Genomic DNA, 59,319 nt, shown 5'->3' with positions numbered 1-59,319 from the left:
CGATGTTTGCGATAACTGTTGGAGATGAACCACTAAATCTAATAGTGTGCACAATGGGACCCTAGCTGAGAGCAATTTCACAGATATGATCTCATCAAGCTATAATGGAAATGTCTTAAACCCAATCATTTGAACAATGGGACCATAGCTGTGAGAGGGGATTCCCAGACATGAACTGGTCAAGTTGTAAGGAGGAATACACTAATAATGAACGTGTTTGAATCACTGGGTGATGGTCATGTGACTGGCCAACCCTTCATGTGTTAAGCTTATGCTTTCTATGCAGTAAAGACAAGCAGCTGAGTCTCTGACGAGAATAGACCTGAGTGGGGTCCCTCATTCCTCCCTCTCTGCAACCCACCTTGCAAGCTTTGAACCCTGTTTGCTGACCATGACAACCCAGGGATGCCCCTGCTGCAGACAGAGACTCCTTGAAGGAAATCACCCCTGTCTCCAGGAGAACAATCAAAACAGCCATCTATATCTTTAAATCACAAGCATCAGGACCATCAAGAGAAAGTTGCATGACCACCGAATTCAGCCTGAAGCCAGCTGAGTCACTGACCTCCACAGACTGTATATCTCTTTTATTTCTCTGGTCTCTAATTTGACTAATCTATCTGCCCCTTACTCTATTTTGTGAGTGTGTGACCTTTGAGTGTGCGTGTTTGTGTGTGTGTGTGTGTGTGTGTGAAAGTTGGAGCATATTTTATTATTTTACTTAGCTCAGTTTAAGTATAATAAAGCTAACATCTTTCTGTGTTAAACTCAAGAAAACCTGTCCGATTCGTTCTTTTATGATTACAGTGCATAAATAGTTAAATACTCACTGAATTGGCAAATATATCCTTTTCAAAAGAGAAGTAAACCTGTTGCACTTAAATAAGGAGTGCGAAAAGAGGAGACCTTCGATCCCTCCTTTCCTGATCGTAACAGTTCCCCAGTGCAATATAACCAGGTACAAACATCACAAACCTCAATGGAATTTCAAGGTCAATGGGTCATGGTTTTGCCAAGCATTTAACATCACAGCTTTGCAGGTCTCTGAGGCATGTCCAAGTCACCTGAGACATTGGTCTCAGAACTGAACCAACCTGGCCTGTGTACTCCCATTCCATTGAGTGTGTACGCCTATTACATCAAGTGTGTACTTGGGGGACTAGTTGCAGCTGCAGCTTTGCTCTGCTCTGTAATCAAGCATGTGGCCAGGGGTCTGTCAGCTGATGTGGATTGTTCACTAAAGAATAAATAGTGAGAGTCCTGGTATCAAGGTTTAGATTGAGCCAGTGACATCAAGGTTCCATATGAATAAAGTAATAATTTTGCTGACACTAGACTCTCAGACCTATTAGTTAGTAAGACAAGGCATCGGCTGGAATGTTACATTGCATTTTACAGTGATGAGTGAAGCCAGGAATCTAAAGTGAATTTTTTAAGCGTTCCCTACCTGGATCAGGAAGGATCATCCCTGGCAGACAGATAAATCATAATTAACTAGCGCTGGTAAAGTTTATCTAGGTTGGGGGTCTATATCTGGTGCTGCAGGGGCTAGGCTGTGAAAAAAAATCACCTGACCAAGGACAATAGCAAATGTCTGACTCAGTCTGGACGCTGTAAAGAGAAGGATTAGGTCCTGTTTTCTCTCTGTGAGATTCGAGATCTAAATCGATTGCTTTTTTTTTCAATCCAGCAACGTTTCTTTAAATTTACTCAAACTCTGGCTGAGTCTGGAGTTGCTGTGCTGGAGCTGGCCCCGCCCCTTCCTAGTCAGAGCTGTAATGACATTATTGTCAATGACTGCGTCGACACAATGGCCCTGATAGAAACCTGGCTGAGGGGTGATCACACTTTCCCGCTATTTGAAGCCTCCCTGCCTGGCTATACCTTTATCCACTTGCCTCGCCCAGACTGTTCCAATGGCGGTGTGGTGCTTATCACCAAATTTCACCTTGCCTGAAGCCCTAGTCAGCTGCCACCTTCTCCTCCTTTGAGTATCTCCCCTGTTCCACCCCTCTCACCTCTCATTTCAAATCCTGGTTCTCTACTGCCTGCCCAAGTACAATGCCAATTTTCTCACTGGCATGCCTTCTCTGATTTCCTCCCTCAGCCTCTTCACCAAGCATCTTCTCATCCTCAGTGATTTCAACCTCCATCTCAACTCATCGTGTTCTCTCTCCTTTGAATTAACTGCCCTTCTACCCTACATCGAACTCTCCCTCCATGTAAAATCCCCAACAGTTTCACCCCCTTTACCTTTGCCATTTCATGTACGGCCATTTCTGATTATTTCCTTGCTGTTGCTGTCCACCCACATCCTACTTTCCCCTCCAGATCCTTCTTCCCTCTGTGTCTGCTCCTGGAGATAACTCTCTCCCAATTCACTTTCAAATCCCAACTGTCTAACCTTTGGCCATCCTTTCACCATAACACTTCTGCAGCTGCCGATCTGCTCAACCACATCCTCACCTCCACCTTTGATGCTCTTGTCCCCCATTAAACCCATTTACTCTCTCTCTCACCCTGGTGTAGCTTTCCTGCTACTTTCAGGAGTCAACTTAATCCAACAAGGGTGACTTGGCCGTGCCTACAACAAACCACTATGGCTACTGGTATATGTTGATTATAAGTGTAGCAGATTTATTAAGTAGTTTATATTTATTGCAGAGAAGTAATACTTAACAAAGACAATAGACACAGTCTGTTCCTCAGACCCTCTGCAGTAGCCCTCGGAGTGACTGTGGCACCGTCTCCCTTTCTCTTTCTGTGTTATGTTGACTGAAGATTCCCTTCTTTCTTCCTCTGGATTTTTCGTGCTGCTTCTCATGTCCAATAGCTGTTCTTTGATACCATTTTTTGCCAACAGACCACCTTGTAGTTTACCTGACCGTTGGTCCAGGTCCTCTGATGTCACTTACTACCCTACTCTAATTGGGGCTTAATTGATAAAACATTTTACCAATAATTGAGATAAAAAACAATGAAGAGTTCTCTTTATTATGGTTGTTCACTCCTTGGACAGTATGAATTTGTACAGAAATTGATTTTCTTTTAGCCAATTTAATGAATATTATCAGGGCCACAATACTGTTTCTGCTGCCTTTGTGTTAAAGTGACTTACAAAATCCTACTGACACTGAACTTTCTTACAAGCTTAAGACTTAATTTTTAAACTTAATACTTTTAAGTTAAAGCCCATTCTTTCTAGTATGATCCTTAATTCAGTAATTACAACTCAGTCAATATCCATTCCTTCGTAATCATTGTTTCTTGATGGGTAACTACTTTACATTAATTTGATTCATACAGTTGCTGATACAAGAAACATAAATGGCTTCTTTGGTCATGTGTTAGTATTGAGCTGGCTGACTTGACCTTGTTAGTTATGCCAGAGGATACAGTGTGAAAATGGTCAAGCTAAGCTAAACTCCAGCTGCCCAAACCTACTTGCACTGGCCATTCCCCTTGATATGGCCCTCAAGTCAGAATGATGCAGACTTGAACATTTATGGCAAACAACTAGTTTAGTTTTTGATTGCCAGATCTGGCTGGACCACAGAAAGCACTATCGGGTCCTGCTCTCATCTGCTAACCATTCCAGGATCATCCTAGAATGCAAAGGTAACCGTCCGCTTCTTTTCTCTACTGAAAGCCATCTTCTTTTTTTTCATTCATGGGATGTGGGCGTCACCAGCCAGGCCAGCATTTATTGCCCATCCTTAATTGCCCTTGAACTGAGTGGCTTGCTAGGCCATTTCAGAGGGCATGTATGAGTCAACCACATTGCTGTGGGTCTGGAGTCACATGTAGGCCAGACCAGGTAAGGACAGCAGATTTCCTTCCCTAAAGGACATTAGTGAACCAGATGGGTTTTTACAACAATCGACAATGGTTTCATGGCCATCATTAGACTAGCTTTTTTTTAAATTCCAGATTTATTAATTGAATTCAAATTCCACCTTCTGCTGTGGTGGGATTTGAACCCATGTCCCCAGAGCAATACCCTGGGTCTCTGGGTTACTAGTCCAGTGATAATACCACTACGCCACCGCCTCCCCCCCTTAAACCCTCTCCCCTGTTTCCTCCACCCTCACCTCCAACATAAGGGCGAGGAGCTCATGGAATTCTTTGTTACTAAGAATGAGACCATCCTTTCTACTGCCTCTGCTGCTTCCCTCTCTTCTAGCCCACCTGGCCAAACTCCCCATAAGGCTCCCCCTGCCCTAGTCTGGAACGTGTATCTTTCTCTAGTTTCTCTCCTATCTACCCTCTCGGAGCTCATTTTGTCAATGAGATCCACTTCCTGCCCCTTCAGCTCTATTTCCACTAAACTACTGACCACCCAACTTTCCTTCCTGGCTCCCAAGTTAGCTGACATTGCTATCGGGTCTCTCCTCAAGTTCCATCCTTCTATCCTTCAAATCTGCCATCATCACCCCTCTCCTTAAAAAAACACTCCTTGACCCCTCTGTCCTTGTAGATCTGCCATCCCATCTCCAACCTCCCTTTCCTCACCAACGTCCTTGAACATGTCGCCTCCCAAATCCATTCCTATCTTTCCCAGAACTCCATGTTTGAATCTCTCCAATCAGGTTTCAGCCCCTGCCACAGTACTGAAACAGATCTTATCCAAGTCACAAATGACATCCTATGTGACTGTGACAAAGATAAACTTTCCCTCCTCATCCTTCTCCACCGGACTGCAGCCTTTGACACGTGACCACACTATCCTCCTCTCCACTGTCATCCCCTTGATCGGACTGCACTCGCTTCGTTCCATTTTTATGGATCTAACCATAACCAAAGAATTGCTATCAATGGCTTCTCTTCCCACTCCTGTCTCATTATCTTAAGTGTGTCCCAAGGATCTATCCTTGACCCCCTTTAATTTCCCATCTACATGCTGCCCTCAGCCATATCAACTGAAAACACATCAGTTTCCACATGTACACTGACGACACCGAGCTCTACATCACCACCACCTCTCTTGACACTTCCACTGTCTCTAAATTGTCAGGCTGCATATCTGGCATCCAGTATTGGATGAGCAGAAATTTCCTCCAAATAAATATTGGGAAGACCGGAGCCATTGCTTTTGGTCCCCGCCACAAACTCCATTCCCAGGCTACTGACTCCATCCCTCTCTCTGGCAACTGTCTGAGGCTGAACCTGATTGTTTGCAACCTCGTTGTCATATTTGACCTTGAGATGAGCTTTCAACCACCTATCCAATCTGTCATTAATTCTGCGTATCTCCGCCACCATAAAATGTCTTGACCTCCAGACTTGCCTATTCAGACGTACTCCTGGCTAGCCTCCCACGTTCTACCATCCATCAACTTGAGGTCATCCAAAACTCTGCTGTCTGGGGTATAACTCGCATCAAGTGCCATTCACACATCACCCCTGTGCTCACTGTCTTACACTGACTCCCAGTTAAGCAACACTTCAATTTTTCACAACCCTCTTGACCTGCCCTCTTCTGATCTCTGTAATCTCCTCCAGCCCTACAACTCTCCATGACATCTGCACTCCACTAACTCTGACCTCTTGTGCATCCCCAATTTTAATTGCTCGCCACTGGTGGCTGTGTCTTCAGCTGCCTCGGCACTAAGTTTTGGAACGCCCTCCCTAAATCTCTCCACCTCACTTTCCTCCTTTAAGACAATCCTTAAGATCTTACCTCTTTCACCAAGGTTTTTGCCCTTTGCCCTAATACCTCCTTTTGTGGCTCGGTATCATATTGTGATGGAATCTACGGCTGTGGAACCAGTGGGAGAACGTGTGTGAACTGTTGTCTGAACAGATGACTTATTGAATGTTCTGTTAGGTACAATTTCAAAGCCTGTTTTCTTTTTAGACAGACCCTAACTGAAAGGGAAACTAGAATTTCAGGTTTCTGGGGAAACAGAAGCTGGTTGGAACCAGATTAAAAGACAGAGCCATCAGGCTCTCATCATGCCGGTGTGGAGTCCAGGCAGGCTGAAGAAAGTAAAGCACAGATCCAGGAGCTGGCCACAGGCAAATACAAGTTGCTGCAGCTGTTTCTGTTACATAAGGTAATACTGGTAGATCCACACCATCAAGACTGTCTTGAGCTGAGGTGTTTCTCGAGAACAGTACAATTTTGGCAAATTCTGTACCCATGGAGCTCAGGGGGAAAAGGAAACTAGTGTCAGATGAGAATCAGTGGCTGCATCTTGGAAGAAAGTTGCTGGAGATCTATTGAAGAAGGTCAGAGCTTTGTAGAACTTTGTGACTCGAATTGGTGCCATTTATGCTGAATGGACTGTCCAGTAAATCAGTGAGATCTATCTTTGTTGTATCTGATAATTAATGTGTAACTGGTGTCACGGAACCATATTTATTTTCTCCTCTGATTAAAACAATTTGCCTTGAAGACTCTGTTACAAACAGTGTACCTTTGGGTCAGGGAGAAAAGTTTTGGATTTCTGAGGCACAGAGTGCCAGCTCCACCTGCACCTTTGCCACAGCAGGAGCAGGAGAGAGAGGTCACATGGTGTGTTGTAACAATTTAACTGTGTATAAAAATCAGCTGACACCAGTTTTGATAGACTCAACAGCAATGCATGCTGCTAAAGAAGAGCTGTCTATTTCTCTCAGCAAACATTTTACAAGGAGCTACAGACCGAGTTAATTGCCTAAGAATGAAAAAATATCTGAAGTAAAGTTTTGACTGAGAGACTGTCGGTTTTAAAATTCATGTTGACCTATTGCTGTGCTCATCGTTGAAAGAACTGTTTGATGCCTGCTGCAGCCATAGTGTTTTGAATGCCTATCTACTAAGAGACTATTTCATCAAATCCGCATAGAGACTTCGAGTGGCATTTGATTATTTTCGCATTAGAATACCTCACCCATCAGGAACATAACCCACAAAGACTTATATGCCAGTTATTTATTTATTCTTAAGAAACAACTAATTTTTAAAACATAATTTTTTTTAAAAAGGAAGCCAGTTAACCATAATTTTTGAGTGTATGCGTGTGAATGGGGGAGGTTGGTTAAAATAAGCAGTTATAAGGTCTTTAGACAGGTTTATCTTAATAGTGTTTAAGATTTAATTTTAATAAATAGTTAATTTGTTGTTGTCTAAAGATACCTGGTTTGGTCTGTTTTATTCTGTGGGCTGCTGGACTGTTTAATTTGGCTGCTTTCCGGTTGGGTGGGAAAGCTTAAATATTGTGCTACGACCTGTGGAGTGATGGGACTGAATTGACAGTGCATTGCTCCCGCCTCAGTCGTAATATTGGTAATACTTGGTAATAATTGTCCATGATTTGTCTGTTCATTCATGTTTAAACTATGTTGATTTTGGTTTGATTGTTAAAGTAAAGATTATAAAAGTGAATATTTTTCCTTTTTTGACTGGGGAAATGAGACAATTCAAAATAGAGAACATGAAATTGGAAAGGGAAAGAGAAGAAAAGGAAAAAGAAAGAGAAATGCAAAACCTTGAATCAAAATGAGAAAGAGAAAGGAAAAAGGAAAATGTAGAAAGAGAAACAAAAAAATGAGAAATATGAAAACTTGACTTAGAATAAGGAAAAGGGAAAGGGAGAACTTAGAATTGGCAAAGGAAAAGCTCAAAGTCCGTGAAGGTGCATTGGAGATGAAAAGTAAGGATCACCCAGAACAACCTCATCATAGTTACGATTTGGCAAAGAATATACACTTGGTGCCCATTTTTCGGAGGGTGTAGAAATGTACTTTGGGCCATTTGAGAAGGTGCCACCTAGAACATACAGTTTGTAAGATAAAGGTAGACACAGATGATTACGAATTGATTCACAGGCGCTAGTCACAGGCCCCAATTTGGAAACATTCAGAGAATTTGAAGAGATAGGAAGTTTGATAATGAATAGAGATCTGGTTCTATTGAGAAATATGGCAAAGGTAAAGACACAAACACTCCTCAGGTTGGTAAAAGAGAAAGTCCGGAGGACAAGCTTGGTTCGAGGGGACCGACCTGCTATTTTTATCATAAAAAAAGACATGTGAAAGCTGAGTGTTGGAAATGGAAAAAGGAGCCCGTGGCATGTTTGCAGTCAAATGGTGTCCCCCAGGATATACTATCCTAATAGGGTGACATTCATGACAAACAGATAGTTTCTCTCCCATTCCTTGACAGAATGAATCAGTTTGCTGGAAATTATAGATGTTTTCCGTTTGAGGGTGAAGTATCCCCGTGTTTGTCTGGTGAGACAGGGAAGTCAATTGTTATTCTTAGCGATACAGGGGCGGTACAGTCACTGATTTGTCAGGTGCGATAAATTTCCGTACCCCGCCCCCCCCCCCCCACCCCACCCCGATAGTTTTCTGAATGCGAAGGTGTTAATTCAGGGTATTGTTGGAAATTTACTGATATAGGGTTGATTTGAAATGTGACTTAGTCTTGTGTCTTGTGTCCATTGGTGTTGATCCTAGTTTGCCGACTTAAGGTTGGATTTTTTTTGACAGGAAATAACCTGGCTAGGGATAAGGTATTGGTGTCTCCAATGGTTTTGGGGAAGACAGCTGAGGCTGCGGAAACTGAGGTTTTGCAGGAAGAATTTCCTGGACTATTCCCGAATTGTGTTGTGACTGGGTCCCAGGCTCATAGGGTTAAACAAAATGAATTGGATACAGTTGTTGTGAAGGACAATTTGGATGTCTGGTTGGCTGAAGACTTTTTCAAGTACTTGGATGAGGATGTTGGTTTTAAAGGTTCCAAGGTTACCAATAATGAATTGTTTAGAAGATCTGATCTGTGAGGTGTGGAAAACATCTGGAAAACTCGACATCTCGATCTTCTTTGAAACTTGGCTTCAAATTTCTGGACTTATCTCAACATTGAGAAGAAGTTTTTGCTCTGGACTACACTGGTTATAATGCAAGGCCCAACTTTGTCTCTGAATTGCTGCTGTGTTGCGATATTTAAAGTAACTTTGATCAGTTTACTGTCCTTCCCCCACCACTGCTGCAATTGAGAGACTTCAATCTCTGGCTGAGCCTGTGACTGGCCACTGATTATACTGGTTTTTCTGCTTCAGCTTGGCCAGAAAATCGCCGGCGCTAAGTTCACTCCTAAGTGACCCACAGTCATCTCAGATTGACCACCTGAAGACGTAGTAGTTGTAGAGTTCGGGGGATGGAGGTGGCCACCTGGAGGTGGGAAGCAGGGACCTGCAGCTGCTCCTTTTGCACACCAGGAGGACAAGATCACACCTACTTGTGTGCTGATCTTGGGCCCTGCTGGTCAGTGACTTCAACATTAACAACATCAAGGGCTAAGGGAGTAATCCCGACAAATTCTGGAGTGGAGTCCCATTCGGTGGTTAGTGGCTCCCTCAAGGTAGCACCTTCCAGCAACTCCTGCACCCAAATAGGCCCCAGATGTTTAGGCTTTCGTATTTCCTCTGGGCACCGGCCACGAGGTTCGAGAGGGGGTTGAAGATGCTAGGCACGTCTGCGCTTCCTGAAACCATGCATAGACTACACAGCAAACAAAGAAAGATAACCTTTCAGCTTGGAAGCTGGAACGTGAGGACTATGTGCCCTGGAATGAACAACAAACTGCGCTCCACAGCTAGTGTACACAAGACAGCCTGATTGACCTTGAGCTACACAGGTTTGGTGTCAACATTGCCGCTCTCAAAGAAACCAGATTAGCTGACACAGGCTCTATTCGGGAGGCTAATTACTCCTGTTTAGGGGCTTTGATCATTGCAGATTCTCCAGATATTGCTGCTCCTTCAGTCAATGGAATTCTCCCTTGTGTTGCAGGTCTTGCTCACTCCCTCGGACCTAATCGATCTGCTGTGCTTCTGGGCATGTAACCTGTGTCAACCCTTGAACTGCAACAGCTCAACCTAATTCTTCGCCCGCCCAGTGACAGAGCCGCAGTCAGCAGCATAATATCCACACTAAATCAGCACTGTCATTGCAAATGTGGTCAAGTGCCAGTGGGATTAGGTGGATAGGTGAAGGGGGAAAAAAATTGAATGGGAATAGACACTCAATGGAATGGAAATACATGCTCAATGGAATGGAAGTACATTCTCAATGGAATGCGAATACATGCTCACTGGAATGCGAATACATGCTCAATGGAATGGAAATACACGCTCAATGGAATGGAAATACACGCTAAATGGAATGCGAATACATGCTCAATGGAATGGAAATACATGCTCAATGGAATGGAAATACATGCTCAATGGAATGGAAATACACGCTCAATGGAATGGAAATACATGCTCAATGGAATGCGAATACATGCTCAATGGAATGGAAATACATGCTCAATGGAATGTGAATACATGCTCAATGGAATGGAAAATCATGCTCAATGGAATGGAAATACACGCTCAATGGAATGGAAATACACGCTAAATGGAATGCGAATACATGCTCAATGGAATGCGAATACATGCTCAATGGAATGGAAATACACGCTCAATGGAATGGAAATAATTGCTCAATGGAATGCGAATACATGCTCAATGGAATGGAAATACATGCTCAATGGAATGTGAATACATGCTCAATGGAATGGAAAATCATGCTCAATGGAATGGAAATACACGCTCAATGGAATGGAAATACATGCTCAATGGCATGGAAATACACGCTAAATGGAATGCGAATACATGCTCAATGGAATGGAAATACATGCTCAATGGAATGCGAATATATGCACAATGGAATGGAAATACACGCTCAATGGAATGGAAATACACGCTAAATGGAATGGAAATACATGCTCAATGGAATGGAAATACATGCTCAATTGAATGTGAATACATGCTCAATGGAATGGAAATACACGCTCAATGGAATGGAAATACACGCTAAATGGAATGGAAATACATGCTCAATGGAATGGAAATACATGCTCAATGGAATGGAAGTACATTCTCAATGGAATGCGAATACATGCTCACTTGAATGCGAATACATGCTCAATGGAATGGAAATACATGCTCAATGGAATGGAAATACACGCTAAATGGAATGCGAATACATGCTCAATGGAATGGAAATACATGCTCAATGGAATGGAAATACATGCTCAATGGAATGGAAATACACGCTCAATGGAATGGAAATACATGCTCAATGGAATGCGAATACATGCTCAATGGAATGGAAATACATGCTCAATGGAATGTGAATACATGCTCAATGGAATGGAAATACATGCTCAATGGAATGGAAATACACGCTAAATGGAATGGAAATACATGCTCAATGGAATGGAAATACATGCTCAATGGAATGGAAGTACATTCTCAATGGAATGCGAATACATGCTCACTTGAATGCGAATACATGCTCAATGGAATGGAAATACATGCTCAATGGAATGGAAATACACGCTAAATGAAATGCGAATACATGCTCAATGGAATGGAAATACATGCTCAATGGAATGGAAATACATGCTCAATGGAATGGAAATACACGCTCAATGGAATGGAAATACATGCTCAATGGAATGCGAATACATGCTCAATGGAATGGAAATACACGCTCAATGGAATGGAAATACATGCTCAATGGAATGGAAATACACGCTCAGTGGAATGGAAATACACGCTCAATGGAATGGAAATACACGCTAAATGGAATGGAAATACATGCTCAATTGAATGGAAATACATGCTCAATGGAATGTAAATACATGCTCAATTGAATGTGAATACATGCTAAATGGAATGGAAATACACGCTAAATGGAATGGAAATACATGCTCAATGGAATGGAAATACATGCTCAATGGAATGTGAATACATGCTCAATGGAATGGAAATACACGCTCAATGGAATGGAAATACATGCTCAATGGAATGTGAATACATGCTCAATGGAATGGAAATTCATGCTCAATGGAATGGAGATACACGCTCAATGAAATGTGAATACATGCTCAATGGAATAGAAATACATGCTCAATGGAATGGAAATACACGCTTAATGGAATGGAAATACATGCTCAATGGAATGATGGAATGGAAATACACGCTCAATGGAATGGAAATACACACTCAATGGAATGCGAATACATTCTCAATGGAATGGAAATACACGCTCAATGGAATGGAAATACACGCTAAATGGAATGGAAATACATGCTCAATGGAATGTGAATACATGCTCAATGGAATGGAAATACATGCGCAATGGAATGTGAATACATGCTCAATGGAATGGAAATACATGTTCAATGGAATGGAAATACACGCTCAATGGAATGGAAATACATGCTCAATGGAATGCGAATACATGCTCAATGGAATGGAAATACATGCTCAATGGAATGGAAGTACACGCTCAATGGAATGCGAATACATGCTCAATGGAATGGAAATACATGCTCAATTGGATGCGAATACATGCTCAATGGAATGGAAATACATGCTCAATTGGATGCGAATACATGCTCAATGGAATGCGAATACATGCTCAATGGAATGGAAATACATGCTCAATGGAATGGAAATACACGCTCAATGGAATGCGAATACATGCTCAATGGATTTGAAATACATGCTCAATGGAATGTGAATACATGCTCAATGGAATGGAAATTCATGCTCAATGGAATGGAGATACACGCTCAATGGAATGCGAATACACGCTCAATGGAATTGAAATACACGCTCAATGGAATGCGAATACACGCTCAATGGAATGCGAATACATGCTCAATGGAATGGAAATTCATGCTCAATGGAATGGAAATACATGCTCAATGGAATGGAGATACACGCTCAATGGAATGCGAATACACGCTCAATGGAATTGAAATACATGCTCAATGGAATGCGAATACACGCTCAATGGAATGCGAATACACGCTCAATGGAATGCGAATACATGCTCAATGGAATGGAAATTCATGCTCAATGGAATGGAGATACACGCTCAATGGAATGCGAATACACGCTCAATGGATTTGAAATACATGCTCAATGGAATACGAATACATGCTCAATGGAATGGAAATACACGCTCAATGAAATGGAAATACATGCTCAATGGAATGGGAGTACACATTCCAGGTTGTGATGTACCTGCCATGAGCTTCTTCATTATCAGAGGAATTATGAATGAGCTGAAAACTTTGAAATCATCAATGAACAGTTTCACTCCTGACCTATAAATGGAGGGAGAATCATTGTTGAAGCAACTGAAAATGGATAGGCTGAGGATGCTGCTGTGAGGACCACCAGCAGTGATGCCTTGGGTTTGCAATGATTGGCCCCTGATAACCATGACCATTTTGATGTTGTTCAGATATCAACCAAGCCATAGGAACAATGGAACAGGAAGAGGCCATTCGGCCCCTTGGACCTGCTTCGTCATTCAATTAGATCATGTCTGATCTACACCTCAACTCTACTTCTCCGCCTTTGCTTCATATCCCTTGATGCTATTCCCTAACAAAAAAATCCTATCAGTCTTGGAAGCTGCAATTGCCCAGCATCCAGAGCTTTTGGGGAGAGCGAGTTCCAAATTTTTACCCTTTGTGCCAAAAAGTGCTTCCTGACTTCGTTCCTGAATGGCCAAGTTCCAGCATCCACCCGATCAAATCCTTTTTATATTTGAAACGCTTTGATTATTTCACCCCTCAATCTGCTATAATCAAGGGAATTCAATGCTTGCATAATGTCCTCTCCTTCATATTCCAGCCCTCTTTGAAATAATGATCTTTGTGTGCATTTAAGATAGTATTCTGGTGCAATATGTTCTCGAACCAACATGACAGCAGGTCATACTAGGTTTTGTAATGAGCAATCAGCCAGATTTAGTTAATAATTGTACAGTTAAGGGAGCATTTATCAAACAATCATAATATGATCAAATTCAATGTTAGGTTTAAAATGGAGAAATATAACACAGTTACTAAGATTCTAAAATTTACGAAGGTATCTTTAATGGGATGAGGCAGAGATCAATGACAGAAGATTGGTCAAAACTGTTATCGGGTAAAACTACAGATGAGAAGTGTTCGAAACAGAAGTTAGCTTAATACAGGATCTGTACATACCTCGAAGGGGCAAGAACTCTAATTACAGAATATAACAGCCGTGGTCAAGAAAAGAGGTGAGAGATAATATAAAACTAAAGGGAAGAGGATATAAAAGTGCAAGAAGAGTGTTAATCCAGGGGTTCTGCAGAAGGGTCACTGACCTGAAACGTTAACTCTGCTTCTCTCTCCACAGATGCTGCCAGACCTGCTGAGTATTTCCAGCATTTCTTGTTTTTATTTCAGATTTCCAGCATCTGCAGTATTTTGCTTTTATTTTATGTTAATCCAGGGGACTGGGGGAAACATAATGAACAGCAAAGGAAGACAAAAATGGTTGTAAGAGCTGTTAGAAGGGAATACAAATCGAAATTTGGGAAATTCACCAAGGTTAACATTGGAGGCCAGTGACCAGTGGTGTGCCGTAGGGACTGGTGCTGGGCCGTCTGTTGTTTGTCATATATATTAATGACTTGGATGAGAATGTAGGGGGAATGATTAGTAAATTTGCAGATGACACCAGAATTGGTGGTATAGTGGACAGTGAAGAAGGTTATCTAAGGTTACAAAAGGATATAGATCAACTGGGAAAGTGGGCAAGGGAGTGGCAAATGAAATTTAACACAGACAAGTGTGAAGTGATGCATTTTTGGAAGTTAAACCAGGGCAGGACATATACAGTGAATGGCAGAGCCCTGGGGAGTGTTGTTGAGCAGAGAGACCTTGAGGTGCAAGTACATAGTTCCTTGAAAGTGGCAACACAGGTAGACAGGGTGGTGAAGGCATGCTTGCCTTCATCGGTCGAGGCATTGAGTACAAGAGTTGGGACGTCATGTTGCAGTTGTACATAATGTTGGTTAGGCCGCACTTGGAGTACTGTGTGCAGTTCTGGTCGCTGCACTCCAGGAAAGATATGATTAAGCTTGACAGGGTGCAGAAAAGATTCACAAGGATGTTGCCTGGTTTGGAGGGCTTGAGTTCTAAAGAGAGATTGGATAGGCTGGGTCTGTTTTCCCTGGAGTGAAGGAGGCTGAAAGGGGACATGATAGAGGTATATAAAATTATGAGAGGCATAGATAGGGGTAGATAGCCAGAGTTTGTTTCCCATGGTAGGGGTGACTAAAACTAGAGGGCATAGATTTAAGGTGAGAGGCAGGAGGTTTAAAGGGGATCAAAGGGGTAAATTTTTCACACAAAGAATAGTGGGTATCTGGAATGAGCTGCCTGAGGAGGTGGTGGAGGCAGGAACAGTAGCGACATTTAAGAGGCATCTGGACAGGTACTTGAATGAACAAGGCATAGAGGGATATGGAATTAATGCAGGCAGGTGGGATTAGTATAGATAGGCATTATGATCGGTATGGACGCGGTGGGCCGAAGGGCCTGTTTCTATGCTGAACGACTCTGTGACTCTTTAACATAAAAAAAGTTAATCACAATTATATAGGAAGTAAAGAGACAGTCAAGGGTAACGTGGTCTCTTTAAAAAACGCTGTGAGTAATATTGCAAATGAAAATAAGGAAATGGCAGAATTACTGAATCATTGCTTTGTGTCAGACTTCACAGTAGAGGACATTCCGGGGAAACTAATTACGTGGTGAAGTGGTGAGGTGGTGGTTTGTGGTATTGTCACTGAACTAGTAATCTAGAGGCCCAGGCTAATGTCCTGGGGACATGGCTTCAAATCCCACCACAGCAGCTGTGTGGAATCTCGTTCCACTATTGGTGTCTGTAACATTTGCTGCTGTTACCTTGTTGGCTCTAGACGCCGTCGGCCAGCGGTTGAACAATAGAATTTGTCGTCCCTGTGTTGTCGCGGATTGAAGGGTTAACTCGAATTTCCAGAGATCCCACCGTGTCCGAAACCTAAAACAGCTGTTTAAATATACCAATTATGCAAATAAGAAGGGGCCCAAATGGATGGACTACTATGCGGACAGTTTTGCGAGTCCAGGATCCATGTCCGAATCAATATGGACGAAGGTCCATGGGAATAACAGGAAAAGGAAAGCTGCGAAAATGCGAAAATTTGCAGCAATTACTTGTTGCCTGAACGAATTAGAAGAAAGAGAAGCAGAAACAGTAGTTTTAAAATGTCGCCTGGAACAAATGGAGAAACAGGCTGACGAGTGGAAGGAAAAGGCCCAGCGCTGGGAAGAGCAGTGAGCCAATTATACATTGCATGTGAGTAGTTTTCAGACTCAGGCCGAGCAGGCGGAGTCCAGTCACTGTAACGTATTCCACCCCACATACAATCACACAGCTGTCCAAAATGAAAAACGATATACCCAACTAGAATGGTACGGGAGACCCATACGCCACGTTTGGCACTTTTAAAAAATTCATTTATGGGATATGGTCGTCACTGGCTATGCCAGCATTTACTGCCCATCCCTAATTGCCCTTGAGAAGGTGGTGGTGAGCTGCCTTCTTGAACCGCTGCAGTCCATGTGAGGTAGGTACACCCACAGTGCTGTTCGGAAGGGAGTTCCAGGATTTTGACCCAGCGACAGTGAAGGAACGGCGATATAGTTCCGAGTCAGGATGGTGTGTGACTTGGACGGGAACTTGCAGGTGGTGGTGTTCCCATGCATCTGCTGCTCTTGTCCTTCGAGGTGGTAGAGGTCGCGGGTTTGGAAGGTGCTGTCTAAGGAGCCTTGGTGCGTTGCTGCAGTGCATCTTGTAGATGGTACACACTGCTGCCACTGTGAGTCGGTGGTGGAGGGAGTGAATGTTTGTAGATGGGGTGCCAATCAAGTGGGCTGCTTTGTTCCGGATGGTGTCGGGCTTCTTGAGTGTTGTTGGAGCTGCACCCATCCAGGCAACTGGAGAATATTCCATCACACTCCTGACTTGTGCCTTGTAGATGGTGGACAGGCTTTGGGGAGTCAGGAGGTGAGTTACTCACCGCAGGATTCCTAGCCTCTGACCTGCTCTTGTGCCCACGGTATTTATATGACTACTCCAGTTCAGTTTCTGGTCAATGGTCACCTCTCGGATGTTGATAGTGAGGGATTCAGCAATGGTAATGTCTTTGAATGTCAAGGGGAGATGGTTAGATTCTCTCTTGTTGGAGATGGTCATTGCCTGGCACTTGTGTGGCGCAAATGTTACATGCCACTTATCAGCCCAAGCCTGGATATTGTCCAGGTCTTGCTGCATTTCTACACGGACTGCTTCAGTATCTGAGGAGTCGCGAATGGTGCTGAACATTGTGCAATCATCAGCAAATATCCTCACTTCTGACCTTATGATTGAAGGAAGGTCATTGATGAAGCAGCTGAAGATGGTTGGGCCTAGGGCGCTACCCTGAGGAACTCCAGCAGTGATTTCCTGGAGCTCAGGTGATTGACCTCCAACAACCACAGCCATCTTTCTTTGCCGAAGTATGACTCCAACCAGCAGAGGGATTTCCTCCTGATTTCCATTGACTCCAGTTTTGCTGGGGCTCCTTGATGCAGATGCTGCCTTGATGTCAAGGGCAATCACTCTCACCTCACCTCTTGAGTTCAGCTCTTTTGTCCATGTTTGAACCAAGGCTGTAATGAGGTCAGGAGCTGAGTGGCCCTGGCAGAACCCAAACTGAGCGTCACTGAGCAGGTTGTTGCGAAGCAAGTGCTGTCACTCAATTAAAATCTCTGCGCGGCTTTGACGATGCAGAGGAAGTGAAACTGCTTGACATGAGCAAAAGTTCCATCCTATTTTCCATCCTATCACAAGATAAATACGAGAGGAGGGCCCCTGAGACAAGCTATTCTAAATGCAGCTGGCCTCAACAGAGGAGAGCCCGATGCTTATTTGAAACGGTGCCAGCAGGGACCACAATTTGCCAATCGCCTGTGGAATAATTTTGATTGGGTGTACAGGCCTGGCCTGGTAAGGGCAAATCTGCCCGTTGAAAAGCAAAGTACATGGAAGCGTACTGTCATAGTCCATGTTTTTTACTTTTAGCATATGAGATTTATCTTTGGAAAGAAAAGGGGTGATGTATGATGGTCTTTAAGAGGATATCCTGTTAAGATCTTAGTATGCTTATAAGCTAAGTGCTGAAAATAGTCATGTGACTCGAAGCCGGAGTCACTCTGCAACTGTAACACCTCGGGTAAGGTTCTATAAATAGTTAGCTCTGTACTGTATATAATAGTTTAGCTGTAATAAACCAATTTGAGATCTTCAACATAACTGGACTACACGCATCTCATTTATGGTGCATCAGACAACATAAAGAACGCATTACAATGCTATTAGCCTTTTTTGAATAGCTTAATTTACACATTTTCACAGAATTGTGTATTTGAATCTCCAGGTCCTTTCTGTTCATCCACAAACTTTCAGCATCTTTCTATTGAGTGTGTACTCCAATTCCACTGAGTGTGTACTCCAATTCTATTAAATGTGTACTCCAATTCCTATGAGTGTGTGCTCCAATTCCACTGAGTGTGCACTCCAATTCTATTAAGTGTGTACTCCAATTCCTATGAGTGTGTGCTCCAATTCCACTGAGTGTGTACTCCAATTCCATTAAATGTGTACTCCCATTCCATTAAGTGTGTACTCCAATTCCGTTGAGTGTGTGCCCCCTTTCCATTAAGTGTTTACTCCAATTCCACTGAGTGTGTACGCCCACTTCATTGCCTGTGTGCTTTTATTTCACTGTGTGCATTCCTGCTCCATTGAGTGTGCACTGGAGGTTTTAGACAAATGTTAATATAAAATGGTGAAATACATTGACATAAAATGGCTGATATTATATGTCTTATGGGAAGTAGAAACAAGCCTGAGTTAGACAGACAGGAACTTCAGTGCAGATAGTTCATCGGGGTAACACTGATTAAACACCCATTGTGATCAGTAAACAGGGAAAATTTAATGGGATAAAGAAATAACAGGAACTTTTCCATTATTAGGCATAAAACAACCTTCAGCCAGAGTGACTAATCAGATAGATTAGATTATAAAGTGGGATGTTTATAACTGTACTTGTGAAACTAAGATAAATAATATATTTAACAGTTGGCAAGTTGGTTTAGGAATAATGAGAAAATCACTGAAGGAAATTAATGAAAGGCCGCTCAATACCAAGGAATGTGTCCTCATAAAGCACAGATAAGAAATGGGACTATTTCCAGCTACAGTTTTGCTCTGTAACAAAGCATGTGGTCTGGGATGTCCTTGGGACTTGAGCAAGGTTTCGCCGAGTTTAGTATAAGATATGAGGCAAAGATTGAGAAGCAAAGACTGCAGCAGCTGAACATAAAGGCTTCTCCTTTTATCCTGTTTCAATTTCACTTTCACTTTCACTCCACTTTGTTAGCATTTGTGTTCTTCAGCAGCTCCAAGTGTACACAAAGCAATTTCAAAACACTGCAACACTGCATCCTTCCCCTTCTTAGTAAATGAGAGACATAGCATGTTTCTAAAAATGGAAGCATTAATCTTCAACATGAATAATTCACTTTGTAACAGAGCAACTTATGTATGGTGGACATATTATCTCACAAGTCGAATATTATCTCACATCAGGTGTAGTCTTGTTTGAATTATGTTCTTCATCTGAGGTGTCAATGTTGGAATCACTTTCAATGCTTGTGTTTGGTGTTTTCAGTGTTTTGAAGAATGATTGGTTTCTTCTGATGATTTGTGAACCGGGCTTTGCATTAATCATTGATTCTTTTGTGTGGTCACAACAAATGGGTGGACGTCATAAAGGTTTGTTTATTTTCCAATACGACCATCACGTTTCACAAGTACTTTATCTCCTGGTTTTAATGGTGTAGCTCTAAGTTTCACATTTCACTCTGCATGTATTTTCATTCAATCCTTCTGTTCTCGATCGCCTTCACGTACACATTGATCACTAGCTCCGCAGGGTAGCTCAGGTAAACGTGTGCACGTAGGATGTGCAAAGATGATTGTAGCTGGAGGTTTTCCAGTAGTCGAGTGAGATATTGCTCTGTAATTATGTTGTTTCCATGACTTGTTCTCAGCTCTAGCTGTACGTTATCATTTTTATCAAGGTTTGCATAAATTTCTCAACTTCTCCATTAGTTCTTGGCCAAAGGGGTGTGATTTTCCCATGAGTGAACCCGAGACATTTGACGAATTTACTGAACTCATGGCTGTTGAATGGGGACTTACTCTCTATGGACTGAAACATGACCTGCTGCACAAATCATTCTGGATTGTGGGACTCAGGGTAAACAATGAACCCTTTGTACCAATCAGATGGACTTTAGGGATAGCAATAATCACACTGTACCCTCCCAATATCTCGAACTGCTGCGAAACAACACATGAACAGACCATGAGAAACCAACATTACATACCGTCTTTATGAAGAAATAAATTTACAAAAAGCACGATGAAAGCAAATGGCAGATTTCACTCGATTATAATATTTAAAGTTCTGGAAAACAATCTTGGAGTTTTGGAGTTACAGACCCAGCAATCTAATTAAATGGTCCAGGTACCAGAAAGCAAGTGGGCAGGAGAGGTGGGGCAAGTGGGAGGTGGGAAGCAGGTGGCGAGGTGGGCGGTGGAGGGCTGGGCGGAATGAAGGGTATTTGGGGGCAGAAAGTGGGTGGGTCATGGGGGTGGCTGGGGCAGAGGGAGTGGTGGGAGGTGAAGGATGATGGGAGTGGATGGGCAGCTGTGAGGTTGAGGAGGAGGTGGGGGGGGAGGTAAACATTGCAGGGCAGGTGGGAGGGGAACGGGCAGAAGGAAAGGGGAATGAGGATGAGTCTGGACTCCAGTCGTCAGCTGAGATAAGATTTAAGTGAATCCAAGGCCATCGATTTTTCTGTCTACACTCTGATTGCTGAAGGGAGCAGGAACTGTTGAAAGCCCATTACTTCCCTCGAAGGAAGAAGACACATGTCACTACAAGTTTGAGATTCCCAGAGCAGCTTTGCTCCAATGGGCCTGGGCTGGAGGGATGTGAGGAAGCAGGACATGCTGGTGTACACAGGGGTCCGCAAGATGGAGAAAGATGGATAGAGAGGGAGAGGGAGGGAGTGAGAAGGAGGGAGGGAAGAGAGAGGGAGAGAGGGGGCAGAGAGAGAGGGGCAGAGAGAGAGGGGCGCAGAGAATGGAGGGCAGAGAGAGGGGAGCAGAAAGACGAGGCTGAGAGATAGAAAAGTGTGGAGAGAGAGAGGGAAGGGGCAGAAGGAGAGAGAAGGGCAGAGAGAGAGAGAAGAGAGACAGAAAGAGGGAAGGGGCAGAGAGAGAGGGGACACAGAGAGAGAGAAAGGGGGCAGAGAACAAGGGGGGATGACACAGAGGGAGGGGGATTGACACGGAGAGGGGAGGATGACAGAGAGGGGGACACATAGAGCGAAAGAGACAGACAGACACAGAGGTCTGGATTTTGCCAGCCCCCAGACATCAAGGGTCATGGCAGGGCAGTCCAGAAAATGCCTCCAGGAGAGGCCCGCCATGGGCCACGATGCTGGGAAGGCCCTGACCCATATTACCAGCAGAGTGAGTCCTCTTGGCAGCACACCCGCCACTTGGTGACGGGAGCAGGATTTAAATATTTAAATTAGAGAATTAATGAGGCTACCTGCTCCCGTCGGCCGTCCCACTGACCTTTTCCGGTCAGTTGTCCAGACTCCTGCACATTTGTATCTCCGTTTGGAAATCCAAGGCGGCACACTTTTTGGGAGTGGGGAGCAGGTAAGTTTTCAGGTGGGGGTATGGGGAGAGGGGAAAACGATTGTGATTGTTGCAAGGGATGGTGGGAAGGAGTTAAAGGTAAAAGATAATAAGCTTTGGGAGGGAAAGGACAGGATCGCAAAGGAAGTTTTTGGGGGGAGAAGGAAATTAATAAACTGTTTAGTCATTAGGGGGTGGGAGAGGGGGCTTGAATTTTTTATTAAATGTTTTAATTTAACTTTAACATTTATTTAACTTTAAAAATTAAAATTACATGTAAGGCTTGAAGCCCTTTAAAAATAGCACTGCTGCCTGCGCAGTGGCACCGGACGCCATTTCCGGGGACTGAGCACTCGCCCCCTCCACGTCATCGGGGCGGGGGGCGGTCCGCCACAGCCATGTAAATCAGCTACCGCGTCTAATATCACAGGAGCTCCATGGCGTTAAAGCCGCACGTGCAGGCCGCCATCTTGGAAGCTCCAGTAAAATTCAGCCCAGAGAAAGAAGTGGGAGAGAGAGCGATCAAGATCACTCCTGACAATGGGACAATGGACATTTATCCGCAGTACCCCGCATCTCTACAAGAAGTATGTAGGCAAACATTGTCCACTTGTGCAAGCAAAAAAATGCCAGGTGTCATACTAAATCAGTGTCAAACATAGTGACCAGAAAGTAAGTCAATAAATTAGTCTTCTCATTTAAAGCTTCTTCTCAAAAATGCACCTTTGCTTTTTGTTTTTATTAATGGTAAGATAAATTTTTAATGCCTTTATCTTTTTGAGATTGTCTCACTGGACCTCTATGTAAGATAAAAATTGTAATGTAGCCGCACCCCACCCCCCCATGAGAAAATGTTGGGCACCCCTGATTCAAGCCTTGTGTTTTAAAACAACCTCACAGCAACTGTAATTCGCATTGGCATTGCATACTATTTTGCTTGCTAGCTAGCTAATACAGTCGTGCTGCTCTCCATTGATATTTGCATCCTTAGTTACTTTATTTATAGGGAGAAATGTGTTTTAAATCGGACTGTGTTTTGATTGCATTAGATTGACTGTATACTTTATGTAAAGATTACTTGCCCCCATGTCCATGGCTGAATCAATAATTTTGTCAAATGTCCATGGTGCAACATGTTGGTGCCGAACCCTGGGTGTACAAACACTGACTGGCACATTTCAACATTCCGGAAAATTGGATTTGCTTCAAAACAGTACAGGACAATAGGGATATTCTACCATGCGGGTCTTCATATTTCTGGATTATCATAAAATGGCAGAACAAAGTGTGTCGAGTTGGCTTTAGGACAGTTGCAGACAGGAGAGAGAGGGTGGGAGGGAGAGCTCCAGCCACACACCCACCATACCAATATCAGCTCAGGGCTGATTGCCCAGTGTACATGGACAAAATGTTGAAAAATAGTTTCACTTTCTACTTTGCACTGACTGTAACATTCAGGAAAATAATCATTGTGCTGACTTTTCACAGATCCAGTGTAGCTGATTACCACACGGCATATCATTCCACTTTCCAGAACCGAGCTCCTCTGCACAGTCTTCATTGTTGGAATTATTGGGCTCCCCCTGATTCCAAAGTCTAAACACAAAAACATGATGAGAATAAAATTCTTTATAAGAATTCCAACTTCAAGCTGAAACTCAACAATTAACCATGTCATGATATCCCAGTGAGAGTCAGGTGGAGCTGTTTAACTGCAGTGTAGTAATGTAACCAGAGATCATTCAGCACCTGTTTGAGGGAAAACTGTTAGAATGGACAGATCCATGGTCGTTCAGTAAACTTGTATTTTTCTAGAGAATAAAGGGTTCATTTTACAATTGCACGTTTTGCTGGCAGTGTTTTTTAGAATTAGAATTAGAATTAGAATATTACAGCGCAGTACAGGCCCTTCGGCCCTCGATGTTGCGCCGATCATCTGACCTACACTATTCCATTTACATCCATATGTCTATCCAATGACCACTTAAATGCCCTTAAAGTTGGCGAGTCTACTACTGTTGCAGGCAGGGCGTTCCACGCCCCTACTACTCTCTGCGTAAAGAAACTACCTCTGACATCTGTCCTATATCTTTCACCCCTCAACTTAAAGCTATGTCCCCTCGTGTTTGCCATCCTCATCCGAGGAAAAAGACTCTCACTATCCACCCTATCTAACCCTCTGATTATCTTGTATGTCTCTATTAAGTCACCTCTCCTCCTCCTTCTCTCTAACGAAAACAACCCCAAGTCCCTCAGCCTTTCCTCGTAAGACCTTCCTTCCATACCAGGCAACATCCTAGTAAATCTCCTCTGCACCCTTTCCAAAGCTTCGACATCCTTCCTATAATGCGGTGACCAGAACTGCACGCAATACTCCAGGTGCGGCCTCACCAGAGTTTTGTACAGCTGCATCATGACCCCGTGGCTCTGAAACTCGATCCCCCTACTAATAAAGGCTAACACACCATATGCCTTCTTAACAGCCCTATTAACCTGGGTAGCAACTTTCAGGGATTTATGTACCTGGATACCAAGATCTCTCTGCTCATCTACACTACCAAGAATCTTCCCATTAGCCCAGTACTCTGCATTGCTGTTACTCCTTCCAAAGTGAATCACCTCACACTTCTCCGCATTAAACTCCATTTGCCATCTCTCAGCCCAGCTCTGCAGCCTATCTATGTCCCTCTGTACCCTACAACACCCTTCGACACTATCCACAACTCCACCGACCTTCGTGTCATCCGCAAATTTACTAACCCACCCTTCTACACCCTCATCCAGGTCGTTTATAAAAATGACAAACAGCAGTGGCCCCAAAACAGAACCTTGCGGTACACCACTAGTAACTAAACTCCAGGATGAACATTTGCCATCAACCACCACCCTCTGTCTTCTTTCAGCTAGCCAATTTCTGATCCAAAGCTCTAAATCACCTTCAACCCCATACTTGCGTATTTTCTGCAATAGCCTACCGTGGGGAACCTTATCAAACGCCTTACTGAAATCCATATACACCACATCCACGGCTTTACCCTCATCCACCTGTTTGGTCACCTTCTTGAAAAAACTCAATAAGGTTTGTGAGGCACGACCTACCTTTCACAAAACCGTGCTGACTATCGCAAATGAACTTATTCTTTTCAAGATGATTATAAATCCTGTCTCTTATAACCTTTTCCAACATTTTACCCACAACCGAAGTAAGGCTCACAGGTCTATAATTACCAGGGCTGTCTCTACTCCCCTTCTTGAACAAGGGGACAACATTTGCTATCCTCCAGTCCTCCGGCACTACTCCTGTCGACAATGACGACTTGAAGATCAACAACAACGGCTCTGCAATCTCCTCCCTGGCTTCCCAGAGAATCCTAGGATAAATCCCATCTGGCCCAGGGGACTTATCTATTTTCACTCTTTCCAAAATTGCTAACACCTCCTCCTTGTGAATCTCAATCCCATCTAGCCTAGTAGGCTGTATCTCAGTAATCTCCTCGGCAACATTTTCTTTCTCTACTGTAAATACTGACGAAAAATATTCATTTAACGCTTCCCCTATCTCCTCTGATTCCGCACACAACTTCCCACTACTATCCTTGATTGGCCCTGTTCTAACTCTTATCATTCGTTTATTCCTGATATACCTATAGAAAGCCTTAGGGTTTTCTTTGATCCTATCCGCCAATGACTTCTCGTGTCCTCTCCTTGCTCTTCTTAGCCCTCCCTTTAGATCCTTCCTGGCTAGCTTGTAACTCTCAAGCGCCCTAACTGAGCCTTCACGTCTCATCCTAACATAAGCCGCCCTCTTCCTCTTGACAAGCGCTTCAACTTCTTGAGTAAACCACGGCTCCCTTGCTCGACAACTTCCTCCCTGCCTGACAGGTACATACTTATCAAGGACACGCATTAGCTGCTCCTTGAATAAGCTCCACATTTCGTTTGTGCCCATCCCCTGCAGTTTCCTTCCCCATCCTACACATCCTAAATCTTGCCTAATCGCGTCATAATTTCCTTTCCCCCAGCTATAATTCTTGCCCTGTGGTATATACCTGTCCCTGCCCATCGCTAAGGTAAACCTAACCGAATTGTGATCACTATCGCCAAAGTGCTCACCTACATCTAAATCGAACACCTGGCCGGGTTCATTACCCAGTACCAAATCCAATGTGGCATCGCCCCTGGTTGGCCTGTCCACATACTGTGTCAGAAAACCCTCCTGCACACACTGGACAAAAACAGACCCATCTAAAGTACTCGAACTATAGTATTTCCAGTCAATATTTGGAAAGTTAAAGTCCCCCATAACCACTACCCTGTTACTCTCGCTCCTGTCGAGAATCATCTTCGCTGTTTGCTGGAAGCTGTGCACATCAGAAAATGGGCACAGAGTCTGTCATGTCCCATTAATGTGCTGATAAGCAGCACTGATAACAAAGAATCTCAGCAATAACATGCTCCTGTAAACTGCTCCTTAAATCCTACTCCACTGTTAAATATCAAGCAGTGGTTCTTAATTTGAAAAATTGCTTTGCTAGATGTGTGGAAGCTGAAGAATTGACGGACGGAGAGTGAGTTCTATTCCTCCACATAGAACATGCCGGAATGGGACAGACTGGCACTGATTCAGGGGCAAAACATTAGACTTTGTGACATTGTCAGCTTGGCGGAGTGTCCCATGTGACCAACCACAGACTCAGCTGACAGAAAAAGGCAGTCTGCCCAGGGCAGCATTATGCTTTCCCAGAACTGGTACAATACGTGGAATAGTCACCACACTCTGTGAGGGGGAGGGAAGGTGATGGTGGAGGAGGGTGTGAGAGTGGGAGGGGGCAATGGAGAAGGGGAAATTGAGGAGGCAATGCGGGAGGTGATAATAGACAGGGAGGGGCAATAGAGGTGGGGATGATGGCGAGGGAGGAGGCAATGAATTGGAATGGCCAGTGGAGTGTGAGGAATGATGGAGAGGGAGGGAGAAATATGGATCGAGTGCAAAGGGCGACGGAGAGAGAGAGAGAGTGCATATGGAAAGGGATAAGTGATGGGGGGAGGGGGGGTGGAAGGGGTCATCGACAGGATAGGGGATGCAATAGAAAGGAGAGAAGTTGTGTCCCAAAGTTGGGTCACCTTAGAGTTGTGTGTGATTGATCACATGATATTTCTTTACCACATCTGCAGCATTAATTTGACACACGTAAACTGCCAACATCATTAAACTTTGTCAATTATACTGACATCACCCTTTGAAATCACAACATTTTGAGATTTTGGGTCATTTGAAGGGGTTTATGGGAAGACAGCAGGACAGTGGAATTGCTCTTACACAGCTGACACAAGCATAATGGTGATAGTGTAAAATGGACAGTTGTGCAAACGCGGGATATTGTCAGGACCCATAGCCTTTGCAAGTATCCAGTGCCTTCAGCCATTCCTTGATGTCACGTGAAGTATCAACATCCTGGGGGTTACCATTGACCAGAAACTGAACTGGAGTAGCCATATCAATACCGTGGCTACAAGAGGAGGTCAGAGGTTCGGAATCCTGCAGCCAGTAACTCACCTCCTGACTCCCCAAAGCCTGTCCGCCATCAACATGGCACAAGTCAGGAGTGTGATGGAATACTCTCCACTTGCCTGCATGTGTGCAGCTCCAACAACACTCAAGAACTTCAACACCATCCAGAACAAAACAGCCCACTTGATTGGCACCCCAGTCACCAACATTCACTCCTTCCACCACCGACACACAGTGGCAGCTGTGTGTACCATCTACAAGATGGACTGGAGCAACTCACCAAGGCTACTCTGCCAGCAACTTCCAAAGCACAACCTCTCCCACCTAGAAGGACAAGGCCAGCAGATACATGGGAACACCACCAACTGCACGTTCCCCTCCAAGCCACACACCATCCTGACTTGGAACTATTTCGCCGTTCCTTCACTGTCGCTGGGTCAAAATCCAGGAACTACCTTCCTAACCGCACTGTGGGTGTACCTACCCCACATGGACTGCAGTGGTTCAAGAAGGCAGCTTGAAAACAAATCCAGCTTCCTCATTAATGTTCAGTGTCCCTGATATTGTCCAGAATGTGCAACTGAAAAGAGAACTCACTTTACAGAGGAAGTATAATCTGTTCCATCCACCCAGCGCCAGTCACCTTCAGAGATCGAATCACTGAGGCCAATCCAGGAACGTTTTGCAATCAATGTTCCAATAAATGCCTGTCATGTAAATAAAGTGTCACGACTGTATATGGAGCAATATAGATTTTCACAATATTAGTGACAAACCCTCCAGTTGACAATCTTCTGTCTGAGGCCTTTACCCATTTATTTTAAACCAGCTTCCCTCCCAAATGAATATGGGACAGAGGAATGTGTGATGATTGCAGTTTCAGCTTGGCTCAGTTGCACTTTTGACTGAGTCAGAAGATCAAGAGTTCAAACCCCCGCCAGGACTTTCGTGCATGTTCTAAGATGAGACTTCAATTCGACAGTGAGAACGTGCTGCCTTTTGGATGAGACATTATTGTCGTTGTTACTGTATTCGTAATCCAGAGATTTTGAGATCAAATCCCTCTATAGTAGTTTGAGAATTGGAATTCAGTTTAAAAGATCTTGAAATAAAACATTGCATTCAAATTCTCTTTTCCCTTTATTAGTTTCTTCATTATCTGTTGCTGGATTCTAAATTGCTCCCAATCCTCGGACTTACTACTTTTCCTGGCAATCATATAACCCACTTCCTTTGATCAAATGCAAGGTTTAACTACTTTAGCCATGGTTGATTCATATTGGGTTTTTCTGTCTTACAGGAATGCATATTTGTTGCAGACCATGTAATATTTCTTTAAATACTAGCCATTGCCTGTCTACTGTCAAATCTTTTAGTGTGTTTTCCAAATCCACCATAGCCAACTTGCCCTTCGTACCTTTGTAGTTTCCTTTCTTCAGATTTAAGACACTAGTTTCAGAATGAACGATATCATTTTCAAACTTAATGTAAAATTCTATCATATTATGGCCACTATTTCCCAAAGGCTCCTTTACAGAAAGGTTATTAATTAGCCTTTTCTCATTACATAATACGAAATCAAAAATAGCCCGATTCCTAGTGGGTTCTTAAATGTACTGCGCCAGAAACCCATCTCGCCTGCATTCCAGGAATTCATTCTCCATGGCATTCCTGCTGATTAGATTTACCCAGTCTATAGATAAATTTAAATTGCCCATTATTACTGTATTACCCATGTTAAATGCACCTCTAATTTCCTGATTTATACCATTTGGTGGTCTGTAAACAACTCCCACCAATGTTTGCTGCCCATTGCAGTTTCTTAGCTCCACCCAAATTGATTGTACATCTTGATCCTTTGATCTAAGATCCTCTCTCACTAATGAACTGATCTTGTCCCTTATTAAGAGTGCTAACCCACCTCCTTTTCCTTTTTGACTATCATTCCTAAATGATGAATATCATTGAATATTCAGTCCCAGTCTTGGTCACCCTGCAACCATGTCTCTGTAATGGCAGTTCAATCATACCCATTTATCTCTATTTATGCCTTCAAATCAACTACCTTCTTGCAAATGCTATGTGCATTCAGATAGAGTGCCCTTAACTTTCTCTTTTTATCATTCCTTCTTCTGATCCTATTTGATGTTTTCCTTTAGTTCGTCTGAGTTCTAATTTTGCTTACTATTTTTCTATATCCTGTTCCCAATTTTGCTTCCTTCCAAGCTTCGCTTCTTACCACTCTCAGATTATCAATTACCATATTTCTATATTGCGCTCCTGCCTTCTCCTCTCTCTCTAAATTATTACATCTTCTCTCACTTGATCCCACACCTCCACTATTTAGTTTAAAGCCCTCTCGACCATCCTAGTTGTACAACTCGCCAGAACACTGGTCCAGCACGGTTCAGGTGAAGACCATCCCAACGGTACAGCTCCCATTTTCCCCAGTACTGGTATCAGTGCCCCATGAAACCCATTTCTCCCACATCAATCTTTGAGCCATGCGTTTAACTGTCTAATCTTATTTACCCGATGTCAATTTGCTCGTGGCTCAGGTAATAATCCAGAGATTCTACTTTTTAATTTAACCCCCAGCTGCTCATATGCAGAACCTCTTTCCTAGTCCTATCTATGTCAGGGATCAGAGGGGATCGAGCAGCTGAATGTACGCTGTCAGGGGAATGAAGTACAATGTTTTCATTCGAAGGCAGCAGAAGGAAGAATCATGATTTGGAACCCCAGAGATGCTGTGTGTTCAGAGATTATAACAACAATTAAAAAGCAATTAGAAAAATAGTTGAACAGGAATAGAAAAGCATTTGATGAAAGGGCAGGGTATTGGTTTGGAGTAGATCGAGTTGAAGGGCTAATATCAGCACAGGAGTGACAGCTGAATGGCCTTTGTCTCTGTCCTTCAGCTTTTATATCACCACTGAACATGCTGACAAATGATCAGCCATTGGTGAATTGGAAATTATAATGATCTCCTACCTGTTCCACAGCACTGTTGATGACAACAAGATTGGTGTCCATTGATGCACAGGATTTCTGGGCATCTGTCCAGTTTTTTTTGTTTGGTGAAAAGTAATAACAGTTTTGCCAGAACCATATCCATTGGGCAGGACACTGGAAATGAGGCAGATCTGTAAAGACATTTGAATAAATGTTAGAGGCAGCTGGGACACTCACAAACTTCCTTATTCACCGTGTTTTCACCCAGCATTGTAAAGCTGCTGGTTACAGATCATCATGTGTCTGACCCCAGGAGTGATCCAACTCAGAATATCACACTCCAGGGTCTAGTAATTGGATCTGGCCTGAACCAGACATAATTCCAATGGGCGGCACAGTGGTGCAGTGGTTAGCACTGCAGCCTCACAGCTCTAGTAGCCCAGGTTCGGTTCCAGCTACTGCCTGTGCGGAGTTTGCAAGTTATCCCTGTGACTGCGTGGGCTTCCTCCCACAGCCAAAGAATTGCAGGTTGATAGGTAAAATTGGCCATTGTAAATTGCCCCTCGTGTAGGTAGATGGTAGGAGAAATGGTAGGGAATGTAGGATTAGTATAAATGGGTGGTTGATAGTCGGCACAGACTCAGTGGACCAAAGGGCCTGTTTCAGTGCTGTATCTCTCTATGATAATGTGGCAAACGCTGCACGTGGATAAAAAGGACCATGGGAAATCAGTCCGCTGGGCCTAATGTTTTATTACCAGTGGACTTCAGACCCCAGTCATAATCGCAGAGGCAGCTCCACAGACCCAGGTACCAGACTCCAGAGACAGCTCAATGGACCCAGGAGCCAGCAAGATCATCTGGCCCAGCAGAGGCCTTTTGGAGAATCCAGGGAGGGGAGAAAGTCGGGGCAACAGACATGGGGGTGCAGGGAGCGGGGAAGGGGAGGTAGTTGGCAGGGAAAGTAGTCAGTGATGAAGTAGAGGTGTTGGGGGAAGGTGGAAGGGATACAGTCTGGGAAGGGGAAGCAGTTGGATGGAGGATGAGAGGTGGATTGTGCAAAGTTGCCAGACTTTCTATTTGCATCTGCAAAGTGTCAAATGTATGTTTCAGCTGCATGTCCTTTCACAATCTGGGAAGCGCCGCACTTCCAGCACAGAATTAATGAACTCACCACCCACCATATTGGATCCTTCGGCACCTGTACAACAGGCTTAGCGCAATTCAATTTCTAGGCCAAGATTTCTTGAGTCACTCCCTAGCAATGAATAACTGAGGTGTTTGCTGTTGCCTTCCACACAGATGAGTGACCATAATATGATAGAATTCTCCATCAAGATGGAGAGTGACGTAGTTGATTCTGAGACTAGGGTCCTGAATCTTAATAAAGGAAACTACAAAGGTATGAGGTGCGAGTTGGCTATGATGGATTGGGAAATGTTACTTAAAGGGATGACGGTGGATTGGCAATGGCAAACATTCAAAGAGCGCATGGATGAACTGCAACAATTGTTTATTTCTGTCTGGCACAAAAGGGAAATTAGAGATAGCGTTAGATCCAAGGAAGAGGCATACAAATTCGCCAGAAAAAACAACAGACCTGAGGATTGGGAGCAGTTTAGAATTCAGCAAAGGAGGACCAAGGGATTGATTAAGAAGGGGAAAATAGAATACGAGAGTAAGCTTGCGGGGAACATAAAAACTGACTATAAAAGATTCTATAGGTATGTGAAGAGAAAAAGATTGGTGAAGGCAAATGTAGGTCCTTTACAGTCAGAAACAGGGGAATTTATTAAGGGGAACAAAGAAATGGCTGCCCAATTAACTGCATACTTTGGTTCTGTCTTCACAAAAGAGGACACAAATAATATACCAGAAATGTTGGCGAACACAGGGTTTAGTGAGAGGGAGGAACTGAAGGAAATCAATATTAGTAGAGAAATGGTGTTGGGGAAATTGATAGGATTGAAGGCCGATAAATCCCCAGGGTCTGATAATCTACATCCCAGACTACGTAAGGAAGTGGCCCAAGAAATAGTGGATGCATTGGTGGTCATTTTTCAAGATTCTATAGACTCTGGAACAGTTCCTGCAGATTGGAGGTTAGCTAATGTAGCCCCACAATTTAAAAAGGGAGGTAGAGAGAAAGCAGTGAATTATAGACCAGTCAGCCTGACGTCTGTAGTGGGGAAAATGCGAGAGTCCATATTCAAAGATTTTATAGCAGAGCACTTGGAGAAAAGTGGTAGAATCGGACAGAGTCAACATGGATTTACGAAAGGGAAATCATGCTTGACTATTCTACTAGTTGGTGGCACAGTGGTTAGCACCGCAGCCTCACAGCTCCAGCGAGCCGGGTTCGATTCCAGGTACTGCCTGTGCGGAGCTTGCAAGTTCTCCCCGTGACCGTGTGGGTTTCCGCCGGGTGCTCCTGTTTCCTCCCACAGCCAAAAAACTTGCAGGTTGATAGGTAAATTGGCTGCTGTAAATTGCCCCTCGTGTAGGTAGGTGGTAGGTGGTCGGAGAATGGTAGGGAATTTGGGATTACTGTAGGGTGGTTGTTGGTCGGCACAGACTCGGTGGGCCAAAGGGCCTGTTTCAGTGCTGTATCACTATAACTACTAGACTTCTTCAAGGATGTAACTAGTAGAGTTGATGAGGGGGAGCCAGTGGATGTGGTTTAATTGGACTTTCAGAAGGCTTTTGACAAAGTCCCACTCCTTTCTGGAATTCTGGGTTCTGGTCATTAACAAGGTCCTGACCCCAATACAGGCCTGGCCCCAGGCAGCAGTGGGGACCCAGCAGTGGAGTCAGAGAGCTGATGTAGGCAAACAGCACAGTTATGTATCTGGCTGCGAGGCCTCGTGTCCACTATACAAAAAGAGCCAAAGGATCTGATGGTTCCCTGTGGGGGATGAAGGCCACTGACTACTTGCTCCTGCTGCCTGTCTCCTGAAAGTTCCAGGCCCAAGGACAGGCCGCATTATCTTTAAACACCCCGCACGCAACTTGTATTCAGAGAAAACTCAGACTCCGGGCTGGTGACCCCTCCCTTCAGATCCACACGATTGCAATGCCTGCACCTGTTATAGACACAGGAGCTCTGCCCCACCCCCTCCCCCTCGCGGGGTAGCTGGAAACCCTGGGGTAACCTTTCCCCTCCTGTCAGTTGGGGAATTCAGCATCTCCAGGAGCAGAGAGAGGAGGGAAATTGCTTGCTGATGTGATCACACCAGATACAAATGTATATAGTAACTGGAGTCAGTGATGAGTAGCTGTACAGTATTATCAATCAGCTGATTCCAGTGTCAACATTTAGATAATTTCCAGTATGAATAATTGGAAATTAAAGGTCTCTCTGATGATTATTTAACTTACTCTCCTGAAGCTGTGAAATTTTAGTCCCGAGTTCAGTGAGTGAGCTACTTGTCTCCTCAGACATTCCTGTAACTGAAAGAGGAAAACACTTTAGATCATGTGATACTGTTTCCCCAGAAATCATTATCATCTTCTCTCTGGATTTACTTTGAAAGGGCAGTGATACTCCTCAACACATTATCAATCTTTATATAAAAGTATAAAAACCTTGTGTTCAGCACATGTACATCACACTTCAAACAATCAGAATAGGCAAAGAGAGAAAGACAGTCACTTTATGCTGATCTTTTCTATCCAGGAAGCAGACATTTACAAGCATCTGCCAATCTACATGTTCTCTTGACCAAGAGCAATGATCTGCTGATGGATCTCAGGATATCCCGATGGTCAGTAACTAGACTGCAGCCTTAAAGGGACAGACCATTGAAACACAGAGTCACTTTTGCAGCAGAATATTACATGCTACATTATAAGTTACAGTGTTCCTGTGGTGATATCCAGAGTATGATCTGGCCTGCGATGCGCAATGCTACAGGAGGTCAGCTGGTGACATATTAAATGTCTCACCTGAAGCACATCAGATTAAATGTGCCCCTGGCAGTAATACCTGATTGGCTCAAATTTCCCAAAGACCAATCAAAAATGTTTTCCCTCTATCCACTTACTTCACTATTTCATGACATCTCAGCCCCAGGACATCTCTGCAAGAGGTCCTCACGGGAGCATCCATCTTCAGTCATTTCATCAAACTGACCTGACTTGACATACGTCATGGTTCCCACATTGGTGGTCAATATCCTTGAATTCCCTAATGAACCCCATAGTGGGAAAACCATTGCACAGTTCAAGGAGGAAGTCCACTCTCACCATCTCAGGACAGCTAGTGATGGTCAATAAGAGTGCTTGCTCAGCCACTGAGAGGGAAGGTCAGAGTCAACCATGTTGTTATGGGACTGGACTCACATATAGACCAGACTGGGTAAAGACAACAGGTTTCTTTCCTTGAAGGACATTGGAGATCCAGTTGGTATATTTTGACAATTTGACAGATCCATGACCATGTTTACAGATTCCATATTTTTATTTGCAGATTTTCGAAACTGAAGTTAAATTTTCAAAGTGTCACACTAGGATTTCACCTCACACTCTGTGAATATTAGTCCAGGCCTCAGGATTATTGTCCAGTAAATACCAATGTTCTCCTCTTGACCTTGTCCTCATCCTGTTGCAGATGCATCTGTCCATAACAGCATTGGTAGGAATGACCCTCGCACGGGCCTTGTGGAAGTTAATTCCAGTGCTCACACTGCGGGTACTCTCCATTGTGTCATGTGCAATGCCACCTTGCTAAGTAGAGGAGATGTATAACAGAGCTAGAAGCTCACATCTGGGTATCCATGTGACTATGTGGGTCATCAGCAGTAGTGGATGTGTTTTCCATCACAATCTGTAAACTCAGCATCCAGCTTATCCCTCACTCCTCTACCACCATCAGCCAATCCTATTTCAGTAAGGAATCTGGAAACACCTGTCAGTAGCAGCACCAGAGAAATCTGAGAATGTGTTCCTAGGATAAGCAGAGAGATCCTGGTGTCCATATATACAAATCCTAGAGCCCCTATAAATAGATACAGACTGAATCTGCAGTGGCTGGGTTAGGAGGTGTATGCTTATAATGTGTAACTCTGTAAATGAATATAAAAGTGTGCAAAGATTGGCTTCAGTTCCACATTTTCCGTTGTGTAAGAATATAGTAACATAAGATGGTTGCTTAAAGGTGAAGGTTGGAAAAAACAAAGTACTCCAATTCCTATGAGTGTGTACTCCAATTCCATTAAGTGTGTACTCCAATTCCATTAAGTGTGTACCCCCATTCCATTGAGTGTGTACTCCCATTCCATTAAGTGTGTACTCCAATTCCATTAAGTGTGTACCCCCATTCCATTGAGTGTGTACTCCCATTCCATTGAGTGTGTACTGCCATTCCACTGAGTGTGTACTCCCATTCCATTAAGTGTGTACTCCCATTCCATTAAGTGTGTACTTCAATTCCACTGAGTGTGTACTCCCATTCCATTAAGTGTGTACTTCCATTCCGTTGAGTGTGTGCCCCCTTTCCATTCAGTGCATACTCCAATTCCACTGAGTGTGTACGCCCACTTTATTGCCTGTGTGCTTTTATTTCACTGTGTGCATTCCTGCTCCATTGAGTGTGCACTGGAGGTTTTAGACAAATGTTAATATAAAATGGTGAAATACATTGACATAAAATGGCTGATATTATATGTCTTATGGGAAGTAGAAACAAGCCTGATTTAGACAGACAGGAACTTCAGTGCAGATAGTTCATCGGGGTAACACTGATTAAACACCCATTGTGATCAGTAAACAGGAAAAATTTAATGGGATAAAGAAATAACAGGAACTTGCCCATTATTAGGCACAAAACAATCTTCAGCCAGAGTGACTAATCAGATAGATTAGATTATAAAGTGGGATGTTTATAACTGTACTTGTGAAACTAAGATAAATAATATATTTAACAGTTGGCAAGTTGGTTCAGGAATAATGAGAAAATCACTGAAGGAAATTAATGAAAGGCCGTTCAATACCAAGGAATGTGTCCTCATAAAGCACAGATAAGAAATGGGACTATTTCCAGCTACAGTTTTGCTCTGTAACAAAGCATGTGGTCTGGGATGTCCTTGGGACTTGAGCAAGGTTTCGCCGAGTTCAGTATAAGATATGTGGCAAAGATTGAGAAACAAAGACTGCAGCAGCTGAACATAAAGGCTTCTCCTTTTATCCTGTTTCAATTTCACTTTCACTTTCACTCCACTTTGTTAGCATTTGTGTTCTTCAGCAGCTCCAAGTGTACACAAAGCAATTTCAAAACACTGCAACACTGCATCCTTCCCCTTCTTAGTAAATGAGAGACATAGCATGTTTCTAAAAATGGAAGCATTAATCTTCAACATGAATAGTTCACTTTGTAACAGAGCAACATATGTATGGTGGACATATTCTCTCACAAGTCGAATATTATCTGACATCAGGTGTAGTCTTGTTTGAATTATGTTCTTCATCTGAGGTGTCAATGTTGGAATCAGATTCAATGCTTGTGTTTGGTGTTTTCAGTGTTTTGAAGAATGACTGGTTTCTTATGATGATTTGTGAACCGGGCTTTGCATTAATCATTGATTCTTTTGTGTGGTCACAACAAATGGGTGGACGTCATAAAGGTTTGTTTATTTTCCAATACGACCATCACGTTTCACAAGTACTTTATCTCCTGGTTTTAATGGTGTAGCTCTAAGTTTCACATTTCACTCTGCATGTATTTTCATTCAATCCTTCTGTTCTCGATCGCCTTCACGTACACATTGATCACTAGCTCCGCAGGGTAGCTCAGGTAAACGTGTGCACGTAGGATGTGCAAAGATGATTGTAGCTGGAGGTTTTCCAGTAGTCGAGTGAGATATTGCTCTGTAATTATGTTGTTTCCATGACTTGTTCTCAGCTCTAGCTGTACGTTATCATTTTTATCAAGGTTTGCATAAATTTCTCAACTTCTCCATTAGTTCTTGGCCAAAGGGGTGTGATTTTCCCATGAGTGAACCCGAGACAGTTGACGAATTTACTGAACTCATGGCTGTTGAATGGGGACTTACTCTCTATGGACTGAAACATGACCTGCTGTACAAATCATTCTGGGATTGTAGGACTCAGGGTAAACTTTGGTGTGGCACAATGGCACAGTGGTTCGCACCGCAGCCTCACAGCTCCAGCGACCCGGGTTCAATTCTGGGTACTGCCTGTGTGGAGTTTGCAAGTTCTCCCTGTGTCCGCGTGGGTTTCGTCCGGGTGCACCGGTTTCCTCCCACATGCCAAAGACTTGCAGGTTGATAGGTTAATTGGCCATTATAAATTGCCCCTAGTATAGATAGGTGGTAGGGAAATATAGGGACAGGTGGAGATGTGGCAGGAATGTAGGATTAGTATAAATGGGTGGTTGATGGTCGGCACACTCTTGTTGGGCCGAAGGGCCTGTTTCAGTGCTGTATCTCTAAACTAAACTAAACTGAACAATGAACCCCTTGTACCAATCTGATGGACTACCGTGGCTACAAGAGGAGGTCAGAGGCTCGGAATCCTGCAGCCAGTAACTCACCTCCTGACTCCCCAAAGCCTGTCCGCCATCAACAAGGCACAAGTCAGGAGTGTGATGGAATACTCTCCACTCGCCTGCATGTGTGCAGCTCCAACAACACACAAGAACTTCAACACCATCCAGAACAAAGCAGCCCACTTGATTGGCACCCCAATCACATACATTTACTCCCTTCACCACCGACACACAGTGGCAGCTGTGTGTACCATCTGCAAGATGCACTGGAGCAACTCACCAAGGCTACTCTGCCAGCACCTTCCAAACTCACAACCTCTCCCACCTAGAAGGACAAGGCCAGCAGATACATGGGAACACCACCAACTGCACGTTCCCCTCCAAGCCACACAACATCCTGACTTGGAACTATTTCGCCGTTCCTTCACTGTCGCTGGGTCAAAATCCAGGAACTACCTTCCTAACCGCACTGTGGGTGTACCTACCCCACATGGACTGCAGTGGTTCAAGAAGGCAGCTTGAAAACAAATCCAGCTTCCTCATTAATGTTCAGTGTCACTGATATTGTCCAGAATGTGCAACTGAAAAGAGAACTCACTTTACAGAGGAAGTATAATCTGTTCCATCCACCCAGCACCAGTCACCTTCAGAGATCGAATCACTGAGGCCAATCCAGGAACGTTTTGCAATCAATGTTCCAATAAATGCCTGTCATGTAAATAAAGTGTCACGACTGTATATGGAGCAATATAGATTTTCACAATATGAGTGACAAACCCTCCAGTTGACAATCTTCTGTCTGAGGCCTTTACCCATTTATTTCAAACCAGCTTCCCACCTAAATGAATATGGGACAGAGGAATGTGTGATGATTGCAGTTTCAGCTTGGCTCAGTTGCACTTTTGACTGAGTCAGAAGATCAAGAGTTCAAACCCCCGCCAGGACTTTAGTGCATGTTCTAAGATGAGACTTCAATTCGACAGTGAGAATGTGCTGCCTTTTGGATGAGACATTATTGTAGTTGTTACTGTATTCGTAATCCAGAGATTTTGAGATCAAATCCCACTATAGTAGTTTGAGAATTGGAATTCAGTTTAAAAGATCTTGAAATAAAACATTACCATCAGTAAAAGTGACTATGAAATTGTCGGATGTTATAGGTTTAGGGTTAGTTATCACATCCTTTAGCATAGATTTTCCCTACTATGATGTCAAATTAACAGTTCTGTAGTTGCCTGCTTTCTCTCTCCCTCCTTTCTTAAATGCTGGGGTTACATTTGCCACTTTCCAGTCAACAGAGATCATTCCAGAATCAATAGAATTTTGAAAGGTAACCACCAATTTATCTGTTAATTGGTTATTTGAAAAAGACCATAGCAGAGAAGTATCAGAAAGTATCTAACTCATAAATTTATATAAAGTAATAAAGTAATTAACAAAGTAGTGATGGCTGGGCAGGTGATATGCTGCAGCTGTATGATGTGGGAGCTGGCTGACCCCATTGTGAACGGCAGGGACCACATCTGCAGCAAGTGTTGGTTGCTGGAAGAACTCCGGCTCAGAGTTGATGATCTGGAATCTGAGCTTCAAACACTGCGGCACATCCGGGAGGGGGAGAGTTATCTGGACATTTTGTTTCAGGAGGCAGTCACACCTGGTAGATTAAGTAATTCAAATTCAGTTAGTGATCAGGGACAACATGGTGTGATTGCAAGTGAGGGAGGTAGGGGGATCCTGAGTTCAGGTGTGGAGGAGCCTCAGCCTTTGACCTCATCCAACAGGTACGAGATACTTGCTCCCTGTGTGGATGAGGAAAAGGGCTGCGGGGAGGATGAGCCAACAAACCATGGCACCATGGTGCAGAAGGCCATTCAAGAGGGGGGAGCAAAAAGACAAGAGGTAGTTATAGGAGATTCTATAATTAGGGGGATAGATAGTATCCTTTGCAAGCCGGATCGGGAGTCCCGCATGGTGTGTTGCCTGCCCAGTGCCAGGGTGCAGGACATCTCTGACCGGCTTGAAAGGATATTGTAGCGGGAGGGGGAAGGATCCAGTTGTTGTGGTCCACGCTGGGACTAACAACATAGGCAAGGCTAGGATGGAGGACCTGTTTGGGGATTATAAAGCACTAGGAGCGAAATTAAGGAACAGGTCCTCGAGGGTCATAATCTCTGGATTACTGCCCGAGCCACGTGCAAATTGGCTTAGGGATAAGAATATTAGGGAATATTAGGCTAAGGGAGTGGTGTGGCAAAGAGGGGTTCCATTTCATGGGGCATTGGCATCAGTTTTGGAACCGGGGGGATCTGTACCGATGGGACGGTCTCCACCTGAACCGATCTGGAACCAGTGTTCTAGCGAAACGGATAAATAGGGTGGTCTCTAGGACTTTAAACTAGTGACTCGGGGGGGAAGGGAAAGGGAAAACGACAGGGAGTATGATGATAAATAAAAAGGTAAGCAGCAGGCTAACATGTGTGCAGGAGGGTTTAAGTTCAAGGCAGACTCTGAAAGAAGCAGAAAGGAAGGATAACTCAGGAGTTATTATTAGCGATGTTGGGAATCATGAGGGTAAGCAAGCCAGCATAAAGGCACTTTACCTGAATGCTCGTAGCATTCGTAACAAGGTTGATGAGTTAACGGCACAAATCATCGCGAATAAATATGATTTGGTAGCCATTACGGAGACATGATTACAGGTTGGTCACGACTGGGAGTTAAATATCCAGGGGTACCAGACTATTTGAAAGGACAGACAGGAAGGTACGGGAGGTGGTGTAGCTCTGATACTCAAGGACAACATCAGGGCGGGTGCTGAAAGATGATATAGGTTCTATGGAGAATGAGGTTGAATCCATTTGGGTGGAAATTAGAAACTCTAAGAAGAAAAAGTCATTGATAGGCGTAGTCTATAGGCCACCAAATAATATCATCACATTGGGGCGGGCCATAAACAAAGAAATAACTAATGCCTGTAAAAATGGTACGGCAATTATCATGGGGGATTTTAATCGACATGTAGATTGGTCGAACCAGCTCAGTCAGGGTAGCCTTGAGGAGGAAATCGTTGAGTGTATTCGTGATAGTTTTCTTGAACAGTATGTAATGGAACCGACGAGGGAGCAAGCTATCCTAGATATTGTCCTATGTAATGAGACAGGATTAATTAATGACATCATAGTTAGGGATCCTCTTGGAAGGAGTGATCACAGTATGGTTGAATTTAGAATACAGATGGAGAGTGTGAAGATAAAATCCAATACCAGGGTCCTGTGCTTGAACAAGGGGGACTACAATAGAATGAGGGAGGACTTGGCTAAAGTGGACTGGAAACAAGATTTTACGGTGGGACAGTTGACGAGGAGTGGAGGACTTTCAAAGCAATTTTTCAAAGTGCTCAGCAAAAGTATATTCCAGTGAAAAGGAAGGACTGGAAGAAAAGGGGTAATCTGCCATGGTGTCTAAGGAAATAAGGGAGGCTATCAAATTGAAAGAGAAGGCATACAAAGTGGCCAAAAGCAGCATGAAACTAGAAGATTGGGAAAACTTTAAAGGTCAACAGAAAGCTACAAAAAGAGCTATAAAGAAAAGTAAGATAGAACATGAGAAAAAACTAGCACAGAATAGAAAGACAGATAGCAAAAGTTTCTATAAATATATAAAACGAGAAAGAGTGGCTAAAGTAAACGTTGGTCCTTTAGAGGATGAGAAGGGGAAATTAGTTATGGGATATGATGAAATGGCCGAGGCATTGAACAGGTATTTTGTATCGGTCTTCACAGTGGAGGACATTAATAACATGCCAGTAATTGACAAAGAGACGAACGTCGGTGAGGACCTGGGAACAATCATTATTACGGAAGAGGTAGTGTTGGGCAAGCTAATGGAGCTAAGGATTGATAAGTCTCCTGGCCCTGATGGAATGCATCCCAGGGTACTAAAAGAGATGGCGGGAGAAATAGCAGGTGCACTGACGGTAATTTTCCAAAATTCGCTGGACTCTGGGGTATTCCCAGCTGATTGGAAAACAGCAGATGTGACGCCACTGTTTAAAAAGGGAGGTAGGCAAAAGATGGGGAATTATAGACCGGTTAGCTTAACCTCTGTAGTGGGGAAGATGCTTGAGTCTATTATCAAGGAAGAAATAGCAGGGCATCTCGATAGAAATTGTCCCGTTGGGCAGATGCAGCATGGGCTCATGAAGGGCAGGTCGTGCTTGACAAATCTTTTGGAATTCTATGATGACATTACGAGCAAGGTGGGCAATGGAGACCCAGTGGATGTGGTGTACCTAGATTTGCAAAAGGCCTTCGACAAGGTGCCGCACAAGAGGCTGCTGCATAAGATAAGGATGCATGGCGTTAGGGGTAAAGTATTAGCAGGGATAGAGGATTGGTTGACTAACTGGAAGCAGAAAGTGGGGATAAATGAGTGCTATTCTGGGTGGCAATCAGTCACTAGAGGTGTGCCTCAGGGATCGGTGTTGGGACCGCAATTATTTACAATTTGTATAGATGATTTGGAGTTGGGGATCACGTGTAGGGTGTCAAAATTTGCAGATGACACTAAGATGAGTGGCAGAGCAAAGTGTGCAGATGACTGTGAAACTTTGCAGAGGAACATAGATACATTGAGTGAGTGGGCAAAGGCCTGGCAGATGGAATACAATGTGAATAAATGTGAAGTCATTCATTTCGGTAGGAGTAACAGGAAAAAGGATTATTACTTGAATGGTAAAAAGTTGCAGCATGCTGCTATGCAGAGGGACCTAGGTGTCCTTGTGCATGAATCGCAGAAGGTTGGTCTGCAGGTACAGCAAGTAATTAGGAAGGCAAATGGAATTTTGTCCTTCATTGCTAAAGGGATTGAATTTAAAAGCAGAGAGGTTATGTTGCAGCTCTATAAGGTACTGGTGAGGCCGCACCTGGAGTACTGTGTGCAGTTTTGGTCTCCTTACTTGAGAAAGGATATACTGGCACTGGAGAGGGTGCAGAGGAGGTTCACTAGGTTGATGAGGGGGTTGGCTTATGAGGAGAGACTGAGTAGATTGGGATTATTTTCATTGGAGTTCAGAAGAATGAGGGGGGATCTTATAGAAACATATAAAATCATGAAGGGAATAGATAAGATACAAGTAGAGAGGTTGTTTCCACTGGCAGGTGAAGCGAGGACAAGAGGGCATAGCCTCAAGATTAGAGGGAGCAGATTTAGGACTGAATTACGAAGGAACTTCTTCACCCAGAGGGTTGTTAATCTATGGAATTTCTTGCCCAGTGAAGTAGTTGACGCTTCTTCAGTAAACGTCTTTAAAGCTAAGGTAGATATATTTTTGAACAATAAAGGAATTAAGGGATACGGTGGGAGCGCGCGTAAGTGGATCTGAGACCACGAAAAGATCAGCCATGATCTTATTGAATGGCGGAGCAGGCTCGAGGGGCCGGACGGCCTACTCCTGCTTCTAGTTCTTCTGAGCAACGCATCCAGTATCTCTATAGCCACCTCTTTCAACACTCTAGGATGCAGCTCATCTGGTCCAGGGCATTTGTCAACCTTCAACCCAGTTAACTTTTCGAGTACTACCTCTTTATTAATACTAATTTCGTTCAGTTCCTCATTTTCATGAGTTCCTTGGTTCACTCGTATTTCTGGGACATTTTCTGTATCTTCCTCCGTAAAGAGAGACACAAAGTAATTTTTAGTTTCTCTGCCATTTCCCTGTTCTCCATTATAAATTCTCCTGTCTCCGCCAGTAATGGAGCCATATTTGTCCTTGCTAATCTTTTCTTTTTCACATACCTAAAGAAGCTTTTACCGTCCGCCTTTATGTTTCTTGCTAGCTTGCATTCATATTCTCTTTTCCCTTTATTCGTTTCTTCATTATCTGTTGCTGGATTCTAAATTGCTCCCAATCCTCGGACTTACTACTTTTCCTGACAATCATGTAACCCACTTCCTTTGATCAAATGCAATGTTTAACTACTTTAGCCATGGTTGATTCATATTGGGTTTTTCTGTCTTACAGGAATGCATATTTGTTGCAGACCATGTAATATTTATTTAAATACTAGCCATTGCCTGTCTACTGTCAAATCTTTTCGTGTATTTTCCAAATCCACCATAGCCAACTTGCCCCTCGTACCTTTATAGTTTCCTTTCTTCAGATTTAAGACACTAGTTTCAGAATGAACGATATCATTTTCAAACTTAATGTAAAATACTATCATATTATGGTCACTATTTCCCAAAGGCTCCTTGACAGAAAGGTTATTAATTAGCCTTTTCTCATTACATAATACTAAATCAAAAATAGCCCGATTCCTAGTGGGTTCTTAAATGTACTGCGCCCGAAACCTATCTCGCCCGCATTCCAGGAATTCATCCTCCACGCACATTACTGCTGATTAGATTTACCCAGTCTATAGATAAATTTAAGTTACCCATTATTACTGTATTACCCATGTTAAATGCACCTCTAATTTCCTGATTTATACCATTTGGTGGTCTATAAACAACTCCCACCAATGTTTGCTGCCCATTGCAGTTTCTTAGCTCCACCCAAATTGATTGTACATCTTGATCCTTTGATCTAAGATCCTCTCTCACTAATGAACTGATCTTGTCCCTTATTAAGAGTGCTAACCCACCTCCTTTTCCTTTTTGATGATCATTCCTAAATGATGAATATCATTGAATATTCAGTCCCAGTCTTGGTCACCCTGCAACCACATCTCTGTAATGGCAGTTCAATCATCCCCATTTATCTCTATTTATGCCTTCAAATCAACTACCTTCTTGCAAATGCTTTTTAACATCATTCCTTATTCTGGTCCAGCACGGTTCAGGTGAAGACCATCCCAACGGTACAGCTCCCATTTTCCCCAGTACTGGTACCAGTGCCCCATGAAACCCATTTCTCCCACATCAATCTTTGAGGCATGCATTTAACTGTCTAATCTTATTTACCCTATGTCAATTTGCTCGTGGCTCAGGTAATAATCCAGAGATTCTACTTTTTAATTTAGCCTCCAGCTGCTCATATGCAGAACCTCTTTCCTAGTCCTATCTATGTCGGGGATCAGAGGGGATCGAGCAGCTGAGTGTCTGCTGTCAGGGAAATAGAACATAGAGCATAGAACAGTACAGCACAGTACAGGCCCTTCAGCCCACAATGTTGTGCCGACCCTTTAACCTACTCTAAGATCAAACTACCTCCATACCCTTCATTCTACTATCATCCATGTGCCTATCCAAGAGTCGCTTAAATGTCCCTAATGTATCTGCTTCTGCTACCACCGCTGGCAGTGCATTCCACGCACCCACCACTCTCTGTGTAAAGAACCTACCTCTGACATCTCCCCGAAACCTTCCTCCAATCACCTTAAAATTATGCCCCCTGGTGATAGCCCTTTCCGCCCTGGGAAAAAGTCTCTGGCTACCCACCCTATCTATGCCTCTCATCATCTTGTACCCCTCTATCAAGTCACCTCTCATGCTTCTTCGCTCCAATGAGAAAAGCCCTAGCTCCCTCAACCTTTCTTCATAAGACATGCCCTCCAGTCCAGGCATTAACCTGGTAAATCTCCTCTGCACCCTCTCTAAAGCTTCCACATCCTTCCTATAATGAGGCGACCAGAACTGAACACAATATTCCAAGTGTGGTCTAACCAGGGCTCTACAGAGCTGCAGCATAACCTCGCGGCTCTTAAACTCAATCCCCCTGTTAATGAAAGCAAACACACAGGGCGGCACAGTGGCGCAGTGGTTAGCACTGCAGCCTCACAGCTCCAGGGACCCGGGTTCGATTCTGGGCATTGCCTGTGTGGAGTTTGCAAATTCTCCCTGTGTCTGCGTGGGTTTTCTCCGGGTGCTCCGGTTTCCTCCCACAAGCCAAAAGACTTGCAGGTTGGTAGGTAAATTGGCCATTATAAATTGTCACTAGTATAGGTAGGTGGTAGGGAAATATAGGGACAGATGGGGATGTTTGGTAGGAATATGGGATTAGTGTAGGATTAGTATAAATGGGTGGTTGCTGGTCGGCACAGACTCGGTGGGCCGAAGGGCCTGTTTCAGTGCTGTATCTCTAATCTAATCTAATCTACACCATACGCCTTCTTAACAACCCTATCAACTTGGGTGGCAACTTTGAGGGATCTATGGACGTGGACCCCAAGATCCCTCTGTTCCTCCACACTGCCAAGAATCCTGTCTTTAAGCCTGTATTCTGCATTCAAATTCGACCTTCCAAAATGAATCACTTCACACTTTTCCAGGTTGAACTCCATCTGCCACTTCTCAGCCCGGCTCTGCATCGTGTAAATGTCCTGTTGCAACCTACAACAGCCTTCCACACTATCCACAACTCCAGCAAGCTTTGTGTCATCGGCAAACTTACTAACCCAGCCTTCCACTTCCTCATCCAAGTCATTTATAAAAATCACAAAGAGCAGAAGTCCCAGAACAGATCCCTGCGGAACACCACCGGTCACCGAGCTCCAGGCTAGATACTTTCCATCTACTACAACCCTCTGTCTTCTATGAGCCAGCCAATTCTGTACCCAGGCAACCAAATTTCCCTGTATCCCATGCCTCCTTACTTTCTGAATGAGCCTACCATGGGGAACCTTATCAAATGCCTTGCTAAAATCCATATACACCACATCCAATGTTTTCATTCTAATGCAGTAGATTCATGGTTTGGAACCCCAGAGATATTGTGTGTTCAGAGATCATAACAACAATTAAAAAGCAATTAGAAAAATATTTGAACAGGAATAGAAAAGCATTTGATGAAAGGGCAATGTATTTGTTTGGAGTAGATCGAGTTGAAGGGCTAGTATCAGCACAGGACCGAGAGCTGAATGGCCTTTGTCTCTGTCCTTCAGCTTTTATATCACCACTGAACATGCTGACAAATGATCAGCCATTGGTGAATTTGAAATTGGAATAATCTCCTACCTGTTCCACAGCACTGTTGATGACAACAAGATTGGTGTCCATTGATGCACAGGATTTCTGGGCATTTGCCCAGTCGTTTTTGTTTGGTGAAAAGTAATAACAGTTTTGCCGGAACCATATCCATTGGGCAGGACACTGGAAATTAAACAGATCTGTGAAGGCATTTGAATAAATGTTAGAGGCAGCTGGGACACTCACAAACTTCCTTATTCACCAAGTTTTTATCCAGCAGTGTAAAGCTTTTGGTTATAGATCATCATGTGTCTGACCCCAGGAGTGATCCAACTCAGAATATCACACTCCAGGGTCTAGTAATTGGATCTGGCCTGAACCAGACATAATTCCAATGGGCGGCACAGTGGTGAGCACTGCAGCCTCACAGCTCCAGTAGCCCAGGTTCGGTTCCAGCTACTGCCTGTGCGGAGTGTGCAAGTTCTCCCTGTGACTACATGGGTTTCCTCCCACAGTCAAAGACTTGCAGGTTGAAAGGTAAAATTGGCCATTGTAAATTGCCCCTAGTGTAGGTAGGTGGTAGGAGAATGGTAGGGAATTTGGGATTACTGTAGGATGGTTGTTCGTCTGCACAGACTCAGTGGACCAAAGGGCCTGTTTCAGTGCTGTATCACTATGACTACTAGAATTCTTCAAGTCTGTAACTAGTAGAGTTGATGAGGGGGAGCCAGTGGATGTGGTTTATTTCGACTTTCAGAAGGCTTTCGACTAAGTCCCACTCCTTTCTGGAGATCTGGGTTCTGGTCATTAACAAGGCCCTGAACCTAACACAGGCCTGGCCCCAGGCAGCAGTGGGGACGCAGCAGTGGAGTCAGAGAGCTGATGGCGGCAAACAGCACAGTTCTGTATCTGGCTGTGAGGCCTTGTGTCCACTGTCCAAAAATCTATCTCAGCCTGAAGCATTCTCAAAGGTGGAGCTTCCACAACCCTCTGGGATAGGCAATACCAAAGATTCACAACTCTTTGTGAAGAAATTTCTCCTCATCTCAGTCCTAAAAGATCAGCCCCTTATCCTGAGACTGTGCCCCCATGTTCAAGATTCCCCAGCCAGGGGAAACAAACTCTGACAGTCTGCCCTTCCATGCCCTTTCAGAAACTTGTATGTTTTAATGAGATGATATCACATTCTTCTAAACTCCAGAGATTATAGGTCCAATTTACTCAGCCTATCATCATGGGACAACCTCTCATCCCAGGAACCAATCAAGTAAACCTGATCTGCACTACCTCCAATGCATGGAACTTATTTGTTGATGCACTATTTTGACGGAACTGATTTTTTTCTCTGTTGTTTAAAACTGTATGCCTTTAAGACACTGTTTAAAAACAGTGTGCCTTTAAGGATGAGCACAGTGTGCCAGCAGCTGCACCTGTTTCCTAAGCCACAGCAGGAGAAAGGTCACATGGTGTACTGTAACTTTTATTTGTGTGGAAAAAAAGGCTAAACCGGTTTGAACTGGAAGATCGGCGAAGTGTGCTTGCCTGGAACGAAGAGAATTCTCACAGCAGAAATTCTACAATGAGCTACAGTCTGTGTAGCTTGCCCAAGGAGAAAAAAAAAACCCTTGGAAGAGAGGATTTGTATTGTTGGAGGGAGCAAAATTCCTTTTCTTTACTTCCAATTCAAGAAGTCTTTGCTTCAAGATTGACCCTCTCTCGACTCATTGTGTTTTCTGGAATTTACAGTAAAGCTAAAAGACTACCAATTTTAAAATCCAAATATAGACCTGTCATTATACTCCATGTTGAAAGAACTGTGTGACACCTGCTTCAACCGAAGTGCTTTGAATGCCTATCCGGTACAGACTGTCAAATTCACCTGGAGACTTAGAGTGGCATTTGATTGTTCTAATCTGGGATACCTCATCAACCAGGAACATAACTTACCAGGACTTAAAACCCAGCTACTTATTTTATTTCTAAGGAACACTTTTTTAAAAACCGGTTAACCATTGTAAGTTTTTGAATGTATGTATGTGTGTGAATGGGGAGGCTTAGGTTAAATAAGTTATAAGATCTTTAGACATAGGTTTATCTTAATAGTGTTTAAGATTTAGTTTATAAATAAATAGGGGAGGTGGTGGAGTAGTGGTATTAGGGCGGCACAGTGGCGCAGTGGTAAGCACCGCAGCCTCACAGCTCCAGCGACCCGGGTTCAATTCTGGGTACTGCCTGTGTGGAGTTTGCAAGTTCTCCCTGTGTCTGCGTCGGTTTCCTCCGGGTGCACCAGTTTCCTCCCACATGCCAAATGACTTGCAGGTTGATAGGCAAGTTGGCCATTATAAATTGTCCCTAGTATAGGTAGGTGGTAGGGAAATATAGGGACAGGTGGGGATGTGGTAGGAAAATGGGATTAGTGTAGGATTAGTATAAATGGGTGGTTGATGGTCGGCACAGAGTCGGTGGGCCGAAGGGCCTGTTTCAGTGCTGTATCTCTAACTAACTAAGTAAATATCACTGGACTAATAACTCAGAGACCCAGGGTATTTCTCTGGAGACATGTGTTCGAATCACACCACAGCAGAAGGTGGAATTTGAATTTAATTACTAAATCTGGAATTTAAAAAAAAGCTAGTCTAATGATGGCCATGAAACCATTGTCGATTGTTGTAAAAACCCATTTGGTTCACTAATGTCCTTTAGGGAAGGAAATCTGCTGTCCTTACCTGGTCTGGCCTACATGTGACTCCAGACCCACAGCAATGTGGTTAACTCTTACATGCCTTCTGAAATGGCCCAGCAAGCCACTCAGTTGTACCTAACAGCTACAAAGTCAATAAAAAGGAATGAAACCGGACGGACCACCCGGCATCGACCTAGGCACCGGAAACAACAATGGCAAACCCAGCCCTGTTGACCCTGCAAAGTCCTCCTTACTAACATCTGGGGGCTTGTGCCAAAGTTGGGAGAGTTGTCCCACAGACTAGTCAAGCAACAGCCTGACATAGTCATACTCACGGAATCATACCTTACAGACAATGTCCCAGACACTGCAATCACGATCCCTGCAGAGGTGGTGGGACAGTGGTCTACAGTAGGGAAGGAGTCCTCAACATTGACTTCGGACCCCATGAAGTCTCATGGCATCAGGTCAAACATAGGCAAGGTAACCTCCTACTGATTACCACCTACCGCCCTCCCTCAGCTGATGACTCAGTACTCCTCCATGTTGAACACCACTTGGAGGAAGCACTGAGGGTGGCAAGGGCACAAAATGTACTCTGGGGGTGGACTTCAATGTACATCACCAAGAGTGGTTCGGTAGCACCACTACTGACCGAACTGGCCGAGTCCTAAATGACAGAGCTGCTAGAGTGGGTCTGCGACAGGTGGTGGGAGAATCAACACGAGGGAAAAACATACTTGACCTCGACCTCACCAATCTGCCTGTTGCAGAGGCTTCTGTCCATGACTGTATTGGTAGGAGTGACCACCGCACAGTCGTTGGAGAGATGAAGTCCTGCCTTCACATTGAGGATACCGTCCATCTTGTTGTGTGGCACTATCACCGTGCTAAATGGGATAGATTTCAAACAGATCTAGCATTACAAAACTGAGCATCCCTGAGTCGCTGTGGGCCATCAGCAGCAGCAGAATTGTACTCAACCACAATCTGTAACCTCATGGCCTGGCATAGTCCCCACTCTACCATTACCATCAAGCCAGGAGACCAACCCTGGTTCAATGAAGAGTGCAGGAGGGCATGCCAGGAGCAGCACCAGGCATACCTCAAAATGAGGTGTCAACCTGGTGAAGCTACAACCCAGGACTACTTACATGCCAAACTGCAGAAGTAGCATGCAATAGACAGAGCTAAGTGATCCCATAACCAACGCATCAGATCTAAGCTCTGCAGTCCTGCCAATCCAGATGTGAATGGTGGTGGACAATTAAACAACTAACTGGAGGAGGTGGCTCCACAAATATCCCCATCCTCAATGATGGGGGAGCCCAGCACATCAGTGCAAAAGATAAGGCTGAAGCATTTGCAAAAATCTGCTGCCTGAAGTACCGAGTTGATGGTCCGTCTTGGCTCCCTCCTGAAGTCCCCAGCATCACAGATGCCAGACTTCAGCCAATTCGATTCAGTCCCCATGATATCAAGAAACGACTGAAGGCACTGGATACTGCAAAAGCTATGAGTCCTGACAATATTCTGGCAATAGTACTGAAAACCTGTGCTCCAGAACTTGCCGCACCCCTAGCCAAGCTGTTCCAGTACAGCTACAACACTGGCATCTACCCTGCAATGTGGAAAATTGCCCAGGTATGTCCTGTACACAAAAAGCAGGACAAGTCCAACCCGAACAATTACCACCCCATCAGCCTACTTGCAATCATCAGTAAAGTGATGGAAGGTTTCATCAACAATTAAGCAGCACTTGCTTAGCAATAACCTGCTCAGTGAAGCTCAGTTTGCGTTCCGCCAGGGCCACTCAGCTCCTGACCTCATTACAGCCTTGGTTCAAACATGGACAAAAGAGCTGAACTCAAGAGGTCAGATGAGAGTGACTGCCCTTGACATCAAGGCAGCATTTGACCGAGTATGGCATCAAGGAGCCCTCGCAAAACTGGAGTCAATGGGAATCATAGCGGTGCAGTGGCGCAGTGGTTAGCACCGCAGCCTCACAGCTCCAGGAACCTGGGTTCGATTCCGGGTACTGCCTGTGTGCAGTTTGCAAGTTCTCCCTGTGTCTGCGTGGGTTTTCTCCGGGTGCTCCAGTTTCCTCCCACAAGCCAAAAGACCTGCAGGTTGATAGGTAAATTGGCCATTATAAATTGTCACTAGTATAGGTAGGTGGTAGGGAAATATAGGGAAAGGTGGGGATGTTTGGTAGGAATATGGGATTAGTGTAGGATTGGTATAAATGGGTGGTTGATGTTCAGCACAGACTCAGTGGGCCGAAGGGCCTGTTTCAGTGCTGTATCTCTAATCTAATCTAAGAACTCTCTGCTGGTTGGAGTCATACTTCACACAAAGGAAGATGGCTGTAGTTGTTGGAGGTCAATCATCTGAGCTCCAGGACATCACTGCAGGAGTTCCTCAGGGTAGTGTCCTAGGCCCACCCATCTTCAGCTGCTTCATCAATGGCCTTCCTTCAATCATAAGGTCAGAAGTGGGGATGTTCGCTGATGATGGCACAATGTTCAGCACCATTCGTGACTCCTCAAATACTGAAGCAGTCCGGATAGAAATGCAGCAAGAACTGGACAATATCCAGGCTTGGGCGGATAAGTGGCAAGTAACATTCACGCCACACAAGTGCCAGGCAATGACCATCTCCAACAAGAGAAAATCTAACCATCGCCCCTTGACATTCAACAGCATTACCATCGCTGAGTCCCCCACTATCAGCATCCTAGGAGCTACCATTGACCAGAAACTGAACTGGAGTAGTCATATAAATACCGTGGGTACAAGAGCAGGTCAGAGGTTAGGAATCCTGAGGCGAGTAACTCACCTCCTGACTCCCCAAAGCCTGTCCACCATCTACAAGGCAGGAGTGTGATGGAACACTCTCCACTTGCCTGGATGGATGCAGCTCCAACATCACTCAAGAAGCTCGACACCATCCAGAACAAAGCAGCCCGCTTGATTGGCACCCAATCCACAAACATTCACTCCCTCCACCACCGATGCACAGTGGCAGCTGTGTGCACCATCTACAATATGCACTGCAGCAATGCACCAAGGCTCCTGAGATAGCACCTTCCAAACCCGCGACCTCTACCACCTCGAAGGGCAAGAGCAGCAGATTCATGGGAACACCGCCACCTGCAAGTTCCCGTCCAAGTCACACACCACCCTGACTTGGAACAATATCGCCGTTCCTTCACTGTCGCTGGGTCAAAATCCTGCAACTCCCTTCCGAACAGCACTGTGGGTGTACCTACCTCACATGGACTGCAGTGGTTCAAGAAGGCATCTCACCACCACCTTCTCAAGGACAATTAGGGATGTGCAATAGATGCTGGCCTGGCCAGTGATGCCCACCTCCCATGAATGAATTTTAAAAAATAGTTAATTTGTTGTTGTCTAAAGATACTTGGTTTGGTGTATTTTATTCTGGGAGTTAATAACTTGTTTAATTTGATTGTTTTCTGGTTAGATCGGAAAACTTTAATAATATGCTGTGACCTGTGGAGTGATGGGACATGAATTGACAGTGCATTACTCCCACCTGGGTCGTAACACAATTACCATGAAACTTTCTGAACCTTCCTTTCCCATTCCGATTGTCTTTACCCAAATCACTGCACTGCTCTGTTGCCTCGACTTTTCTCTTAGATTCTAAATCTCCCTTCACCTGATCCCTCACCCCCTTTTAGTTTATTGACATGGTTAGGAAATTGGTCAGATGGTAGAACACAAAGAATAAAGATAGTGGGCATGTACTCAAATTGGAAGGAAGAGACTTTTGGGGGGACTTTGATCTTGGTGGTGGGAATCTCGGCGTCCAGGAAGAATGACGCCATGATCCGCACGTTCCCATTTCTCCAAAAGGCTAACGAAATCTGGTGCTAATCAGGCACTTAAGTAGACAGCAGTGGGCCTTCCACGGGATCAAGGACCTCATCAGCAGAAATCTCACCCTTGGAGAGCTGCCAGCCAATCAGAGGTCGGCAGCAGTAGTGCCATCATGGAGGCGGTGGTTGCTGTTGGAGAAGCACTGACCAGAGGCCGAGGAGCATCACTGGAACCAGGTCTCACGTAGGTCTGGGCGAGAGGGGTCTCACGGGGTGGGGGTCAGGGAAGGGGTGGGGTCGGCCGCAAGGGAAGGGGAGTGGCTCTCAGTGGGATCCATTCGTACTCATTAATGAATTAGACAGAAAGCCATATATGTAAATCTGGTTATGGCACAAAAACTGGTGGCATTGTCCGTATTGTCGGCAGCAGCAGAAATTTAAAAGGAAACATTGATAGATTAAAACTGTGGCAGATGGATTTCAATGCAGGTCAGCTTAAGATCAACCATTTTGGACAAAAAAGGATAGATTTGAGTATTTTCTAAATGGTGAAAAGGTCGGAACAGTGGAATTCCAATGTGATTTAGGGGTCCACTTACACAGATCACCAATAAATAATAGTCAGGGACAAAAATTAATCAAAGGGCAGGGGAGTGGAATGGAACATTAGCCTTTATAGCTAGAGGGCTAGAATATAAAGGGCAGAAAGTTCTCCTGCAGCAATACAAAGCATTGGCAAGACCACACGTGCAATACTGTGCATGGTTCTGAGCATCACACCTTAATTACCTTTGGAAGGAGTGCAGTGCAGATTCATCACAATGTAACCAGGGCTTCAATAATGAAGAGAGATGATAAACATCAACCCATCCCCCACCAGTGCCCCGTGGCTGCTGTCTGCATTATCTAGAAGATGCACTGCAGCAATTCACCAAGTCTTCTTCGGGTTTACCTCCCATATCCACAAGCTCCACCAATCAAACAAGGTCAAGGACAAGGGCTGCAGGTACATGGGAACATCATCACCTTGAAATTCCTCTCCAAGTTACACATCATCCCAACTTGGACATATATCACCATTCCTTCATTGTTGCTAAATTTAAATCATGGGAATCGCTACCTAACAGCACTGTGGGAGCACCTTCACCACACACCACAGCAGTTTAAGAATATGGCCATCACCACCTTCTCAAGACCTTCTAGGGATGGACAATACATGAGAGCGATGCTCACATTCTGAGAATGAATTTGTAAAAATCTGGTTGCTTATGGAAACACCTGGGGCTCCTTTTTGATCTCTCTCAATATCTACGCTATTTAAAGGAAGAGGAACTGGATGAACAGAACGGCCTCTTGGATGCAATGGCAGTGAGGCATCACCAAAGGTGTCGGGTATCTTTATTCCGTAACCCTATTGTCAGAATATATAAGTTATGATAATGTTTTTTACACCTTGCAGAGGAGCTGTCTGTTCACAGGCTTTGGTTCAGCAGGAAGATAGCCCAGATCTTTGTGATGTCTAACTGCACTGTCGAACTGATATAGTGCTACCAGTGTCAGCAAAGCTCACCATATCTTGAATTTTTATTCCTCAAGGAGCCACAATCAACACAGGCAGTCAGCAATATGTCATAAATTAAAATTAATTTAATTATAATTGAATTTGATATGAGGTTTGAAAGGGAGAGTCACAAACCTGCGTTTGAAATGTAAGTGAAGCAAATTTCAAAGGGATGAGAATTGAATTCGCCACAGTAAATTGGCCTGAACAGTTAATGTTAAAACCTACAGACAGCCAATAGGAAACACAGCTCTAAAAGACAGATTCCACTCGGGTATTAAAGCAACTGTTGTCAATTAATTGAGATAAGGGACAGTATTGAGCTAAATGAAATCATTTATACAAATGGAAAGAAAAATGGAAATCCAGCAGACTGGGAGAACTAGAAAGAGCAAGAAGTGAATACAAAGAAAGTAATAAGAAGTGCAAAAAGAGAATATGAAATAAGATCTTGAAAACAATATCAGAGCAAGCAGGGAAAGGTTTCACTGCCCTACGATTTGTTGACAAATTTCAAGATAGGGACCTTCAACATGGTCCAGCCTTTAATTTCCATATTTAATATGTACACCACTCAGGTCACAATACAGAACCTCCCCAATTCCCAATCTCCCGATCTCCCCAATCCCAAATCCCCATCTCCCACCCAGCCTCACCCTGGAATCCCAGTCTGCCATCTAGACTCTCTGTTCACCCTTTCCCAGTCCAATCCATTCCAATCCCGCAAATCCCGCACTCCATCTTTCTCTCACAGACTCCAGCTGTTCCCATTTCCTCCGACACCTTGAGCCGCATTCGTCTCCCTGTGACGGCAGGAGTGTGACATCATGCAGCCAGGATTGTGATGTCATATTGCGGGGATGTGATGTCAACAATGACAACAACTTGTATTTCTGTATCGCCTTTAATGTGGTAAAATGTCTCAAGGCACATCACAGGAACGTTATCAAACAAGAGGCCGGGATTGGAAGGTTGTCGGTCGGACGAGATTACAGGCATAATAAAGGGCGGGGCTGTAGAGGAATTTGAAAATAAAGATTAGAATTATTAAATCGAGGCATTGCTTAACCGAGGGAGGATGTGAGGGAGTGATGTCATACAGTGGGGGATGTCTCCTCACGTTCAGGGAGGGCGGCACTATCTCTCAAAGATGAACTGGTGGAGACATTAACCTCATGCACTGGGAGTGGTTACAATCTCCTCATGCAGAGGGAGTGGAGACAATCTCCACATGTACAGGGAGTGCAGACAATTTACTCACGTTCACGGATTGGAAGCAATCTCCTCATGTACAGGGTGTGGAGACAATCAACTCACGTTCGGGGAGTGGAGATAATCTCCTGATCCTCAGGGTGTGGAGACAATCTCCTCACTTTAAGAGAGAAGAGACCGTCTCCTCATGTTCAGAGAGTGGAGACAATCTCCTCATGTACCGGGGGTGGAGACAATCTCCTCATGTTTAGGGAGTGGTGGCCATCTCCTCATGTTCAGGGAGTGGCGGAAATCTCCCCCTGTTCTCGGAGTGGTGACCATCCCATCATATTCAGGAAATGGTGACAGTGCCTCATGTACAGAGACTGGAGACAATCTCCTCATGGTCAGTGAGTGGAGACAATCTCCTCATGGTCAGTGAGTGGAGACAATCTCCTCATCTACAGTGAATGGAGACAATCTCCTCATGTACAGGGAGTGGAGAAAATCTCCTCATGGACAGGGAGTGGAGACAATCTCCTCATGTTCAGGGAGTGGAGACAATCTCTTCATGTACAGTGAGTGGAGACAAGCTCCTCATGCGCATAGAGTGGAGAAAATCTCCTCATGTTCAGGGAGTGGAGACAATCTCCTCATGTACAGGGAGTGGAGACAATCTCCTCATGTACAGGGAGCGGAGACAATCTCCTCATGTTCAGAGAGTGGAGACAATCTCTTCATGTACAGTGAGTGGAGACAATCTCCTCATGTACAGGGAATGGAGACAATCCCTTCATGTCCAGGGAGTGGAGACAATCTCTTCATGAACAGTGAGTGGAGACAATCTCCTCATGTCCAGAAAGTGGAGACAACACCTCAGGTCCAGAGAGTGGAGACCATCACCTCATGTCCACAGAGTGGAGACCATCTCCTCATGTCCACAGAGTGGAGACAATCTGCTCATGTCCAGGGAGTTGAGACAATCTCCTCACATACAAGGAGTGGATACAATCTCCTCACGTCCAGGCAGTGGGGATAATCCCCTCCTGTACAGGGAGTGGAGACAATGTCCTCATGTACAGGGATTGGAGACAATCTCCTCTCGTCCAGGCAGTGGAGAAAATCTCCTCCTGTATAGGGAGTGGAGACAATCTCCTCATGTCCAGAGAGTGGAGACAGTATCCTCATGTCCTGAAAGTGGAGACAGTATCCTCACGTCCAGAGAGTGGAGACAGTCTCCTCATGTCCAGAGAGTGGAGACAACCTCCTGCTTTCCAGAGAGTGGAGACAATCTCCTCATGTCCAGAGATTGGAGACAATCTCCGAATGTCCAGGGGGTGGAGACAACCTCCTCATGTCCTGAGAGTGGTGACAATCTCCTCCTGGACAGGGAGTGGAGACAATCTCCTCATGTCCAGAGATTTGAGCCAACCTCCTCATGTCCAGAGAGTGGAGACAATCTCCGAATTTCCAGGGGATGGAGACAATCTCCTCATGTCCAGAGAGTATTGACAATCTCCTCCTGTACAGTTAGTGGAGACAATCTCCTCATCTCCAGAGAGTGGAGACAATCTCCTCATGTCCAGAGATTTGAGCCAACCTCCTCATGTCCAGAGAGTGGAGACAATCTCCGAATTTCCAGGGGATGGAGACAATCTCCTCATGTCCAGAGAGTATTGACAATCTCCTCCTGTACAGTTAGTGGAGACAATCTCCTCATCTCCAGAGAGTGGAGACAATCTCCTCTTGTCCAGAGAGGGGAGACAATCTCCTCATGTCCAGAGAGGGGAGACACTCTCCTCCTGTTCAGGCAGTGGAGACAACCTCCTCCTTCCCAGAGAGTGGAGACAATCTCCTCATGTCCAGAAAGTGGAGACAGTCCACTCATGTCCAGAGAGTGGATACAATCTCCTAATGTCCAGGGGGTGGAGACAATCTCATCATGTCCAGAGAGTGGTGACAATCTCCTCCTGTACAGGGAGTGGAGACAATTTCCTCATGTCCAGAGAGTGGAGACAATCTCCTCATGTCCAGAGATTGGAGTCAATCTCCTCATGTCCAGAGATTGGAGACAACCTCCTCCTGTCCAGGCAGTGGAGACTATCTCATCACGTCGAGGGAGCGGAGACAAACCCCTCATGTACAGGGAGTGGAGACAATCTCCTAACGTCCAGGCATTGGAGACAATCTCCTCCTGTGCAGGGAGTGCAGACAATCTCCTCATGTCCAGAAAGTGGAGACAATGTCCTCCTGTACAGGGAGTGGCGACAATCTCCTCCTGTGCAGGGAGTGGAGACAATCTCCTCATGTACAGAGAGTGGAGACAATCTCCTACTGTGCAGGGTGTGGAGACAATCTCCTCATGGACAGAGAGTGGTGACAATCTCCTTCTGTACAGCGAGTGGAGACAATCACCTCCTGTACAGGGAGTGGAGACAATCTACTTCTGCACAGGGTGTGGAGACAATCACGTCCTGTACAGGAAGTGGAGACAATCTCCTTCTGTACAGGGAGTTGTGACAATCTCCTCCAGTGTACGTAGTGGAGACAATCTCCTCATGTCCAGGGAGAGGAGACAATCGCCTCATGTCCAGGTAGTTGAGACAATCTCCTCCTGTACAGGGAGTGGAGACAATCTCCTCACGTAAAGGGAGTGGAGACAGTCTCCTCATGTCCAGAGAGTGGAGACAATCTCCTCCTGTTCAGGCAGTGGAGACAATTTCCTCATATCGAGGGAGTGGAGACAATCTCCTCATGTCCAGAGAGTAGAGGCAATCTCCTCCTGTTCAGGCAGTGGAGACAATCTCCTCATGTCCAGAGAGTGGAGACAATCTCCTCCTGTTCAGGGAGTGGAGACAATCTCCTCACATACAGGGAGAGGATACAATCTCCTCATGTACAGCGAGTGGAGACAATCTCCGCATGTCCAGGGAGTTGAGACAATCTCCTCATGTCCAGAGAGTGGAGACAATCTCCTCATGTCCAGAGAGTGGAGACAATCTCCTCACGTCCCGAAAGTGGAGACAATCTCCTCATGTACAGGGAGTGGAGACAATCTCCTCCTCTACAGGGAGTGGAGACCATCACCTCATGTCCACAGAGTGGAGACCATCTCCTCATGTCCACAGAGTGGAGACAATCTCCTCATGTCCAGGGAGTTGAGACAATCTCCTCCTGTACAAGGAGTGGAGACAATCTCCATATGTCCAGAGATTTGAGCCAACCTCCTCATGTCCAGAGAGTATTGACAATCTCCTCCTGTACAGTTAGTGGAGACAATCTCCTCATCTCCAGAGAGAGGAGACAATCTCCTCTTGTCCAGAGAGTGGAGACAATCTACTCATGTCTAGAGATTGGAGACAATCTCCTCATGTCCAGAGAGGGGAGACACTCTCCTCCTGTTCAGGCAGTGGAGACAACCTCCTCCTTCCCAGAGAGTGGAGACAATCTCCTCATGTCCAGAAAGTGGAGACAGT

At 44.4% G+C, this 59,319-nt stretch overlaps 1 protein-coding gene across 1 annotated transcript; it reads right to left on the bottom strand.

The window, feature by feature from the left end:
* Positions 1-21,999: 21,999 nt before the first annotated feature.
* Positions 22,000-34,303, bottom strand: LOC137355637 (CD209 antigen-like protein C). The gene is made up of 5 exons (XM_068021011.1): positions 34,285-34,303; positions 33,531-33,602; positions 30,193-30,344; positions 27,796-27,905; positions 22,000-23,282 (listed from the first exon to the last, which is right to left on the bottom strand). The coding sequence occupies exons 1-5, from the start codon at positions 34,301-34,303 to the stop codon at positions 23,153-23,155; spliced, it is 483 nt and encodes a 160-aa protein (XP_067877112.1). The 3' UTR covers positions 22,000-23,152.
* Positions 34,304-59,319: the final 25,016 nt, after the last annotated feature.

Source organism: Heterodontus francisci, chromosome 43, assembly GCF_036365525.1.
Source record: "Heterodontus francisci isolate sHetFra1 chromosome 43, sHetFra1.hap1, whole genome shotgun sequence".
Lineage (NCBI taxonomy): Eukaryota > Metazoa > Chordata > Chondrichthyes > Heterodontiformes > Heterodontidae > Heterodontus > Heterodontus francisci.
Note: the sequence above shows the minus strand (reverse complement) of the source record. Positions and strands in the feature narration are given on the sequence as shown.

Coding starts and splice junctions, on each gene's coding strand:
- LOC137355637 (XM_068021011.1), bottom strand. Junction 30,345..33,530: donor AATTTCACAGCTTCAGGAGA/GTAAGTTAAATA, acceptor ATGTCTTTACAG/ATCTGCCTCATTTCCAGTGT. Junction 27,906..30,192: donor TCAACAGTGCTGTGGAACAG/GTAGGAGATCAT, acceptor TTTACATGACAG/GCATTTATTGGAACATTGAT.